The following is a 72,089-nucleotide window of genomic DNA, read 5'->3' on the forward strand; positions in this document are numbered from 1 at the left end:
ATGCCGTCAGAAACTGAGATAATAATAATAATAATAATAATAATTGATCCATTTATATACCGTCGATGCTTTATCAATATAGTCCACTGCGCCTAATTCAAAGCATCATATTATTACCCAGATTTAAAGATGAAGTTGAGTTCTGGTCATGCGATTGCATTGTGAAAGAAACGGTGTGGAATCGACCAGAAAAGGTTGATCATCTTGCATATAAGAATTTGTGTGTATTGCAAGGTTCTGGAATCATCAAAATGATAAGAAATTTGACCAAGTCTTGGTAAAGTTACAAACACTGTACACGGAAAGATGTATATGGGACTACACGAACACGTGTTTTTTACGATGTTACATGCCATATTTTTACATGCCGGATTTTTACGATGTTACATGCCATATTTTGAATATGAAGGCATTTGAAGAGCCATGCTTTTCAGGGAACATGTCTTATCTGATGTTCTTCCACACTTGCATAATAAGAATGATTACGCTCACAAATTATTTTTCACCTCTTCCCAGAACTCAACCTTCTCTTTAAGCTGAGCCGCCATGATAAAAAAGCACTGAAGCATGCAAGGAATCCTTTCCTGCCGTTGACCCATTTACTTCACCTGGATGGAGAATGGCGGGGTTCGAACAGCGAACTATGTGATCAAAATGCCGTCCGGCGAAGTACCCACTAGACCACGATACCTTTAGATTCTAGATGAAAGTACCCTGTTCAAATCTGGAGCGAAATACAATATCAACAACTCCATATGAGATAGCTAAATTTAGCTGGCAAGTTCACTGAAAGTAGATTAAAACCCACAGGAGGCGGAGGTGTCGTGGTTCATTCACCTGACTCTCAATCCATGGGTTGACGGTTCAAATCTCAGCCCGGCACTATCGTCCATCGGCAAGATGTTCATCCGCGTTTGTCCCTCACCACCCAGGTGTAAATAGGTACCTTACAATCGCTTTTGTGATAATAATTACAGGACCCTCAGGAAGATCAGAATTGAAGCTGATGAAGCTTCCGTTGGTCAACAATATTATTATTATTATTATGGTATATTTTGAGTGGCTGGGTCAAAATGTTATTACTATGGTACTGCTTTTAGCATCTTAGTTTGAGAAAGAGAAACAGCTATTAAAAGGTAGCTTTCGGTCAGTTCTTATACAGTACGAGCCTAAACAAAAATATATATATAATTTTTCAAGTAAAAACGAATGTATTGTTCTTACCTGTTTATTATCCTGATCGTCTTCAGTAGTAAGTGTCAATATGAAATTATATATATGTTTGTTTATTTGTGTATTTTTTATGATTTATTCATCATCTTTCGTATCTTTTGTCTCTTTTCTTTGTTGCCCCCGTGGGAGACAAGAGTCAACCTTATTTTGCTGCAGCTGATTTCATTTCAGCCGTATGTTTCCATTTAAATTGTCTTGTATTTTATTTCGTTTCTTTTAAATTCCAATTTTTTGGTATATGTGTTTTGTTTATCAATATACCGAAGAAAAAAACAAGCACACAAACACTAATTCCTTCCCAAACTATCAATTATTAATATACATATATGTTATTTGGATTTTAATCCCTTGTGATTTTATTTGTCGTTGAATAAAGAGTAAAACAAAAACACGTTCGAATGAAAAGATGCATTTCGACATCAATTATATGAAGCGACGAATTCGTATATGTACAGTTAACGACTGAATTATTCATAACCTTAACAATTTTTTGTAATATTTAAGTGTGTGAAAAAAAGATTTGTCCTAGTTGATATTTCTTGAGAATGTGACATATAAAGCTTACATCTAAAAGGATTCAGAACAATCCCTAATTCACCCAGTCCAGCTTTATTTCTTGAGTCCACCTTTTTTTTAATTGAAAAACACAAAAAACTTCAAATGTACAAGGGTAATGAATAATATAGTTGAATTGATATATTTGCTCACAGAGAGAGCTTAAAGCCATCGGTCCCCTGGTTGCTTATTGACAAGCATGCACATTTTGCTACGCAGTCCGGTAAACAAAACCAACCACCATTTATTACCACGTCTTCCATTGCGCATCCAGATGATTAAATTAAATTTATATTAATCGTGCCGTTAGTCTTTGCTTATGAGGGCATGAGCAGCTTCTCACAAAACCATGGTAAGTACAATCTGCAAACATCCTATGGAAACGCGTATATTATAATCAGCAATGTCGGCGAACTTATATTTACTACGGTTTTGTGAAACGATGCACATGATACACTGCAAAAACCAGAGTGTTAAAACTAACACCAAAGGTGTTCAATTTGACACTTTCTTGGTATCTATATCGGACAACTCCTCTGGTGTTACTTAAGACCATTTTCTGGAATTAGATAATTTCAATTCCACTTTTGGTGTTAATATTTGACAACTCCTACTGGGGTAGATTAACACCAATATCTGGAATCATAACAAATTAAATTCCACTTTTGGTGTTTATATTCTTGTTGATCCAATTTCCTATTATCGACCATTATCGACCAGGGTAGAAAAACCAATGGTAAACTGATAATTCATAATCGATGTTGGCAACTGTCCACCAATAGGTATAAATCTCCATTGCATTATCTCCATCACATAGATCATTTGAAGTAATTTCAAGATTAACATTTAAATGATACAGGCTGGTACACGAATAAATATGCATGTTGTTTCTTGGTTAGTAATCTTATAATCAATATATCTATTGCTAAAACGTTAATGTAATTGTAACAAGATCGGACAAATAATATATTGGTCAATAATTGCCAAATGAAAATACAAATCACAAATGTATGTGCATTGTCATAACTTGCTTAACAAATCATGATAAATGTATTCTTTTGTGGACACGTGTAAAGTAATCATTATGCGCGCGTACACTTTGTTAAAACTTATTCGACCAATCAACCACCTTAAACGAAATCACGTGATGATATTTTCAATACCGAGCATAAAAAACACCATCTTACTTAACACCAAGTAATTATTAATGCATGCTTAAATCTGACCGGTGTTAAAAATAACACCAATGGTGTCAAAAAAATCCAATACCATACTGGTTTTTGCAGTGTACGATACAAAGTGGGTATATAATATCCTTTTCGGCCTAGAATCAGCGTTTTCAAACGTGTTTCAGGCAAATTTGAATGTTGGTAAACACAAGCATGTTTTCAAACGTCTTTGGGTATGGGCCCGGGGGAGGGGGGGGGGGGTTACTCACATGTTAAGACATACGGGGCTGTGCCGCTCTAATGGGTAACTTTTCACCCCAAAAATCCCTAAAAATGGGTCCCATTTCTAACAAAAATACGCCTAAATATGGGTCCACGTTTTCAAATTTCTCTAAATTTTGAAAATTTTCAGGGTTTTTGCCATGCAAACAGCCACAATTTTTGAAAAATGGGCTTTACTTCCACAAAAAAAAAAAATCCGCAAAAATAACCCTTACAAATGGGTATGGGGTTTGAGGCTTCAGCCGGCACACCCCCATCAAAACCAAAATCTGAGTACCCCCCTCCCCCAATCCCCCCGGGGGTATGGGTATATTGAAACATGGAAAAAAGTGCGTTTTTAATGTTTCACGTTTCTGAGAGATGTTAAACGCATGTTGATAAATGCAAGCATGTTTTCAAACGTCTTTGGGTATGGGCCCGGGGAAGGGGGGGGGGGGGTTACTCACATGTTAAGACATACGGGGCTGTGCCGCTCTAATGGGTAACTTTTTCACCAAAAAATCTCTAAAAATGGGTCCCATTTCTGAAAAAAATACCCCTAAATATGGGTCCACTTTTTCAAATTTTTGCAACCGCATTAAAAACGAGCCAGACTTTTTAAACTTGAAAGAACTACTGGTAGTTAAATCGAAAATAAGATGAGCGTGCCCTAGTTGACATTTGAGCGCAACTCTCTGCTTCCCGCCGAGTCAAATGGCGCAAAGCATGCAGTTGCGCAGTGACAAGGCCTTCATTTCGAATCGTGATGAGTTGATAATAAACGCGACATTCCGCATATCACGTTCGTATAGTGTGATTCGATTTTAATGTATAGAAGCGCTGATTCTGAGTGGCAAGAGTGACAAACGCACCCCTAGGTGATGGAAGTTACAGCACAGTATAATGAAGCTGTCACTCAAAATCTATTCATTCCTCTTTGGATAATTAACATTGATACCAACATCAATATACTTATCAAACTTGATATTATTAAGAAGTCACTACTATATCACAGTGCAAGCAAACCACCTGTGTTAACCGGTAATTACCGAGGAGAACCGGATGGGTCGTGTATAAAAAATAAAGAGATGAAATTATTTAGTAGTGATGTCGGTTAAAATGAGCACGGTGCCTTTAAGTAACTTATAAGCTTAGGCCTGATGTATACATGAGGTAGCGAAATATATCTTGTGTCCTGAGATGGAATAGAGTTAGTGTAGGAAATTTAGTCAACTATTGCCACCGGCACGGAGAATGATTGTGTCGTATGACTACAATATTATTATTATTAAATATCTTGTTTGGCACATTTCTAAGTGACAATCCTTAATAGCGATCGTGTGGAAGAGTCGAGGAACACACCGCCATTTTGGGCGACAAATAAATCCCTTTGAAACTAGGATTGCCTGTAATATACGGCGGGAAAAATACGTAAATGACTAAGATCCAATCTTAAATTATTAACATTTCTGGGAATTCGTTTCAATTTGAACTACTAGTATATTTCTTGAAAATGGCTGTACCCGGAAAAGCGAGCAACATAACCAGGAACATGAATGCTGGTATGGACGTTGAGCCTGATACTCTAAACACTTTGACAATTTTCCTGTGTATGATCACGAACACCATCGTCTTTTTCGTAGTCCGACGGCAAAAAGATCTCCAAGAATTCATGCGAGTTCTTTACCAGATTCTTTTTGTATCTAACACCGTCTTGGGTATTAGTTGGAGCTTTTGGAACATGGTGTATACTAACGCAAGGGGAGACAAAACGATTTGCACCATCATCAGCATGACGTTTCCATTCGTCTACCACACGTCTTTGTTGATCAAAACCTGTTGTCTCTGCGGAATCAGCGTTAACCTCTACGTCCTTGTCACGAATCCACTACGATATTATACGATTGTGACACGAACGCGGTTTTACATCGTACTCGGAGCCTGTGCCATCACGATCATGCTAATCTATGGCGTTTATCTACCTATCCCGGATTCGCCCTTCATAAAGCTTTTGACGCACCGTTGTACTTCCCAAAATGAAGTCGTCAGCTCTCAATGGCTATCCAAAGTCTTGACAACATTGGTGGTATTTCCTGTTAGCTCAGCAATGCTAGTTACAACAGCTATCCATGCGCGCATACTCTTCATTGTGCGCCAACTGAAAAACATTGGCGCCGTTCCTGGATATCCTCGCCGCGTCTACGTCAATCATATCGACATCGAAAGGCGACCGACTCGCTTAGATGACCGTGGTCGTGAAGAGCCGCCAGCCAATGATGTCGTTAGCGACCACGGCGTGATTCGTAATCGTCCACACAATAAGGGGTTCAGAGGTTTGGTCACGGTGATCCTTCAAACAGGCTCCTTTTACATCATATGGACGCCTTACGTTATATATTTTGTAATACCTGTACCATTGAAGCATTGGCTTATTATAGATAGGGTAGTAGGATTCAACTCATGGGTACAGCCGACTATCTATCTGCTCACTAACCCAGAAGCGAGAGGACTGTGTTTGAAAGCTATCCGCCAATGCCGTCAAAAACTGATATAATAATAATAATAGTAATACAAATCATATTAGGTCCATTTATTTAGCGCCGCTACTTTATAAATATACTCTCCTGCTCTTAAAGCCCATCCCTACTAATTTACAGGAGGGATTATTCCACCCTGCAAGGCCACTGATAGGTGGTTATCTCATCAAATCAAGTCTCAATTAACATAAGAAAAAGAGGATCATTGGGGACCAATGGTCACCGATTAGGCATTGTTTGCTATATAGAGGGCGCAAGTAGCTTTAAGCAGTGCAATGGGGCTTTTATACAAAATATCATATTATTGCTCCGGCTGTAGCTGAGACGGTATGAAAAGGCGCAAAAGCATTCAATGAATCCTTTCCTGCCGTGGACCGCGAACCATTGTGATCCGCAGTCCGGTGCATGATGTATCCACTAGGACACAAAACCTCAAAATGGAAGATGATGGAACTTTGATCAAATCTTGATCGAATTACATACAAATAAAATTAAGATGTTCAAGCTCACTGAAAGTACCTTAAAAACCATTGGTGGTGTCGTGGTTCATCCACTGGACACTCAATCCATGGGTTGAGGGTTCGAATCTCACCAGCACTAACGTCCTTTCGCTAGATGTTCATCCGCATTTGTCATTCACCAATCAGGTGTAAATGGGTACCTTGCAATTGCATGGGTAATAATTGCAGAGCCCTCAGGAAGAACAGCATTGAAGCTGATGAGGCTTCCCTGGGTCAACAATATTATTAGTAGTAGTAGTAGAAGTAGTAGTAGGAGTAGTAATATTATGTTAGATTTTTAATGGCTGGGTCTACATAATATTACAATGGTACAGCTTTATAAGCCTCCAATATTGAGAAAGAGAAACTTCTTTTGAAAGCTAGCTACATGACAGCACTGTAAGTACTGGCGTACCAGTTAAATAAAAACAAATGTACTGCTTTGACCTGTAGATTTGTCCACTTCTTTTCCGGTAGTATAGTCATTATAAATGCAGAACCTCTAGTTTTAAACAAAGTGCAATACCATATTTTATTGACCTTCTTAATAATCGCTTATTGTTTTAAGTTTTTCTTTACAAACCCAACATTTTTTTAATTGTATGTTTGAACACTGAGTTGTCTTTTTAACCAGACCAGTATTTTATCTGTCATGGTTTCATTGTACGATAATGTAGATATGTTTTGTGAATGGATATTCTTTTCTATTTATATGTATCCTCGATCATTGTACACACATACATTTCAAGTTTTTAGCTGCAGCATGTGCATCATTGTACTCTATGTTTTTCGAAATAAAACCTTGAATTGAATTGAATAAGTGTCAATGTGAAATTACGTATGATTATATTTTTTTTTTGTGTGTGTGTATTGTTAATGATTTTTTTTGTTTGTTGGCCAAGTGGAAGACCAGCAGCAACAAAATACTCTATGTTTCCTTTTAAACTCTTTTGTATTATATTTCGTGTTCTTTTAAATTGCAGTTTTTTTAATTTGTGTTTTGTTTTTAAATATGCCTAGATAAACATAATCAGAAAAACAAACATTAGTGCCTCCCTAAACTGTCGAACATGAATATGTGATATTTGAATTTGATATCTTGTTATTTTTTTTTTCGTTACGTAAAGAGTTCACAAATACATTCGAATGGAATGATCCATTTCGTCATCAATAATATTAAACGACAAATTTCCGTATATTTATTGATATATAAAGTTTACAACTAAATTATTCATATCCATGCCCTATTTTTTGTAATAAAGTATTTCTCGGTCACTTTCGTAAGTTGGCCACACAAATTCATTTTATGTTCATTCAATTTCGCCGATTCTGTCACCGCAGCTGTTATTTTTCGTTCAAATTCGTGTTTTAGCATTTAAATTCCTAAAACGATCATTCAAAAACATTTCATTTTCATTCGAATTAAAACGTGTTTCTTTTTCGTAAAATGTTCATTCAATTTAAAGCGAAACGATTCGCGATTACGTAATAGCGTCTTCCGTGAATTCAAATTCGTTTCTTTGCATACAGTTTCACACGTTTTGCAGACAAGTTAAACATGTAAATCTTACCCAGTATGATTATATAGAACCCGAAAATATAATCCATTTCAAATTGTATGGGTTGGTAAGCAACAAACATATTATTTGTCCTCACTATGGGTGTATAATTATGTATGCCCCCTAAATCATCACCATTTAGCAACTGAACGATCATGTGTTAAGTAGATAAAACCTAGCCACATCAATATAGAATTAGCATGGAACTAAGCAAGAGTGTCTTTTTATGAATATGCAATGATATAAGTGCATGCAAAGTGTGTGTTTAACGTGAGACTACGGTTGTATTTATTGGAGTGGCGTACCATAATGGTGGGGGGGGGGGGGGTATCAATACTCTATACATTGATTTATATTTAATGTTTTGTTTTGTTTTGTTTTTGATAATTTATTCGATGTTCGTAATCTCTTTGAAGCCATTTATATTTGTGTTATTATATTTAGTCTGTATTGAACATGTTAATAAGAACAATCTATGAGTATCAGTTCAATCACAATCATAGTCACATCAAAATCTGAATCACCATCACACTAAATCACAATCACGATCGTGATCACAGTCACAATTACCATCTCAGTCACAATCGTAATCACCATCTCAATTACAATCACGATCACGCTACACAATCATTAATGAGTTTGATACATTGTTTTCTCACTGCGCGCACATCTCAATAACTCATGTCATGTGGACATAAACTTAAGAATACGCGTATACAATATGAAATCTTGTTTTGGTTATAATGTTAATGATCATAGTTACATCATGCATTACATTATCATGTTCGTCTACGTAATATCACTTCCAAAAGATGTCCGAGTACGATAAAGTCCGTGATGAGAACATCAGTAAGATGATGTCCAATCTTATATCTAGAGTTGTTTAACCCTCTACATGTTGACGGGCAAGACACCTCGGCATGTTATATAACTCATTTGTTTAATTTAGATGAGAAACATGTGCATATACCATGTATACCATAGGTTTCTAAATATAGGCGAATATGAATGAAAACTTTGTTATTTAGAATGACCCAAAGTGAAATTGAATGGTACGGACGTCCGATTTGCCATTGTTGACGAAAATGAATGCAAACTGCGCATTTGTAAGCGGTTGTTAAATTGAACGAAAAAAGTGCTAAATCCATTGACCAAATAAGTAAATCAAATGAAAAAAGTGTTATTTTGAATGTAATTAACACGCCGGCAGCTTTATTTCGCGAATTTAAATGAACTTTGTATCAAAACGAATGAAAAGCTTACGAAAGTGACCGAGAAATCCTATATTTCAGTATGTGAAAAATTGATTTTTCCGGACTGATATTTCTTGAGAATGTGGCATATTAAAGCTTACATCTAAAAGGATTCAGAATAAATCCCTAATTCAACCAGTCCACTTTATTATATTTTTAATTCAACCTTTATTTCTTGAAAATCTAAAAAAAACATACAATTTTCAAGGGTTGTGAATAAAATAGTTATCTATATATGACGGATTCGTCGGGTCATGGAGAGGACTTTAAGCCATCGGTTTGCTGTTTGCTTACATATTTCTCCGGTTGTCTCATTTTCGCTCGCTGGACCATTGCCAGCACAAACGTAGCTAGTTCGACAGCACTACCAAACTAGAATGTTCCACTATGTTGCAGGGTGTATGCCATTGGGTGAACCGGGTGTGCGGAAATAGTGTGTTGGGGAGGGGAAGTGAGAGTATTCGTGGGTGTGGTAATTGTATGTGTGTGAACAATTAATAATGACAGGTGGCTAATCATAAATCTACAATGACGAGTAAACTGTCGATCTACATCACAGTCCACAGATAAATGTGCCTTGAACGTATATAGAAGACGGCAAACGGCGGATTAGACCACACTTAGTAGTGATTTTTTATGTGAGATTGCTTTACTAAATATAAAATGCAAGAACATTTTCCATATCTTTAAACTATCATTGATATCTGATAATTAAGCAGTTAGTAAAATAAACCTACCGAAATACATAATACAATGAATTACTTGACTGAAAGTAGGGGAGTTTGATGTGGTGCACAATTGCACCCCTCTGTAAATAATCGAATAGTCCATGGCGATCATCAATATTCATGTTTTTGCTGACCTCGGCAAAATACTTGCCTATACTAAATGGAAAATTTACGGTGGGGGTTGGCTAAAATGGACACAATGAACAGATCAGAACTGATCTATGATAAATGATGCTCGTTGTCCTTCGTGTGTTTGACCTATAACCTTAAATTCGCGTGGCGAATTGCGTCCAAAGTTCGACTTGTTTCACATGTGTTATATAGGCAAATTACGGTGGGTGAACTTTCAAAAGTCAATGGGACATGAGGTTTCCAATGAAAGAGCTAGTGTCAACGTACGTCGGGGTGGATGTGCTTTTCGTTTAAACAAAAGAAAATGAATTTTTAACGATTTTTTGGGTAAAAGTCAATAGGATAACATGTTAGGCTGCTGGACTCTGACGATAGGGGACGTTGTCCAGTGAGACTATTCGAAGCCATATGCTTATAAGCATACATATCGTCCTTGTTTTCACGAAGTGACGGTAGTGAGGAAAATCGTAACGCAAAGTGAATGCAATTTTTTTTCACTACCGTCACTTCGTGAAAACAGCGACGATATGTTTTATTAGCAGTCAGGTAAACCAAACCATCCACCATTAATTACCACGTCTTTCATAGCGCATAAACATCATTAAATTTACTTTACATTAATCATGCAATATGTCTTCGCTTTTTAGATCACGGGCAGCTTTTCACAAAACCATGGTAAGTACAATCTGCAAACATCTATATCAAACGCGTGTATTAAAATCAACAGTGTCGGCGATCTTGTATTTACGACGGTTTTGTGAAACGATGCACATGATACGTTCTAGATGATGGAAGTTACAGTACCGTATAATTAAGTTGTCACTCAAAATCTGTTCATCCCTCGATGGAAAATTAAGATTGATGCCAAAATCGATATACCTGTCAAAGTTAGTATTGTTAAGAAGTCACTACTATACCACAGCGCAATCAAAAACCTGTGTTAACCGGCAATTACCGACGAGAACCGGATGGGTCGTGTATGAGACCTCATTAGGTGAGAGAATTTAGTAAGTGTGATATCAGTAAAAATTACAACGAAGCCTTTTGGAATTTATAAGCCTAGATCTTCTGGATACATGGAGTAGCAAAATATATCTTGTGTCTTTGATGGAATATACAGTTAGTGTGAGGAACTCAGTCAGCTACTGCCACCGGAACGGAGAATGATTGTGTCGTATGACTACAATGTTATTATTACTAAATATTTAGTGTATCAGATTTCTTGGAGGCAATCCTTTATAGCAATCGTGTGGAAGAGTCAAGGAACACACCGCCGTTTTGGGCGATAAATAAATCCCTTTGAAACCAGGATTCCTCGTAATATACGGCTAAAATCATACACATAAGACCTTGACCCAATCTTGAATTATAACGCTTTCTGGGAATTCGTTTGCACTTGAATTACTAGTATATTTCTTGAAAATGGCTGTTACCGAAGAAACGATCAACATAACCAGGAACACGAATGCTGGCATGGACGTTGAGCCTGATACTCTAAACACTTTGACAATTTTCCTGTGTGTGATCACGAACACCATCGTCTGGTTCGTGGTCCGACGGCAAAATAGTCTTCAAGAAGTGATGCGAGTGCTTTACCAGATTCTTTCTGTGACTAACACCGTCTTGGGTATTAGTTGGAGCCTTTGGAACATGACCTGGACTATCACAAGGGGAGACAAAACGACGTGCACCATCATCAGCATGACGTTCCCATTCATTTACCAGGCGTCTTTGTTGATCAAAACATGTTGTCTCTGCGGAATCAGTGTTAACCTCTACGTCCTTGTCACGAATCCTCTACGATATTACACGATTGTAACACGAACGCGGTTTTACATCGTACTTGGAGCCAGTGCCATCACGATCATGCTGGTCTATGGCGTATATCTGCCTATCCCAGATTCGCCCTTCATAAATCTTTTGACTTACCGTTGTACTTCCCAAAATGTAGCCGTCAGCTCACAATTTCTATCCATATTCCACACAACATTGGTGCTACTTCCCGTTGGCGCAACTATGTTAGTTACAACAGCTATCCATGTGCGCATACTCTTCATTGTGCGCCATCTGAAAAACATTGGCGCCGTTCCTGGATATCCTCGCCGCGTCTACGTCAATCATATCGACATCGATAGTCACCCGAATCGCTTTGATGACCGTGGTCGTGAAGAACCACCAGCCTATGATGTCGCTCGCGACCACGGCGTTATTCGTAATCGTCCACGTAAGAAGGGGTTAAGAGGTTTGGTCACGGTGATCCTTCAGACGGGCTCCTTTTACATCGTATGGACGCCTTTAGTTGTATATTACGTGATACCCTCGGTGAAGCAGAGGATTATTCTAGAGAGAGTAGCAGGATTCAACTCCTGGATACAGCCGGCTATCTATCTGCTCACAAACCCAGAAGCGAGAGGGCTGTGTTTGAAAGCTATCCGCCAATGCCGTCAAAAACTGAGATAATGATAATTCTAAGGTTTATGCGGCCAATTTTCCTTTTTTTCAGTCAAGTTCATATTCTGAGCTTTCGAATTCGCGGTGCCTATGTACATGGTATTTAACCATACGTCAGTCCTGCCATACGCCATCGTACGCCAGCCTACGCATAACCTACCAGGGACTACGCCGAAGCAATATTTCTTTCATGAATACGCAGCTTAATTTCGGCGTACTCGGTACGCCACCCTACGCAACTATACGCAGATCCGGTGTGAAAGGGGATTGCGGTACCTAGGTGGTCATTCAAATTCGTGAATGAACAAGCATGTTTGAAATAAGTGCATTCAATCAAACTATATATATTGCGTTTAGTATTTTGGGGGTCTTTGAGAAAATTGGTTTGCTTAGTTTGTGAATAATGTAGGTTTCGTTATCATGATATTTGCATTACCTTTGTTTATTCTCATTTGTAAACTCTCTCGGCTAAAATGGCAGTCCAGCGCCAACGCTACAGGTTCATTTCAAACGAAGATAGGGGTAGGGTTATTGAAGCCTTTGAGAACGAGAATCTTGACTACATCGAAATGGCAGACCCCCTCGGAATAACGCGAGGCACATCTGGCCAGGTCGATCGTTGCGACCTTCTTGATAGATGGTCGACGTGACAAGCTTCCAAGGGGAGGGAGTAGAAATCACAGAATGGATGACGACCCCGTCCCCCACTCCGTGAACGGAGGGATACCATGCGTGTTTCCAAACTCTCCGGCTCGTAACAAAAGAAAAAGGTCTACCCGTATTGACTTTACACACCGGATTTTTGCTGAAGGGGGGGGGGGGGGTGCTGAAAAAGGCTCGTATAACAAAAGAAAAAGGTCGACCCGTATTGACTTTACACACCGGATTTTTCCTGAAAGGGGGGAGGGGGTCGCTGGGAACACGCATATGCGTACCCTAAATAACATCGAGTGGGTGGGGGGCGGCGGGATGACGAGATGAGAAACCGTCTACAGCATGTTTTAGAGATCAATCCTCTCATAACTTTACAGCAGTTGCAAGCTGATCAGGCCCCTGTTTCATAAAACTTTATATTAATAACACGTTACAACCTGCTTTAATAAGCTACTGAAAACATGGCATCTAATTGGCTGAGAGCAAATTTGTAATAGAAATTTAGCATTTGTTGTAGATAACATTTTTTATGAAACGGGCCCTGGAGGCATCGTTGCCCGACAATCCAGCCGTCATTTTAAGCATAATTGCCAGAGCTCTAGAGCTCTAGACGGCATGTTGATGACTATAAAGTTAAGTGATGACGTGTCAGACGAGCGGATTATTATTCCAGCGTGTTGGACATGCGCGTCGAATACGCGCAATGGTTTTTGAACAACTGAGTGGTGGCACGCTGGCGACACTGCGGCTTCTTAGATGAGACGGGATATAATATCTTGACTCGTCGATCTTTCGGTGGAGCCCCTCGTGGCGTACTAGCAAGACGAGTTGTACATGTGCAGCGTGGGAGGGTCTACAATATGACATTCGATGATGAGGGCCTCGTCCACCACTCAGTCACCAGCGAGACCGTCGCGAGAGATATGTTCAAGGTAGTCCTCGCTGAAACAGTAGGCCTACGTCGATGCGAGCAGATGTTCACTGCCGACGCAACGATCTTCCTGATATATTATGATAGCGCGTCTCGTAGCACGTCCGCACGTCAGAGCAAAGCTTCCCGAAGGTTCCAATCCTTGCATCCAGCTCCTTGTTTTTTCGCCTTTTCTGAACCCAACCGAAATGGCCCATTCGGCATTTAAGGTAGTCCAGAATCTGCCCAGATCTATATATTCCCTTCACACTTGATTCAAGCCGCCGAAGATGGCTTTATCAACGAACCCATAATTAGTACGCTCACAAGCCCAGCTTTTTTCGCCAGGCGTGCGAATTTATTGATAACGCCATCTACGGCTGGTAGCAAGTAAGTAGGGGGAGATAGCATCGGTGTGGTGGACATCAAAATTAAATAGGCAAGATTCTGGACTATATTTTAGGCTGCTGTCAAGAGAGTTCTTGCTTGTCCAGAATGGCAACGTCGAGTTGGGGACCGGGTAGCGGCTTAACAGCTAGGTATGAGCATGCAGTAGTGGAGGTGTGACCGTGTGACCTCACCCATCGTGTGGGAAGGATGACTGTAAATGTCCTTACCCCTGATAAGTGTACACAGGGGTTCAGTCACACCCACATCTACATGCCACGATGTAAGTTAGTAGTGGTGGTTAATTATTTCACCTGCCTGCTAAGAAACCATAAATGCTCGTTAGTAAGCTACCAGAGGACCGATGGCTTTAGATCCTTTCCGAGAGACCTGGTAATGAGGATCAATGCCTAAACAAAGGGCACTACCGCATCAACATCTTGGCCGTTAGCAGATTCGAGGTTAAAAAAAAAAAAACAGTTAAGGTCAAGGTGCATTGCTTATGAACTACAATATGTATCTTTTTTCCCGGAAATTTTGTGGTGGACGTGGGTGTATACAATCATTATGTCTGAGTATTGTGAAATTGTGTATGCTGATCTTAGGATGGGTTTAGTTGTGTGATTTCATCAGCAAAGTGTATATTTATAGAAAGTGTCGTTGTTCTTTGGATCCATAGATGGCACGTGGTAATCAGCGCATCATATCTGATTAGGCCTTCAAAAAAAAGGTAAAAAGAATCAATATAAAGAGAAATTGGGTGGATGGAAAAGGAGAAAAGGGTAGACAAGTTGAGGGAGAGAGATTGGAGAGAGGGAAAGAGAGAGACAGAGAGAGAGAGAGAGAGAGAAAGAAGGAGAGATAAAGGGTGGGAGAGGACAAGACAGATAGGAGAGAGAGAGAGAATGGGGAGAGGGAAAGAGATGGAGAGCGATATAGAAAGGGCGTGATAGGGAGAGAGAAAGGAACACATATTGGTACATATTATACATCATACAAAAGAACAATTTCATTGAAAAAGTATTTTGAAAATGTTTATTTATTATCTTTCGAATATTTTGTTTTTTTGGTCCAGTGGAAGACAAGAAACAACAATATACTGCTGGGGCTGAGTATGGGTTTCCCAGTCGTTTCCTTTCTAACTCTCTTGTATTTTATTTCGTTTTCTTTTAAATTTTAAATTTTGTATTTGCGTTTTGTTTTTAAATAAACGGAAAGAAAATAAACAGACAGCGGACAATAGTGCCTCCCTAAACTGTCAAACATTAATATATGTTATTTTGATGTCAATCTCTTGTGATATCATTTTTCGTTAAGTAAAGAATATGAGTCACGACTTTACATTTGAATGAAAGGATACATTTTTTCGTCAATACTATGAAGCGACAAATCCGTATATCTAGAGAGTAAACGACTATTAAAATTATTCATACCCTTACCAATTGTTGTTATATTTAAGTATGTGAAAAATTGATATGTCCTGATTGATATTTCTTGAGAATGTTACATATTAAAGCTTACATATAAAATTATTTTGAAAATAGTTCTTCCTAAATCAATCAGTCGAAATGTATTCCTTGAAATACACACACACACACACACACACACACACACACAAAAAGTAAATGAAAAACATACTTATTAACTTTATATATATATATATATATATATATCTATATATGATGGATTCGTCAGTTCATAAAACTGCCGTCGATTTGTGTCATATCTGAACCAATTCATTCTTGTCTGAGATGCTATGTAAATAAACAAATATTGACAGAAATTGTTGTTCCTTTTTAAGAGAGTTTTATTTCATTTCTTTTTCTCAATATATTTTTCGTTGAATCATAATGTATTTGCCTGAGTGATAATACAGAGTAGAAGAGAGGAACAAAAAACGTCCCAAATCACTTGCTAATTAAGCGTAGATTTATATCAAAAATGTATTTTTTGATTTGTGGCTAGATGTCAATAGCTTAGAATATGGGGGAGTATGAGAAAAAAGAGAAATAATGAATTTCATGAAATATTATTTAGCCTTATGACATCTCGAATTTAATTGCGAAAGGTCTTCAGGCAAAACGCAGCATCACTTGGTTTAGGGAGAAATAGGACGTTCTAATCACCACAAATACATGGGTTCTATCGGACATTTTACAAAAGTAATAATAATGAAAATAACAATGATCATGATAATGATAATGATAATAACAATAATGATAGAAAGTATGATTATAATAGCAAAGAAGAAACCAATGATAAGGATTATACTCATAATAACAATAATAATAATAATGATAATAATATTAATGATAATAGATTATAATGATTATCATTATTATTAATAATGAATTATAATGATAAACATTAATAACAATAATACAACTAACAATAATTACAATAAAGAATACAATAATGATTTGAGTAATAATAATATTACAATAAAAATACAAATTAAACTTTTCCTATCTATTTGCTCCAGATGAAAGCTAATACTTCGCTATACAGACTCGAACTAAATTATAGCAAAATACAGAAATATAGTAAAATATAGAAATATACCCGATGTGCATTTTGTTTGGAATGCCCCTTACAATTTTCCCATAGGCATGAGCATGCAGCGTACTGCACGATAGGTCTGGTGTTTGAAATGACAAATGGAAAATATTTGAAAATATAGAGAGAGAGAGAGAGAGAGAGCCAGACAGAGAGAGAGAAAAAAAAAGAGAAAGAGAGAGAGAGAGTAAGAAATACATCAAGTCACAACGCTAGAGGGACTAATTTAATCTGGTGAGAATAAATCGAAAGCGCTTATAAAGTTTAACCTATGCCTCTTATGTATTCCATGTAGCGTTGTGAATTGATATATTTTCTACTATTTTCCCTTTGCATGTCGTGGCACATTGTTCCTCCTAGCATTTTCATATATATATATATATAATTGTGTTTTCTTCTGATAGTTAGTTCTTTTGATTTAATAAAGGAGAGATCGTAAAGGTAGGAATCGTCAAAATTGTAATTTATTTCAAAGAATGTGAAAAATCGCATTATCATGATACATTTCGTAAACACTATCACATGAACGTATTCGAATTAATCGACAAATACCGACAATATTCCCAATTATATCCCTTCTATAAACAATCTTGAGTATTCTAAATGCATAATTGGTCATTTGGTGCTCATGTGATCAAATGTAATTTCACCAGGAAAAACAAATATCGACATTTTGCTTTGGTATGCAGACGGTTTTAAACATAACGTGTGAAGATGGCTACTTATTATTCTCCCCTCGGAATATGTTGTATTCAAATATCATAATTTATTTACAGTATAAGAAGTGATCATCTGCTATTAAAACCAAATCAATATGATACAGCAATAAAAGGACAGGAAGTATGAATATCTGAACAATCATATCGACAAAAGGAATGATTTTAAGTGATACAGTATTATATTTACACTCCTATATTTTACTTATTTGAGTTCTACAAAGCTCCCGTACACACCCAATACATGATGGTAATATATTACATGAATTGATAATGATTAAAATCGTTTTCTGTTGTTTGTTTGAAAGACGAATGGTATCAGTTTCGAATTAAGACCCTCAAATACGACGAAAGCACTTAGTCAGCTATCTGATTAAATATTAATACCTTCATTTTTACAACGACTTAATTGACTGAGTACGCACCTGTGATTTTAGAAATATTTACAAGCATTTGCAGGAGTTCACTTTCAAAAACTGATTAAAAACAACATTTCCATTGTTGCCACACGGATTTCAATATAATTCCTTTCGCACTATCATTTAACCAGTCTGATTAGACAAATCATGCAAATGCAGTTATATGTTCACGAAAATAAAGATAATCTAACCTCAACCAATAATATATGAAACTGCTATATTCCTATTTTCCCTCAGGAAATGAAAGTTGAGTAGGCCTAAGAATTTAATTTTAGTTTAAAATATGTGAAGATTGCTATATATTCATCCATGTTATGCTTCTTTCCCTCGGTTTCCATGCCCCTCCCTTCCCCATACCCTTTTACTGCACTTTTTCTCCATGTCCCTCCCGTCCCCTATCCCCATTCCTTTATTTTCTCCGAAAAATCCCCTTCTTTAAGTCCCCCACCCTGCCACGCCCTCCCCTCCCAATTGCCTCTTCCCTTCCCTATGCACCCCTCCCTCACATGAATATCATCTACGCCATGCCCCTCCCGTACTCTATACCCTCCCAATACCCCTTTCCTCATACCCCCTCCCCTTTCCCAATGGACAGATATTGCATAGAAGCACTTGCGATGAGGACCGGATCGGATAAAGGCGACACCGGTTACACCCGGTGAGACGCTCATGAACACGGATCTCGATTCTCGAGACCGATGGTGCTAACGATCTTCTACTTGTACAGCATGGCAGGTCGACTCTGGTAAGTATCATAAGGTGATTCCCGCTGGGTATGCTGAAAAAAAGAAAAAAACAGTATACATATTTCATCAGATTTGAACGGGATATAATGTAAAGGAAAATAAACATCAACGCCAATTTTGAACTGTTGAGTTGAAGAGATAATCGCCCTCTGTTGTTCATTTATGACATTAATAGCAACAGTGTATTTTTTTTACAACGCACATGCCTTTCTCACTTGATATTATCCCATTAAAGCTCAGTGGATAAGAAGCAAGTCCTTTTATTGCGGACAGGTTGCCATTCATTTACACGTTAAAAAAACAGCGGGTTTTTTTTAGTTGCGTCATATCTGAACGAGCCTTGATTGAGGTATCACTCACGGAGACCACAGCACCACATCATCATAGTCATCTATACACAGAGTTTGGCAACTTGGTTTCAGTTGGACTAAACATAGGGAGTGTTTCACAAAGACTAAAATCGACTTTAAGTTGGACTTAACTATGCCAGGCCACTCATGCCACTGGTTGCTCTCCCTATTGGTCTCTCAATTATGATCTTTAGATAATATTTTTTCCTTCACTAATGAACTATCAAAGAATGTAAATTGTGACCATGATTTGTACGTCCCTTGATAGACCAATGCCAGTAAACGGTGAGAGAGAACAGTGGCATGAATGGCCTGCCATAATTAAGTCCAACTTAAAGTCGATCTTAGTATTTGTGAAACACTCCCATGGTGTATATTTGTTTGCATTGCGTTAGCCCGTATCTTATGGTTCACATTCAGGCGATATACGAAGACCACACCGCAAAATTAAATATAAAGTTGAGTTCTGGTAATGCGATTGCATTGTGAAAGAAAAGGTGTGGAATGGATCAGAAAAACTTGATCATGTAGCATGTAAGTATTGGTGTGTACTGCAAGGTTCTGGAGCCATCAAAATCATAATCAATTTGGCCCAGTCTTTGTAAAGTAACAAGCACTGTACACAGAAATATGTATACGGGACTACACAAATGATGTCGGGGCTACTTACCTTGATTTCCTCATCTTTCTATGCTCATTACTCAGCCAGTATACATTTTCTACCAAAATTGTTTGGTAAATGACATTTATTTGTAATCTTGAACATTCAGTGTAAGTTTTGTTTGATTCTGTGAGAATTCATTTTCTTTTTTTTGGTACCAGAACTCAAGTTTATTTGTAATCTCACGTGTTTCACATGGACAACGTTTCACGACTTACATCTCCTGGCGGCGGCATTCCTGCTAAGCCGCCAATAAACCCGTTGATGCAGCAGTCGACGAACATCGCCATGAGTGCGAAGATGAAGATGAGACAGCAAGCGACGATGATGGTGGCGTATAAACCTATGACAGCCTGTTGCCTGGTATCTTCCACCAAGGTAGGCTGGAGGTATACGCTATAGATGGCCCAGGACAACATACCCATGCATATACCGGTTACGGCAAGGGCCAGGAAGTTTACCACAAAGACCGTCATGGAGAACTGTTTGCAAGAAGAAGAAAAAGGAGGAGGAGGAGGAGGAGGAGGAGGAGGAGGAGGAGGAGGAAAAGGAGGAGGAGGAGACGGAGGAGACGAACGAGAAAAAGGAGAAGCAGAAACAGAGAACAACGTGGAGGAGGAGGAACAGATTAAGAAGAAGATGAAGAAGGAAGAGAACAAGACAAAGAAAAGGAAAATGGAGAATGAGGTGATGGAAAAGGGGAAGTAGAAGGAGAAGGAGAAGATTTAGAAGACATAGGAAAAGAAGGATGGGGTGGTGCAGAATAAAAAAAAGAATGAGAAGAATTTAAAACAAGTAGGAGAATACAAAGAAAGAGGAAAGTAGGAAAAGAAGATGAAGAAGGACAAGAAGAGGAGGAAGAAGAAAAAGAAGTAGAAGAAGAAGAAAAAGCAAAAGGAGAAGAAGAAGGAAGAGAACAAGAAAAATAAAAGGGAAAAGGAAGATAAGGTGGTAGTTAAGAATACGAAGAAGTAGAAGAGATAGGAAAAAAAGGAGAAGTAAGAGAATACGAAGGAGGAGGAGAAAAAGGAGAAGAAGAAGTATAACGAAAGTAGACGTAGAACAAGGAGAAGAATAAGGAAATGGAGGAGGAGAAGTATAAGAACCAGAGAGAAAAGAGGAGGGGTGGTGGAGAAGAAGAAGAAGAAGAAGAAGAAGAAGAAGAAGAAGAAGAAGAAGAAGAAGAAGTAGATAACGAGAGAGAAGGGGAAAATACACTTATCATAAGTTCATTTAAAAATGTGAGTTACTAATCCAGTTTGCTGGAAAAATTTGATTGAATACTGGTATGGTATGGTGGTATGGTATATTTTATTTATTCACGGTTAAAACATAATACAATTGTGCCCGCATTCAGCAAAAGCTGTTTTTCAGCAGGGCCGTGATTACATATAACAGAAAATAAAACAATGAAAATACAATTTACCAACAAATATGCAAGTTATAATAAGTGAACATATTTACAGAAATTTAAGTACAAAATAGAATCATAGTGATAAAGTGAGGGGGGGGAATTATCTACGAGATGGAAGAAGTGAGCAAATATCGTGAATTTTACTAATCTCAGTGTTGTAAGATTTAAAAACATTTATAATTCTGATATCGTTGGGTAGGGTATTAAAAGGTTTTGATGCATGATATAATGGACTATGTTGAATAAAATTAGTGTGAGGTCTTGGAAGGGGGATTTGTGAATTTGCGTAACGGAACCTATAGCTTACATTAGTATTAAATTGGATCAATGACGATAAAACAGGTGGACCAAGATTATGTAACAACTTAAATATAGTAACTAAAGCCTGTTTGACCCAGTATTCTTTTAGCATGTCAATTTCAAGGGTTTTATAAAGAATTTCAGTGTGATATCTACTATTCACTCCAAGTACAGATCTCAAACACCTATTTTGTAGAGTTTGAAGTTGTTTTAACCGAGTTTCTCTACCGTTCATCCAAATCGTGCTGCAATAAGCGAAATGAGGCTGAATTAAGGTTTTGTACAGTATTAATGCTATCTTTTCATCTGTGAATTGTCTCATTCGCTTTAGAGCAAAATATGTCTTTAAAACCTTTTTCTTTACATGGTCTATTTGTGGGTTCCATGAGAAATTGCAATCAAGCAAAATCCCAAGATATTTGCATTCCATTACTCTAAGTAATTTTTTGTTATTCAGACGAATATCAATATTACAGAATACTAAGAAATTGCATTGGAAATAAGTCTTGGCCAGATGTTTATAGTAGGATTTTCTGGGAAGTAACTTATACTGCGAGGTTTTAGAATGATCAAAAGAAATTGCACGTGAGTCTGTCTTGATGAGAGTTGTTGAACTGCACACATAAATGGGTAAATGGGACTATACACACGTGTGGAATTAATGTTTGGTCCAAACATATAAGTAATGTTATTTATTCCTTGTCATGCCAATTAACCAGATGTAATCAGATTTCGTGGTATAATGATAGTACTTTACTATGTAAGTAATCATAATTTTTATATTTTGTATTGTCATATCTATATGTGAAATGTGAACTAGGTTTAAAAAGATTAACTATTAATTTGAAAGTGTATGAACAAATTGAATATGACATTCGGAAAATGGTGAGAACATATTTTACTATAAAATTGTTATAACTGAATAATTACAACATGTATTATTTTACGATTATTTGATATTAGTTGTTTAGTGAATTAGAATTAGTAATTAATATGAAGATTGCTAAAAGTATTGATTTCTTTTATTCTTGTATGTACTTATAAACTGTAAACTGAATTTTATTAGTCTCCGGACTTTTTATTCAGCATGTTATTACTTGCAATAAACCAGAATTGAATTGAATTGAATTATGAATTGATTATATATCTCATCTTTTGCGATTTTGAGGGCACTTGAACAGCAACCCTTTTTTCAGAGGATATTTATATTGTGATATTCTTCCAAAACTGATGTGCAAAGAAGAGCAAGATGATGGGTTGCTGTTATTCATATTCCTTGCAAAATTATTATCAAAGCATATTATTTAAAAAAAACATTAGCAATAACATTAATTGGCTCACAATTTAATTTCAAGCTTTACCAACATGAACAAGAGTTTTTCCATTTATAAATTTTGATACTCACGGGTAACTCATATGGTGTTGGCCCCCTCTTCTTTTTCCCGTCAAAGGCTTCTGTGATGTTAGCCATACCGCAGATGATAATCTAAGATATTGAGAGAAGGAAGAACGAACGCTCAGATAATGATGTTAAAAACGGGACTTAGAGAGAGAGAGAGAGAGAGAGAGAGAGTGAGAGAGAGAGAGAGAGATGTGCAGAGAGCAAAGAGAGAGAGAGAGAGAGAGAGAGAGAGAGAAGGAGAGAGACGTACATAATACAGAGAGAACGAAAGAGAAAATGAGACAGCCATACAGATACATATAGAGAAATAGATGTACAGAGATAGAGAGAGAGAGAGAGAGAGAGAGAGAGAGAGAGAGGAGGGAGAGGGAGAGGGAGAGAGAGAGAGAGAGAAACAGACATACATACAAGTGAGTGAAAGATAAAGAGAAGAATAGGAAAAGAGATCGAAAGAAACGCAAATATACGTTTACTATACAAACTGGAGAGATAGAAAAAGAAAGAGAAATACATACATTAGAATGAAAGACAAAGGGAGAGACAGAGAGCGAAATAGAGAGAGAGAGAGAGAGAGAGAGGGAGCAAGCGATCGATGACATACATGCATGATTACACAAACATCTTACATTGTTTACGTTTGTTTGTTTCACTTTATCCTGTCATTTCTCATACAAAAAAATTAGGAAATGTTATTTATGAATGTTATGACGAACATTTGATAATAATTTGAAAATTTACAGATGCGATTCCTATATTTCCTGCTTCTATCAAATCAAAAGATGAGGGTCTTCCTTTTAAAGCCCATCTGAATTATTTGGCCAGGAGGGATTAGACATCCCTGCATGGTCACTGACGAATGGTTATCTTATCAAATCAGCTCTCAATGAACATAAGAAAACGGGATCATTGGGGACCAACGGGTACCGCTTAGGCATTGTTTGTTATATAGAGAGCGCAAGTAGCTTATAAGTAGTGCAGTCGGGCTTTAATACAATTATTTCAAAATTCAGACGTGTCCACTGGCTCGTAACTTGTCTCGATAACGGCGAGAATCTGCTGTCCACCAAAAACTGCAATACGCTCCTATATCTTACACAAAGAGCTAAGTGAATACGTTAGGCGCATTTTCAATACTTGTATTCATAATTAAAAACCCAAACTAACTTAGCAAATCAAAAACAAAACAAAACCGCGGCGGGTTTTTTTTTGTTGATTTGTGCGACGGTTCACCACGTCATATCTGAAAGGCCCTTAATTTTACGGCAGTACGTCAACGAACTGATAATAGGGACTTTTAGATTCTGTACGACGAGAACGTGGACTGCCCTTTTAAGGCAATGTGACGTCCTTTTAAGGCACTGACAGTGACGTCACATTGACTTAAAAAGGGCAGTCCACGTTCTCGTCGTGCAGTATCGAAAAGTCCCTATTAACAGGAGAATACTTACCAAAATCCCAGTCCACATAGGGACGCCTGCCGCTCCGTTCACGACTGGGATGCCAGCGGCTGGAGCGGCAATACCCTCATTGAGATAGGCCGTATCCTTACCGAGGATGGTTAAAACCAGACCCAAGGCTACCATAGCCCCTCCGCTGAATCCCAAGAATTTCTGTCGGAAACGCATCTTCGATGGTGTTGTTTGTCTTGCGAAGTAAAGTCTGTGATATGAAGATGGTTTGGGTAAAAATGAAAATAAACGTTATTAATCATTTTTATATTGATACCCGTCCCCCCCCCCTCCACTCCGTGAACGGAGGAATACCATGCGTGTTCCCAAACTCCCGTAACAAAAGAAAAGAAAAAGGCCGACCCGTATTGACTTTACACACCGGACTTTTGCTGAAGGGGGGAGGGGGGTCGCTGGAAACACGTATATGCGTACCCTAAATAACACTGAGTGGAGGAGGGGTAATTGATACCATGCCTACTCGTCAAACGTACAATCACTACTACTACTACTACTACTACTACTACTACTACTACTACTACGTACAATACTACTACTACTACTACTACTACTACTACTACTACTACTACTACTACTACAACTACTACCACTACGTACAATACTACTACTACTACTACTACTACTACTACAACTACTACAGCAACTACTACTTCTACTACTAACACTACTACTACTACATCTAATTCAATCTGGTAACAATGTTAATAGTAGTAGTAGTAGTAGTAGTAGTAGTAGTAGTAGTAGTAGTAGTAGGAGTATTAGTATTATTAGTAATAGTATTAGTAGTAGTAGTAGTACTAGTAGTAGGGGGATAATACCCCCTCACTCTCTATCTGCCTAAACCCTGTTGCAATGGAGTGACTTGCTCATAACGAACAAATAGCACAGCAACATTACTAGTTTATCGCATAACCATTACATAATTACATTACGTTTCAGTCCTTATTTCAACATTGAAAGGCTGGAAATGCAAAATATGTAAATCCTATCGTAAACAAAAACATATTACCAATTAAAAACTCCACTTAAAAGATTAGAACTGGTAATTGCCTCTATATAATATGTGGAATTATATCGACCATTAACATTTTTCAAAACGCGTTGCGAAAAATAAACGAAGAAATTAGTCCGATTTTCAGACCGTCGTACGTTTTGCGCTGAGTAAAGACTCGATAATTATGTTTAATCTTGATCATTATAAGAAGCGGGTCATTAATGTGTACAAATGATAATGTATACAGCTAATGTTGTCTATGTTGTTAACAACATAGAGCCACTCATCCTCTCCAAGCGCTATAGTTCTCCTTAGAACTATAAGCTAAGAAAGCTAACAAACAGTCCTTTTCAGGACTACACACCCCCAAGAAAGATTACCGAGTCAGAGTCCTTTTCAGGACTCCTCAATCCTCTCTCTCTCTCTCTCTCACACACATGGTGCACCCGCAAGCTTACTGTATAAAGTAAAACAAGTCAGTCAGTCACTGTACAGTGTCTGACAGTGAAGTCTAGAGAGTAAATGGTTCCCCTTACATTACTAGGTCATTACTAATGTTTAAATTATACAGACATGAGTCACATGACATACGTGACATATTCATGATTCCTGCATAGATCTACAGAATTTGATGTTGGCTGCAAAAGAGATACACTACCTTTAAAGACATATTCAGTTGTAAAGTGTAAGGTAAATTTAAGGAATTCATGAAAACAAAGAAGAAAAAATGGACCAACATCTTTACAGGTTGATGGTCCTAGCAATATCTTGAAAATGGTAAGCATTTAATATGTTAATACTTTTCAACTCAAGAGGTGACTGATGGTGTGCAAACATTTTAGAACATTATACAATGGGTTCAAGAATGTAACCAATGGAAAGCGTCGAAATGGATCACGTGTGTGTGCATTAATTTATTACCATATGCATGGGAGTGCATTTCTGTGATAACAATTGTCAGTTTCTTGACTTGATACTCATATTGTCGACCCATCTTATGAAATAAATAATACATGTTTTTAGCTCGTGTATTAGTGATATGCACTCGCAACACGCATTGTGTGTATACTAACCTAACCGCGACCACTATTCTCACCGCCAAATGTACATACAAATGAACAACAACCTAGCGTAGAGATATAGTTGTAGAGATCACTCAAATAACAGAACTCAAAGGTCAATATGCTACAATGATTTTTCTATGAGTGTCTCGATCTCTTGTGGTATAGCAAGAAACAGTACAATAGTTCCTACGCCCCAAATATGGACCTATAATAAAAGGAAACTATTTACCCCGCGCGTTGAACCATATCATAAGAAAATGGAAATATATCGTCAGGAGAGAGAGAGAGAGAGAGAGAGAGGGAGAGAGGGAGAGGGAGAGGGAGAGAGAGAGAGAGTGAGAGAGGTGTGGGGTGGATAGATATATAGAAAGAGTGAGAGAGGGAAAAATAGGGGATAACAAGATTAAATTATGTGTGTGTGTGTGTGTGTGTGTGATAGAGAGAGGGAGAGAGAGAGGTGTTGGGGTGGATAGAAAGAACTAGAATGAGAGAGGGGAAGATATGGGACTACAATATTTAATTTTGTGTGTGTGTGTGTGTGTTAAAGAGAACGAATAAGAGAAAGAATTTAGTAAAAGAAATGCACAGAGGTAGGAGGAAGATAGTCTGATGAACAGAAATATGAATCGATAGAGGGAGAGAGAGAGAGAGAGAAGAGGGGGGGGGGGGAGTGAGAGTTGGAGTGAAGACAGAGAGATTGAAATAAATAATGAGGAAAAAGGCTTAAAGGGACAGACGTACCATGGAAGAAATAGGGGCAATATAACAATATGTAACTTACTTAATGATGGGGGGGGGGGGGAGGGGGAGAGAGAAAAAGAGAGAAAGTAAAACATGTGTGAGATAACGATGAGGGAGAGGATGCACAAACAGAGAGATATATATTTTTTCTTTCAATTCCAAACTGCCCATTCGTTGTGTCCGTACAGGTCATGCATGCTCACAGAAATACGTCGAAACGGCTACGCCTACAAATAATTACAAGTTCGAGTTTTTGTTTATTTAAGTATTACCTGTGTCATTCACGGGTGAACGCCTAAGATCACAATTATGCGTGTACTGAAAACTATGCTGTACAATAGTACGTCATAATACACCAATGGGGCGTGGACGGTTTGAAATAATGCGAACTGCCATAATATATCACAGGTTGTAAGACACAGGCGCTACTAATAGCCTAATAACCATAGCTTAATATTTAACACCTAAAAACCCCATTGAGACCCCATATATCAAATTAACTCTAACCTAGCACCTTACGTAACACCCAATTAAGACCTTATACATAAACATAACCCTTACCTAACACCTTACCTTTAACCCAATTAAGACCCTATACCTTAACCCTAACCCTAACCTAACACAGTACCTTAAACCCAATCAAGACCTTATACCTTACCCTAACCCTGATCTAACACCGCACCTTAAACCCAATTAAGACCATATACATAAACTTAACCCTAAACTAACACCTTACCTAAAACTCAATTAAGACCCTATACCTAATATTAACCTTAACCTAACACCTTACCTAAAACTCAATTAAGACCCTAAACCTTAACCCTAACCTTACACCTTACCTAAAACCCAATCAATACCCTATACCTTACCTTACCTAAAATTTAATTAAGACCCTATAACTAAAATTAACCTTGACCTTACACATTCTCTAACACCTCATTGAGACCCGAATTCACGTTGTAAGAATTCATACCCTGCTTAACAGGGTTTCGGTACTTCATTTTCATATATATACGAGGACAAAATTTGCCACTGAATTTGAATATTATTCAATACTGTTCCACCTGAGAATGTTCTAGATTCAATTCCTGGAACAGAATCTGCATATTAATTGTGAAGTTAACTCTTATGGAAAGAGATGATAATTCAATGTCTCCCTCTTTTCCACGTTTCCTTTTCTTTTCTTTTATTCATATTTTCATATTGAATGTGAAAAATAATCCATGTGATATTCCTTGTAGGATATGATGTGTTAACTGTCCATATTCGTTTAACATTCTTTCCAAAAATGTTTCACACATAATGTATTAATTATATTTATTCGGAAATTATTTGAAACGAGACAAATATAGTTGTATTCATATAGTTTCCAATATTATATATGTTTTGGTGCTAAAAGAAATAAAGCAAACCGCAATGAATCAAACAATTTAAAGATAAAGTTGAGTTTTTGTCATGCGATTGCATTGTGAAAGAAACGTTGTGGAATCGATCAGAAAAGGTTGATCATCTAGCATAAAAGTATCGGTGTGTACTGCAAGGTTCTGGAATCATCAAAATGATAAGAAATAAGTCTTGGTATAGTTACAAGCATTGCACACAGACAGAGGTATATGGGACTACACAAACACGTGGCGTAAAAATCCGTCCCGATTTTTACGATGTTACATGACATATTTAGAATATGAAGGCATTTGTAGCGCCATGATTTTCAGGGAACTTTTTTTTGTTATCCCATGTTCTTTCACACATGCATAATACGATGATAACGCTCACATATTGTTTTTCCACCTCTTCCCGAACTCAACCTTCTCTTTAAATCTAAATCACAATGAATCAAAGTAAAATTCGAAAAGGAAAGAGAATAATCAATGGATTCAGATGAAAACTTTTTTTTTAATTTGTCCCGAAAAAACAACGAAATATCTTTGGATATACACCCGGGCTTTAATAGTGGAACAGGGAAGAGAAGAAAAACGGGGATAAAATAATTTGAATAAAACATGTTTACAAACCATGTCGAAGTGTGAATAGAAACAACTATATGACATCATAATGAATCAAATTCCATACATTCCTCACTCGGTCATATATCTTTCAAATATTCTGATCATAATTGTGGTTTTAGTTGAGGAATTCAATTTTTTTTTCTCTTTGAAGTTCAGTCACTATTATGGCATGCAAAATGCCCACTTCACAGGTATTGCGCACAAAGAGTTAATTTTTCTGAATTCCTTTTGTACAAACGGTATCAAATGAATCTCGCATCTACCCCCTTGATGGTGTATACATGTTTAACCCTATTTCTACAGCACCCCCAGCCATAGAACACGAACGTTACATGGCCAGTGTGTGGCTGGGGGTGCTGTAGAAATAGGGTTAAATTATATAGACTGAGTATATAAAAACAAATTTATAAAAAAAAATACTTTTTTAGAACTCGTGGGTATTAAAAGTAAGTAATATACTTAAAGATAGTATTACTTCATAACTTATGCATGTGGCCATGATAGCATTTCTAGCTGGCAGATAAATTAAGCCTTTAAGCAAGTTATCCAATAAACTCTATTTCTGCTACGACGACCACGATTTTTACTCCATACGTCCACGACTGCTATTTACTACTGCAACTGCTTTTCCTACTGCTATAAGTACTATTACTACTTATATTACTACTACTACTCAAACTACTACTACTACTACTACTACTACTACTACTAATACTACTACTACTACTACTATTATTATTACTGCTGCTACTATTACTGTTACTATTACTCCTATTACTTCTACCATCACTACAACTATTACTACTACTACCACCACTACTACTACTACTACTACTACAACAACTACTACTACTACTACTACTTCTACTACTACTATACTGCTAATACTACTATCACTACTTCTACTACTACTACTACTACTACTTCTACTGTTTTTACTATTACAACTACTTCTACTACTACTACTACTACTACTTTTTCTGCTTCTACAACTACTACCACTACTTCTACTTCTACTACTACTACTACTACTACTACTACTTCTACTACATACTACTACTACTTCTACAACAACTACTACTAATACTACTACAACAACTGCCACATGTTCTATTTCTACTACTACATACTGTACTAACACTTCTACCACTTTTGCTATTAATACTTCTATTTCTTCTACTACAATATTCACATTGCTTTATACTGTTCTGTATTAAAGCACTAGTAACGTTCTCCGTTTCCATCTACACTGATAGAAACATGCATATTCACGATGTGTTATTAACCAATATTTCACTTTCTCACTGTTATTCGTATTGATGGTGCCAATATGCGGTTATGGATACTGCATCCATATACAAGTAGGCAGTACATATATATTGCGTTCAACGCATGTTTTGTTCTACCAAGAAATGAAAAAAATGACTGCATACGAATACCATAAAACAAGAGGAAGTCCATATCAAGCATTATACAACTATCAATGATTTATCCGTACAATTGAAATGGTCCCAACTCCCAACACATCCATACTTAAATTGTCATAGAGATTAAATCGATAATGACACCACACCAGAAAGTTCACGTTTATTTTACTAACAAATATGAACACTCTAATGCTTTTTTTTACAGACCACCTCTTTTCCACATTTTCAATGTCTTTATAACTTGCTTGTTATTGTTCATGAATTAATTGTTGTTGACGATGAACTTGTTGTCACTTTTCATGAATGTATTGTTTTCATGCACGTGGAAAGAAATAAATAAATCTTGAATCTTGAAAGAAAGTCAACTTACCGAAATATGTCTAGCGCAGATCTGTAACTAAAAGTGGCGTTGGGGATAGACCGACACTACACAGCGTTCCGCAGTTTGTACTTTAACCAAATGGCGTACTGACTCAGTACGTGTGCATGCGTGCGCTGTCTTTACAGACGTTATAGCAAGGTCAGGTTTTTCCGTGGGAAGCGTAGATTGTGGGTGGCAGTGCGGGGCGAGTTGAAAATGGGTGTGTCCACAGTGGGAGCCTTCGTAAATCGGAACGATTAGCATGAGGCCTTTTTTGTTTGTTCTTGCATTGGATATGGTTTGTTTATGTTATTTTTCAATCAAACCTTGGGAGTTTGAATACATTGTTGCTCTAAAAGTTTGAATATATATATTTATATATTTTGTTTACATCTGTCCATGTAATGACAGTGGCACTATGATCTATTCTTGGTGGATGATATTTTCTCAAAACTGTATTTATCAATCTAGAGAGTCATTGAGATTAATCAATAAAGTTCTGAAATGTATAAAATATCTTTATCAGGAATAAACCATACTGTCAAAATCAATCGTGAAAACTGGTATGAAACGAATGAAGCTACATTATAGGCATCAGCTTATAATCACAGAAGAATTATGAATGAAAACGTATCGCGTAAACTGAGATCCTCTCATATATATAAATTACTTTGGATTTGGAATAGAAAAGTTAACGTCATTGGAAACATTGAGTCTCGGGTCCCTTCTTATAAAGCGGACCCTAAGACAAAAAAAATTAAGTCATATAACGGTTCCACCTATGTATCTTAACTTTCACCAAGAAACATCCCACCATCTTCTAGTTTAAATGTCATTTCCCTGTGTTTAGACAGGCCCTCGCCTGGACGTGTCCGGTAAAATAACCGGGTTTTCATAAATTATGTCAGTATAAATCTGGTGTACCTGTTGAACCAAATCAGCCCCCGAGGGAGTTTTCGGATCACTTCCGCTTTGCAATAGTCGCTTACTAAGTAGGCCTACATGAAATTAATTTTGACATAGAATTATCAATATAATCATATTATAGATTCAGCATGCAACACGTAGTCGTTTTGGATGTTGTCATTTTACAGGTATTTGAAGAATTAAAAGAACTATTCGAATAGATTAAATAAAATCAACGAACAAATGATGTCTGGTTCCATGTTATCTAAACTTTTCCTTTTCTCTAGTCTGTCCAGTATTGAATTGATGTGTGTGGGTGTGTGTGTTCGTGTGTGTGTTTGGGATTTGATGCCAGTAAATTGTAAAAGTGATCCATTTGTATAGGCCTAATGCAACACGTCGTTATTTGCGGAAGTTCATTTTTACGAAAAAATTTTGAAAATGTGAGAGGGTTCAACAATTTGAAAATTTGTTGATTTATTCTGAAGGGTCATTTCATCTAAAGGTTTATAACGCCCAAAACGAAATAAAGTTTATAATTCATAACAAATGTCTATCGGCCTACATAATTCAAACGGAAGCTGAAATTTGTAAGCTATTCTTCTAACTCCGTACCGCAATTTCTTGTCTTAAATCAAATCAATAGTAGGCCGATGAATGGAAAATATTTGGAGCAATTCATCACGGGATAACGGAACGGAGATCATACCTACCGTGTAGCAACCTGGACGAAACCACCAACTATTAGAGGACCCAGAGCGCTGTATACACATTCATCAATTAGTACACAGATGCATTCGTTCTGACAAAATGTCCTCTCTTTCACAAGTGGTGGGCTAGTGTACACCATCTATTATGATTCATAAATTCCATATTTAATTTCTTTTCAAAAGAGAGAGATTCCTTCTTTTGTATCTCTCATTTGGGGCTACACCTATCCTTTGTTGGTGTTCACCGAGCCTTGATTTCGTTGAACCTCTGGTGACTATATCCCGGTCCTGTTATTCCTGCATTGGGAGTTCGCACGGCACATTAATACCTGGGGGTGTTTCACAAAGATCCCAAGTCGAACTTAACTCTAAAGTTGGATTTAGATATTATGGAGAGCCATTGGTAGCCTTAAAATAAAATATATTCAAAAGCGAAAATTCAAGCATTTTAGACTTTTTATAAATTCCACATCAAGAACATGAAATCTCCTTGATAATAGAAAATATGAATGATTCGAATCAACATTTTATGCCTTTTAAAATAACTTTTACAAAATACTTTCATAGATGATAATGGCTTTCCATAAATTTTGAGTTCAATTCAGAGATAAGTTCAACTTAGGATCTTTGTGAAACACCCCCTGGTTCGTTATTGTTGGTCTTAACGACCGATGTGAGTAGACAAACACTACCTCGTGAGGAATATTCCCAAGATAGAGATAGTGATACAAAGTTTCAGACAGTGCTTTGAAAGAGAAAACACACATGAGACGTTTCTGTACTCCCGCGCGCAATGACATAATAGACCAGTTCGTAGTTAGCACATGGTGGTTCAGATGACCCCAAAAAGCCACAGTTCTTTTAAACATAGATAAATCCTACGTTGTGCCTTTTGGAATAATCACAGCTAAAGTCATGGAGGTGATTTTTTGTGTGCCCCCTTAAAAGTATTACTTCCACCTGTGTTCAATAGAATGTATCACAGGTGCATGCATGAATAATTATTACATAACTTTCTTGAGCATGTACCTAGTATTAGTCTCAGTGGGTTTTACACTTTGGTTCAAGTAACCTTGATCTGCGCATGCTCAGATTGTATCTACGAACTGGTCTATTAAAACACGGCTAGAGAGCACAACATGACACCGACAGTGTTGTACTATATAGCTAATCTGCTGAATAGTTGTCAGAAGGCCTATGAGACCGACACAAGACCGACAGACTTCTGACATCTTCTTTAGGGTTCACTAAAATGACAATAGGGACTTTTAGATTTGCACGACGGAGAACGTGGACTGCCCTTTTAAGGCAATGTGACGTCACGGCCAGTGCCTTAAAATGACGTCACATTGCCTTAAAAGGGCAGTCCACGTTCTCCGTCGTGCAAATGACATGCATCCTATTGGTACATGTACGTCAACCCATTGACCTACGACACATCGGTACAAGCTCCATTCGTTATCATCCATCTCTTTTTTTTAAGGGTGAGGATACAGGAAAGGCCTTTTTAAAATCAGACATGGAACCTTTGCAACATTTTAACTGGCTTTTGCTGGGGGGGGGGGGGTAATACCACTTGCAAGGTCCTTGGGAAGAACAGCATTGAAGCTGATAAGGCATCCCCTGGTAAACAAAATTATTGATATTAGTTTTCCGGGGATTATTATCTGTAGGGGTAGCTTTCCGGTGATGTTAGAGTAGGAAGGTAATTGTCAGACAATAGTCTAGACAAATATTATTTCGTCTATCTTCCCTTATTATGCCTTAATCGGTCTCATGGGCGTTAGTCTCATAGGCTGTAGGTCTCGTTCACCATTTTGAACTTTCTTCTGTTCTTTGTGTTTATGTATTGTCTTTATTTTGTCGGTGAACCTATCGTCAATAAAACCGTTTCAGTCTCCTGGGTCGTCGGGCTCGTTTACCTTTCGAAATTTCTTCTTCTCTATGTTTTCATGTGTATCTTCTTTGTCACAGTTTGTCTTGTCGGCAAAGTAAACCGTGCGTCACAATCGGTCTCCCGGTCTTTCGGTCTATTGGGATGACCCCTTAAAAATATGACATTTCGAATTGGTTTCGTCAACTAAATACTATCTCATTCAGTTCATTTAAGAACCTTGACCGCGGGAGTAAAATAAATTAGGAACCCAATTCACCACGCCCCTCGATTCAAAGAGAAATGTGAGTCATTGGCCCTGTTTCATAAAAACTAGTTATCAATAATGAGTTTCAATAGATGTTATAAGCTAAGCATTTCATTGGTATAGAGCCGATTTGTCATTGAATGTTGACATTTGTATATATCTAGTTCTGTGAAGCAGTGCCCTGATCGTGCGATTGCATAAAGAATGAAACTATCCTATAACTTTGGAAAGTTAGAATCATTAGAATGATATTAAAGTGACTATAAGTATATATGCTGGAAGTCGTATAAAGTTAATAAGCGCACTGCACACAGATGTGAGTATGTTGGGCTCTACATCCACTTGGCAACGAAATCTGGTCCAAAGATTTGAACAATTTCTAGCTTTTTTATTTTCGAGGTATTGTATTGTATTGGTTTATTGTGATAAAAATCATCGAGCATGCAGCTGAAAGCTGAAATTGTTCAATTCACAGAGTAAAGCCTCGTCCTGATGCTAAGAAGCCCCGCCCCATCCTGGTGAAATTCACCCAGTATAAGAAAAAGGCAGCCATGATGAAGGATAGGAGACGTCTGAAGGGTTCTGGAATCTCGATCCAAGAGGACCTGACTCAGACGAATCACCAGATCCTGATGAAGCTTGTCAACCACCCCAAAGTTGAGGCTGCTTGGTCCATCGACGGGAGGATCATGGCCGCCTTAAAAACCAGTGAGGAGGGAATTTCTATGAAAAGGGCCTTCTCTTCCCTTCGACAAGTTTCAACCTTGTAATGAGTTGAAACGTTTTTAAATACCTAGTAACTCTCTATCAATCCCAGAGGTTTTGCACCAACTCTTTTTCTGAACATTTTTCTTGCTTGTAAGATTTTTCTTTCTTACATATTACACATGTATATATATCCATTGATCTTTTACTTTGTATTTAGTGTTGTGTGTGTGTTGATATGGGTGTTTGTGAGTGTATGTGTGAAGGCTCCTCCTCTACAATTTGATCTGTTCACTTGTTTGTTGTTTACTTATGTCCTCATGAACTTGAGTTCTATTACCTTGTTATACTTGGTGGTTTCCCATCAAAGCCCAAATTTTTATCATGGATGACAATGTTCAAGATTACCTTGATCATGTAGTCAGTGACTGCAAGTATATGGACTGTAGTGATTTTCAATGTAATAACTTAAGTAAAATATCCATTATGCATATAAATGCGAGAAGTCTTTTTAAGAATTATGAAGACTTTTTAGTTTTCTTGTCATGTTTAAAACATAATTTTTCTGTGATTGGAATTTCAGAAACCTGGTTCAAGCAAACAACAAATACGTGTATGTTTGACATTCCTGGATATTCTCTTTTACAAGTTTGTAGATCTAATAAACGAGGTGGTGGGGTATTATTGTACGTCAGGGATGGTATTGATTATAAGTTGCGTACTGATTTATCGGGCGAGCATGCTGGTTTTGAGTCTATTTTTGTAGAAATAGCCATTGATAATGTGAAATCCATTGTTGGTTGTGTATATAGAGCACCTGATAATGATATTGCTTCTTTCATTCATTCTTTTGATTATCATATGCAGGTTATTGGCCGGGAAAAGAAAGATGTCTATCTTATGGGTGATTTTAATATTAATTTATTAAATTGTGATTCTGATGGCAGAGTAAAAGACTTTGTTGATTTTTTAACATCTTTTGGTTTATTTGCTTTGATTACTAAACCGACTCGTATTACTTCTACTACTTCAACATTGATAGATAATATTTTTACAAATTGTATTCAAGATGATTTTGCTTGTGGAATCCTTTGTTCGGATTTGTCTGATCATATGCCAATTTTTAGTATTAATAAAGGGAAGTCTCTTTCAAATGAAAAGGTAAATGTTACAGTTTTTTTTAGATTTAAGCAAGATCTTCTTACTATTGATTGGTCTCTTCTTTATAGTCTTATTGATGTAGATGACAGTTATAATTATTTTTTAAGAATTTTTGGTAACTTGTATGAATTTCATTTTCCTCTTGTTCGGTTGAGTAGGAAAAAGAAATGTAAAAAACCCTGGATCACCCAAGGTCTTCTGAAATCTATAAATCATAAAAATAAGCTTTATTGTAAATACATTAGGCATAAAAGTGAGGCGAATAGAAAGAAATATATAGACTATAAAAACACCTTGACTAATTTAGTCCGTAATAACAAGAAAAGTTATTATGGTGATGTATTTAAAAGTACACAGAGGGATATACGGAAGACTTGGTTTCATATAAATGATTTACTTGGGAGGGGTAAAAAGGATCCAATACCAGATGAAATGTACCACGGGGAAATTTATTTAAATTCAAATCTAGATAAAGCTGAATATTTTAATAAGTATTTTATTAATTTGCCTGCAAGGATAAGTAGAGAAATTCCACCTGTGCAGACATTATTTGAAGATTATTTGTTGCCTCGGGATAACCCATCCTCTCTATTTTTTAGACCAACAACTGTGCATGAGATTGTTAATTTTGTCTTAGATTTGAAACCATCTAAGTCATCTGGCTCAGATGATATTTCTCCTAGAGTTATAAAAGATTGTATGCATGTTATTGCAGGTCCGCTTTGTGATATATTCAATAAGTCAATGTCTCAAGGGTTCGTTCCTGATAAGTTAAAAATAGCAAAGGTAGTTCCAGTTTATAAAAAGAATGATCGTAAATGCATTGAGAATTATAGACCAATTGCCTTGTTACCAATATTTTCAAAGATTCTTGAGAAATTAGTCTACAAAAGATTAAATGAGTTTTTGCTTCTTAATGATGTTTTGATCCCCCAGCAATTTGGCTTCCGTAAAAATTGCTCCACTACTATGGGTGTTTTAAATTTGGTAAATACAATAATTTGTGCAATTGACAGCGGGAATTATTGCCTTGGAATATTTTTAGACTTGTCAAAAGCATTTGACACAATTGATCATGATATACTCTTAAGAAAGCTCAATCATTATGGTGTTCGAGGTATAGCATTAAATTGGTTTAAAAGTTATTTGGAAAATAGATTACAATTTGTTGTCGTTAATGGTGCCAAGTCTCAATCTAGCAATGTGAAGTATGGTGTACCTCAGGGATCTGTTCTTGGCCCATTGCTGTTTTTGATTTACATTAATGATATTATTAATTCGTCTCAATTATTTACATATTCTCTTTTTGCTGACGATACATGTTTGTTATATTCTCACAAGAATGTACACTCTCTTATGCAGTCAGCTAATACTGAAATCTGTAGACTCTTTACATGGTTTTGTTGTAACAAACTGTTATTGAATACTGGTAAAACTCAATGTGTAATATTTAGGTCTAGAGGGAGGAAAATCCCTGAAAATATTCACCCCTTAGTTGTTGGTGGTCAACAGATCAATCGCAGTCAACATGTGCTATTTCTTGGTGTTACGGTGGATGAATATTTATCATGGAAAGAACATCTTGATAAAGTATGTACTAAAGTGTCTCGCAGTACCGGAGTAATATCCAAACTTCGTTATTTCCTCCCCCAATACACCTTAGTTACTTTATATAATGCTATTATTATGCCTCATTTGATGTATTGTAATATTGCTTGGGGTCACACATTTAGGACCCATGTACATAAGTTGCAAGTACTTCAAAAGAAAGTTGTTAGGTATATAACAAATTCAGAATATAGAACACCTAGTACTCCTTTGTTTTTGCAACTGCATATTTTGCCTTTTGATGAATTGGTATCTCTTAATTGCTTAATATTTATGTTTAAATGTCAATCACTCCAGTATACATTTTTGACTACTGTGTTTGTGGAAAACTCTTCCATCCATCATTATCATACTCGTCAGAGTAGCCTTGTCCATCAGTCATACGCCAGGACCCATACTGCCTTAAAATCATTTAGAACTGTCTGTGTTAAAAAGTGGAATAAGTTACCCCTTAATATAATTAGTATTACTACATTGTCTCGGTTTAAAATATCTTGTACAAAACACCTTTTCGACAGATTGCTATCAGATACATGAATGTATTATAAAACAAGATGAGGTAGCCATGTATGAAGTGTACGTTATGTGTGTGTGTGCGTGTGTGTGTGTGTGTTTGTGTATGTGTTGTAATTGGGGGGTGGGGGTATACTCATCTGCATAATTTGTTATGTTGTTACTATAGTTGTTACATTGTTACATAAACATGAGTTATACTCGTTGTAAATATGTTACTCCTTGCCAATATCTGCCATTATATACCTACTGTATAGTCTACTATGTAAAGGGGCCCCGTTCACAAGCTGTGCTTCACTGGGGTCCCAAACCTATCATTCTTGTATTCCTTGCTGTTATATCTTATACCATTGTTTATGTTTGATTTGGTTTGAATAAACTTGAACTTGAACTTGAACTTAAAAAGTACATGGTATAATATTTCATTGACAACACGTTGAATGGTATAGAAAACTGAAAACATATTGTGTATATTTAATATGACTTGCCAGCTTCATTGATAACATAAAATTGCCATTTGTTTTGAATGAAATAGAAATTTGATAATGAAAAGTTTACAAGTTAATTGCACCAATAACACGCAGGTGAAACATAAATTGGATGTTTACACAGATAAAGTACAACAAAAGATAAAATATTAAAGACAAGTTTTAATATTGGTTAAACAAGGTGATGTTCCTGAACTCAAAGAAATTTGGCAAATGAATCTTACCTCAGAAAGTACAAAGTGAAGAAACCTTGAATGTATTAAATATATTGATGATACAGTTGTACTGATAACATGGACAAGATGTTTTAATTTCATTCGGGATTTCTATACGTACTCTTCCACATGCATCGAGATTTTTTAAAGAACAAAAAGAAAGCGTTTTAATTATTGTTAACTTTTACCACGACTTAACCTTCTCTTGAAATGATAGCCAAAGGCGAGAGAAGTGACATATAAAAAGCGTCATTGAATATTGAATAGAAGTTATACAATGTACGATACGTCATGGAGTTTGTACTTCAATAGTGTTTAACTTTTGGGCGGGCATGCTGCAGATCTATTTTTAGCATCGGCAGCAACTTAGGGTCTCACAAGTTGTATTTACATTAGGAAGTTTGCATTGTAATATTTCATTTGAGGTCGCATCAATTGACAATGTCACCGTTTCGTCATTCTTTGACGTACGAGGTTGCCAATTTGATAACCATTCATTACATTTAGCGATTTATGAAAAAGTACTTCGCAAAAAATCCTTAACTATGCCTTTTGGGGTCAAACTTTGATAATCCTATGTGTGATTCGGCAGTCAATTTAATGACGCAAGTATGCTACAATGTCCGACTACTTGTAGTTTTAATTCTTGATGAAAAGTACATCTCTGAAAATACTGTCATCGTCAAACTGGCAACTTATGAATATTTCATACCCATTGTAAATTCGTACTTCCTGAAGTTGATCATATCCTTCTTCTATGTGACGCCGTATGCACTGAACATCTCACGCTACTCGAGCATATCAACTTATTCTTTGTAAGTATTTCAAAAGTTGTTTTCGTTGGTTCGATCTGTTTAAAATCTTTTTTTCCCATGTGTTCACATTGATATTTAGTCGCTTTATTTAAAGTTTGATTATAATGCAATCATGATATGAACTCGGACCAGATTAAAAATACATGCACATGTCATTAAATTGATCTCAAAAGAGTCAGGAAAATGAAATCAAACCGAGCGGAAATAAGCGGAGGGCCAAAATCAAGTTTCATGTTTAGTTTTGAGTTGCCCGCCACTACCACACAAACTAAGCACACCTTGTTAATTCAAAACATTGCTGTTTTGTCAAACTTTGATGATCCTATTTGTGATTGATTCGACAGTCAATTTGTTATATATACCTGCGTACGTGTATATATATATATATGAGTAAGGGACTGACTTGCACCAGTCACAACTGAATGGGCCCGAATCATAACCCCTCCCTGTGTGATTGGTTCTATACGTGGATGTGTGTGGTGATTTATCATTGGTGATTTATCAGTTTTGTACAGTGTAAGTGTAACCTTAGAATATATTTCTTACTTCTTACTTCATTTATGTACAGAGTTTGATTATGATAATGTACTGAGGGAACTTCTCAACCCACAAGCTTCTGGGTTTTTTTAGTTCCCCCTTTTTCCCTTATCTATTATGTTACTGTATATCAATTGTACTTGTAATTGTATTTGATGTAAAACTTTTTATGATTTTTTAAAAATAAAACAATTGAATTGAATTGAAATTGAAAGATTTTATATTGTAGCGGTCATTCCGAAATCGTAGGAGGGTCCAAAAACGCGGCCCTTTTGATGAAAAGTAGTATTTTGTAAATTACATTTTTCGAAAACCTCAAACTACTTTTAGTTTGGTGTCTTATGTAAAAGTAATTGAAGTATATACAATTTTATACCAATTTCAACATAATTGAGATTAATTTACATCGCCATTGTGAGAAAACCAAGAATGGGATGGGTGTGGGATAAATATTTTAGATTTGAATCACCAATTGTTTTGTTTGTTATTTCAAACAAATGATAAAGACTTCATTTATGTTAATTAGAAAATAGCATAGTTATTCATAGAAACAAATCCGTAGATTCGTATTTCCTGGCCAGATTAAAGAATATTCAGTAAGAGAAAAGGAAAACAAATCGCTCATTTGATATTTATGAAGATTTGTCGTCAAATGCTAGGATAAAATGTTTATCAAACTTTTGAGTTGACGTGGGGTCAACCCCTTATCCATTCCCCTCTCTCTCTCTCTATATATATATATCTCAAGCTACGCCTGTGCAATTAATTTTTACAAGGGGTTTCCACTGACAACACCTGTCATCTTTGGTAGAAAAAAAGATACTTGTATCCGAATGAAACGTCCAGGGTACATTACCCGTAGGGAACTTTGGGCCGGATCAAGGTCCAGTCCATTTGTGGTCTGAGGGCCACTTTATATATACATATTATATTTTGAGTGGGCTGGTCGCATCGAACTTTCAAAACAAATTTTCAATCCCAGCGGCCCTAGATCCATCAAATTAGTTTTTGTGTCAAAGACGTGATGTAGAAATATATTGAGGCTTTTCTAGATGCTGTAGTCTAGTTTTTGTCAGGTCAATAACTTTGGGTTGCTATAACTTTTACTAAAAAGAGATATGAGTCTAGTTTCATTTGCACAAGATATTGTCCTTGTATGTTGGCAAATTCTTGGAAAGTTACAAATAAAGACACCCCTCTGAAAATGATATCAATTTCATCGATTATTTAGTGTTTAAAATAAAGAAGGTAATGAACAAACAGTGAAACTATTAAGGCGAAGACTTTGAAAAACCCATTATTTGGCAAACTGTCTTGACTCCGTACTCTGCAGTGGAATTGGAATCCACTCTTTTAGGAGTCATCTTTAATTGATCACTTTCTTCTCCAATCTGCTCCAAAATAGTGACTAAATAAATCCTTCAAGAGCGGTTTCCACTATTTTCTCGAGTGAATTTTAGTACAGTTCAAATCAGTTCAGTCTTTATTCATTCTCCAATAAATTGCAAAAAAAAAAAAAAAAAAAAAAACATACATGTACAATAAATTAACAACTAAATTATTCATATCTTTACCAAGTTTTGTTATTTTCTAAGAATGTGAAATATTGATTTGTCCTAATTTATGTTTCTTTAGAATGTGATTTATTGAAGGTTGCATCTAAAAGTAATCAACAAAAACCCTTATTCAACCAATCCATCTTTCTTTCTTCAGTTCCAAAAAACATTACAAAATGTATAAAACATTTCAAGCAATACGATAATAGGTACATCCCATAAATTCATACAAGCAGGAGAGTCAACATCGACATTAATACAAAGACTAATGAGGCTTGACAAATTGAAGAATTTGAAATTGATGCCAAACTAAAATACCACTATTGAAAAGACAGGCGTTATGCACATAAATTTAATCATTCAAACAACTGGCGAAGGATAACAAACTATTGTTAAAAAAGTAATGAGTATACCTTTAACATTTTCTTGATTGATTACAGAAATTGGAATTTTCTTTAAGAGCAAGTCCACTCCAAAAAATAACTTACTTTCAATAGAAGCACAAACTGATAATCAAATTGGCAATTTGTTTAGTGATTTTCATTGTTCCTTAGTTTTACATACCTTTTTCAAAAATTCATAACTTTCTTATTAGTTATCCGATTTTGCTCAAACTTTTTTTGATTGGTTTGTCTGATTTTTTTCTGCTTCTATTGAAAGTAAAGTATTGTTGGAGTGGACTTGTAATTTAATTCGAGATGACAAAGAATTCCATACTAAGTTATCCAAAATACCACTCTCGAAGTATTGGTTTCAATTCATGGACATGCAGAAAGCATCCCTTCGAATGGGGGCAGTGTTAGTATTCTAGGAGTGGCCCTCAAAAGTTACCGAACAAACAATAATCATTGCAAAGTCAACAATAGGTAGGAATGCTGCTTGAATTGAGTTTGCATTTGCTCAAGTGGTTTGTTCATCTTTTGTCGTCTGAAAGCCGTGACCTTTTCGTTACTAAGAATATCGTAATTCTTTAGAAAGGGAAGGAATAATACGACATGACAATGGGAGGCCAGTCAATACTATCGTGCGGAGATATTTTAGAGTTTTCTTTTAACCTGATGGAGATAATTGTACATTTATTACCATATGTTGTTGTGGTTTGATTGGGTTTTTAAGCCAAATCAGTAACAATTTACTATTTAAAATGCAAAAAAAATTACGTGGGGCTCGTCCGGGAGTCGAACCCGGGACCTCTCGCACCCTAAGCGAGAATCATGCCACTAGACCAACGAACCTTGGCTTATGATATCTTCATAGTAAGATAATTTGAATGCGTTTACATATTTCAACATTAATGTTTATCTCAGGAATTGCTTTACCTCGAGAATGCATGCATTAATTACTGCCATCTCGGTTAAATCCCTAATACGCCTATTAGATGTAAAAAGAAAATTTTGTTCCAATAATGTACATAAAGATAGTAAACAGGGGGGTGTTTCACAAAGATCCTAAGTTAAACTCATCTCTAAGTTGGACTTAACAATTATGGAAAGCCGTTAGAATCTTTGAAAATATTTTTATAACAGTTATTTTAAAAGGCATAAAATGTTGATTCAAATCATTCAGATTTTCTATCATCAAGGAGATTTCATGTTCTTGATGTGGAATTTATAAAAAGTCTGAAATACTTGAATTTTTGCTTTGGAATATATTTTATTTTAAAGTTAAAAATGGCTCTCCATGATTTTTAAGTCTAACATAGTGTTAATTTTGACTTAGAATCTTTGTGAAACACACCCAGGTTTATTACAGCCCAACTTCTAACTCTATATATTGGAGGAAATTAAACCCTTTTTAAACAATTGCCGCCGTACCATGATCGGACAACAGAAACGTATTACAGTTATTTCAGTTTCAGTTTCAGTTTCAGTTTCAGTTTCAGTTTTATATTTAATTTCCAACAGAACAGTAATTTTGACAAGAAACCAGACATACAATTCAATGCTCAAGACTATAATACAGTTTAAAGTTATAAAATAGATAGTATTCATACATGTCCAGTATAACGTTTTTTTTTAAAGTTTTTTAAAAATAAACCTGTGGAAATGGAGGGGTCCACTAAAAAGCAGAGCTTGTAAAATGTGGATCCCTCAAAATAATGACAAAGTAACATAATTTTTGTAACATGTAAATATATTGACTTGAAAAAAATAAAAACATAATCATAACAGTTGACTGAAGGGGTGTGGGGGGGGGGGGGGTCCATAACCCTCATGTATAATGGCTATATTTGTGGGGACTAATGTGTTGTTTAATTAACGTGATGTATCTTTCTATCTATCCGTCATCCTCAGATTCTTTCCTGAAAATACAAGACGCCACCAACGATGGGATTTCGCAGACGATTCATCGGCTTCACCGGGGCCGTTCAGATATTGCTCACTCTCGCCATGCTCATTATGGCGTCTCTCTTATCGTTCACAACCCTCGCCAACGTCACCAACAACGCTGTTGGTTCCCCACTGTGGGGAGGAATCATTGTGAGTGTTATGAATGAAAGAGAAAGTTCAGTTCTAGCTGGGTAAAAAAATATTCATGAGCTTTCTCATATGCCTCGTGTTGGCAAAATATCGTGATAGAAATTACCCCTGGAAAAGTTTACTCTTATGACGCCATTATTTTAAAAATATGACAAAAGATAAATGAACAAATTTGAGTGAAAATTTGTGTATAGTCCCGTTTACTAGTTTATGTGTGCAGTGGATCCTTGTGAAGATGGAGTCAATTTTATTTTCATTATGATCATTCCAAAACTCCACTGTATTGATACACATCAATACTTCATATTATCAGGTGTCGTGGTATAGTACAAAACACGAGCAGGTTTGTCATGGCAGTGCCAATTTAGAACCGATATGACTCGGTAACCTGGCATGCTCCTATTTTTATCTTTAAAACAAAATATATAATTATTTATAGTTTTTAAAAAAATACCCCAAAACAAGAAAGAAGTCACTTGTATTATAACACATGTAACATTTTTTTTTTCAATTGTTGTTGATAAAAGTCAAATTTGACTGATTGCCATAACACACTAATCAACAAGAACAACAAGTGATTTATTCACTTGACTCTAAACCCATGGATTGAGGTTTTGGGATTCCGTGATATAATGTTTAAATCCCGTCTTTTATCATTGTATTCAATCTCAAAATTAAAAGACGTAACGATCAGTAAATGCACTTTTTAATGAATTTCCCCTCCCCTTCCCTTTTCCTTCCCTTTTTTCCTTTTATATTGGGGTTCAGGTTTTCTCTGCTTTTTGTTCTCCTTTCTTTTCTCTCAACAATACAGTGTATACTTCTTAAGGGGGTTGACGTTCATAAGGCTAATCGCCCTTTTTGTTAACCCCACATTCCCATTGAAAAAAAAAGATATATATATATATACAATGTTACACGGGGAGATTACTTATTTGGCATAAACACATCTAATTGTTGTAATTTTTCTGTCTGATAGATATTGATGTGCGGTGCTGGTAACATAATAGATGCACTAGAGTCACCTTCGAAAAAGAGGTCAACACAAGAATACCACATGTTACCCGTAAGTATATCAATAGTTTTTAGGCTTTGATCATGTAAAGGGGAGGAGGGGAAGGGGAGGTCAGTGTGTGTGTGTTAGGGGGGGGGGGTAGAGGGGTACTTGGCCCTCAATGGGTCATACTGCACTGTTGGTCATAAAGATGGAATATGTGGTTTTACCCTAATTTATGGAATGATTTTGACAATGTTTTATTACTAATAGATCTAGATAATAGTATACATTCTCATATTGTATTGAATAATAATTTGCGAGTGTTTGTTTTGCCTGACTGCTAAAACATGTGTATGCTACTATGCTTATAAACTACTAAGTCATAACTAACAGTAATGAGGATCAATGCCTCACAAATGAGCACTAATATAGCAAATCGACACTGTTTTTTTTTTTCCTGTGGCCTTACAGCTAAATATAATAATAATAAAAACGTTACTTATAAAGCGCTATTACCACTATAGTCTCTAAGCGCTAGTTACTAGGCAATTTCTTTGCCACTGAATCGTGACTGTACGCAGCGGGAGCTAGGGTAGGGGGCACCCTCACAAATACAAATATACAAAGAAAATGCAATCAATTATCAATAATTCAGTGCATTCTCCCTGGTCCGCAACAGAAAAAAAATCCGTTGTGTGGCCATGCCTTGAGCCATAATGCGTCATAGTACCCTTAAATCCATTAGTGAAAAAAAAAAACAGTCAAATCAAAGCAAAAACAGAAAACGATTACAAATTCTCTTCTCGCAGCTCAACTTCGGTACGCTCCTCGCCAACCTGATTGCTTTCTTCGTCTCCGCCACCATCCTGGGTCTCTTCTCGTGGTCGGTGAGCACGGTTATCAATGCATTGGTCGTCCCTTCCTCCGCCATCATCCTCGCCGCCAGCTTCATCTGTATCTTCTCCTTCTTCGCTCTATGTGCTGACTGCTGCCAATTCTGCTTCACACCCCCTCCGCATCAACAGGTAACTAACCCATTGCCTATTGGAACCTGGTGGCGTATGTATTAAGCATATGGTAATGAATGAGGTCAGTAGCCAACGGGTTAAGACTCAATCGAACTGACTTTCGAGAAATCATAGGCAACAAAAGGTCATTATGTAATCAAATTTTTATGCGTTAATCTAAACGTTACATTTTTTTTAAAAATACAAATAAGTGTATTTTAAAGCCCAACTGCACTACTTGTAGCTACTTGCGCCCTAGTTCTACATAGAAAACAATCCTAACCGGTGCCTATTGGTCCCCCATAATCCCCCTTTTCTTATGTTAATTGAGAGCTGAGTTGATGAGATAACCATCTGCCAGTGACCACGCAGGGAGGTCTAATCCCCCTAGGTCAAACTAGTGCAGAAGGGATTTAAGACAATATCGAATAGATTTTCGAGAAATCAAAGGACAAAAGATCCATTTTCATTGTGTAATCAATTTCAACGCGTGAATCTTAATGTAATAAATTATTTCCTTCACATGTTTAATACAAATATATGACTCTATTTTAATAGTCAGAATGCGATTTGCATATATTATATGTTGCTATGTAGGACAAGCCATAGTATTTTTCTTACCTAGCAACATTGTTAGGATGTACAGCGGGTCTTTATGATGACGTAAAGCGCAATACACTTCATCGTTATATGGGCGAAACACCTTATCCAAGGATGTATATAAAGCAGGGTCAGGATTGAACCCAGAACATTTCGTATGAGAGTCTTCACTATTATACCACAGTAATCCAGCAATTTGCAATAAGCCTTATTCTTTTGTTTTAATTTCGTAAAATATCTAGTAACCACTTCTTTTTCATTTTCTTTTCCCGCATCTTTACAGAGACCGTACTACGTGGACTATGATGGGCCTCCTCGTGGTATCCCAAACCAGGTGTTCAAGGCCTAATCTTACATCAAATTGGCAACGTCAACATGCAGAGACCCAGAAGGGTCGTGCTAGCTGTATTCAGTTCATTGACAATATAGCTAACTCTTAATATGATTTGTGTATATGTGCTCCCGTTATCAGTTATCAGTCCCCCGTTATCTATTCGAAATTCAAGGCAGAAGAGGGTATAGAGGGACTCACCCCATTTAGACAAACAGCCTGTGGGATCTACAATACAAAGAAATATATCAGGGAAGCGGGAAAACATTAATAACAATTACATATGTAGCATAGTTTTACACTGACATAAAATATGCTTTCATAATACGGCTAGAAAATAAGGCATTAAAAAAAAAACAGATCTAAACTCTCTCATTTGTTCTATTTTTCTTGTGCGCCTCGGAATAGAATTTTGTAGATAGACGGCGATATATTAATGCCTATTATTATTATTATCATCTAGACTTTGATTTTATGTTTTATGAAAACCATGCCAAAAAGTCGCAGAGCATTATATAGGAATTGTGACTGTCATAGTGCAGTTAGGACATCGTAGCAGTGCAAATATAAATATCGCATGCCTTATCAACCTAGGAAAAGTATTACGAAACTTGTACAGAAAATGAAAATAACCTATTTATTATATTTTAGTAAGTTGGAATGTAGATGCGCTATTAATTGTTGCTTTAATATTTTAGTTACTTTACGTCTATGTACATGGTAAGCCCCTTCAGACTATGGTAAACAAAATCTAAATAATGTTGCGATGTTACAAATATCGCGATGGTGTAAATGAGCCTGACGAAGAATTTCTCGTGTTATTTTTCCTCGTATTTACACATAATGGGGGCATTTTCTGAATACTATACCACCGGAATAAGACAGAAACAGCCGTTAGAAAAAAATTATACGACATGTTGAACAAATTAGGTATTTTTGTATTGGCTTTAATGCTGATCTTTTCAGAATCCTATTTTGTTGTGTTAAAACTGGTGGGGGCCGTTCTCAAAAGAAAAATATTAGAAAAGAAAGACAATATACGTTCAATTTCTCAAATTGTTTAAATCTTGTAAATATTCTAAAGAAAATTTTAAACAAAATTGCTTATGTACTTTGACCCGTATAATTTGTAATACAATGATAAGTACTTGTTTATTTTGTAGTCGATACAAATTATATCGTACATTATCCACAGCAGAGTGTACCTATAGTTTATATTTAGTTATAAGTTATAAAAAGTATTACAGTTTGATTTATTTTTAATGGTACATGTTAATGAAAGATTAAATAAAATTCCTTATGTGTCCTATTATGAATCGTGTAATACATTTCAAACAGTTTATCAATGAGTTATTATATAAGCCGAAGAAAGAGATTTTGATAGAGAAAGGCAAAGGGAAATAACAGCGAGAGAGAGAGAGAGAGAGAGAGAGAAGGTGAGAGAAAGAGGGAGACACAAAGAGAGATAAAGGAGCGGGAAATAGAGAAAAGATAGAGAAAGATAGGCAGAGGTGCGAGCAGAGAGAGAGAGAGGGAGGGAGAGAGAGAGAGAGAAGGTGAGAGAAAGAGGGAGACACAAAGAGAGATAAAGGAGCGAGATATAGAGAAAAGATAAAGAAAGATAGGCAGAGGTGCGAGCAGAGAGAGAGAGAGAGGGAGGGAGAGAGAGAGAGAGAGAGTGAGAGAAAGAGGGAGACACAAAGAGAGATAAAGGAGCGGGATATAGAGAAAAGATAAAGAAAGATAGGCAGAGGTGCGAGCAGAGAGAGAGAGAGAGAGGGAGAGAGAGAGGGAGAGAGAGAGAGTGAGAGAAAGAGGGAGACACAAAGAAAGATAAAGGAGCGAGATATAGAGAAAAGATGAAGAAAGATAGGCAGAGGTACGAGCAGAAAGAGGGAGACAGACATAGACAGAGAAAGAGAACCTGCATTAGAGAGAGAGAGAGAGAGAGAGAGAGAGGGGTATATATATATATATATACATATAAGATAGAGAAGATAAGATATATAAATACTTGTACATTTATTATAATGAGAGCGAGAGTCAGAAAATACGAGAGCGAGAGAGAGAGAGAGGAATATTAAAGAGGGAGGGAGAGAAAGAGAGAAATAGAGGAGATATATATTTATATATAATGAGAAAGGGAAGATAAGATATATTTATAATAAAAATAATAATATTTAGCTTTTATATAGCGCTTAATATAAATGTCTCTAAGCGCTTTACACATTTACTATTACCCCGGTCATTGGATTCAATGCTTGCCCGCATACACTGTGTGCACAATCTCCACTCGCTGGGGAGCATTATATATAATGGCAGAGAGAGAGAGAGAGAGAAAGTGAAGAGTGAGGGAAAAAGAGTAAAAGGATGCAGTCACTGATGAGAATATAATTGTTTATAAATACAAGATGTTGTACATGTGGTATTTATGTTGAATTAACTAGGCAAGTAAGCATGCCAAAAATTTCCGTACTAGATACTTTACCCCTCAATCGCAAAATACAGGTCTGGAAACTTATTTTCATAAACACCCTTGTACTACCTCATTTCAAATCCCTCTAATACTTTTATGAAGTCGCTTAATCATTGATCAAATAGAACTTGTTGAAATCAATGTGACAAGCTTGACTGGTTCCTTGGCATGTCGCGTGTTGAGCGTGGATTATTCAGTGGTGGTGCACCGACACCCCCCCCCCCTGTGAAGTCGTGTCCACACCAGCGAAGGTAGGTCTATTTACACCCGGTCGTAACTTCCATCCGACGTAAGGCCGGAGGTAAGTGGCGGTGTGAACGTGTATCGGAGGTTTCACCCGGTCCGATCGGAGGTAAGTCCGACTATTTACGCAGGCGAAAAGGCATGAGTATGTTTAGTTACAAAAATGGTAAACCCTCCCTCTCCAATTTTCTTATAGCCCCATAATTTCGTGACGTCATGATTTCATGATTTCAGGTATTTCTTGATTGAAGCGAGGAACATGTAACAAAACAAAAGCAAGAACCTCAAAGCCTCAGCCCCAGCCCCAGCCCCAGCCCCAGCCCCAGCCCCAGCCCCACAATAAATTGTATTGTTGACCTACCTCTGCTCACATCTATCATCAGAGTGTGGTCTTATGTTCTAGTAATTGTTTGTTTGATTGATTTTATTTCTGCGTTAAAATAAAAGGGGGGGGGTGGCGCCCTAAAATGGTGAACCCTCCTTCTCCAATTTTCTTATAGCCCCATGATTTCATGATTTCAGGTATTTCTGGATTAAAGCGAGGAACATGTAAAAAAAAAAAAAGTAAAAAAAAACAAGAACAGTTTTGTTGTTGACCTACCTCTGCCCACACCTATCAACAGGGTGTGGTCGTATGTTCTAGTAATTGTTTGTTTGATTGATTTTATTTCTGCGTTAAAAAAAAAGTTCTAGTAATAGATACCTCAACGCAAACTTTTTTTCATGAATAGGTCGGTCCTTGAGGGCTAATGAGCCGTCAAAAGTGCTACCTGACGTCAAAGTATTTTTCAGAACAGTTTGCATTGTAATATTTCATCCAAGGTTACATTCATGTCAATTTCACCTTTTCTGTGACGTATGAGGTTGCCAATTTGATAACCATTCATTTTTACCTTTAACGATTTATGTAAAATTACTTCAAAAAGAAATTCATTAACAATCTTATTTTTGTCAAACTTTGATAATCCTATGTGTGATTCGGCAGTCAATCTAATGACGTAAGCTTGCTACAATATCTGACCAATTGTAGTTTTAATTCTTGATGGAAAGTACATCTCTGAAAATACTGCAAACGTTAAATTGGCAACTTATGAATATTTAATACCATGTATGAATTCGTACTCCCTCGAGTTGATCATATCCCTCTTCTCTGTGACGCCGTATGCACTGAACATCTCACGCTGCTGGGGCATATCAACTTATTCTTTGTAAGTATTTCAAAAGTTGTTTTCCTTTTTTAGACCTGTTTCAAATTTGTTTTTACCTAGGTATTCATTCAAGTTAATCTCATGCACACTGATATTCAGTCTCTTTATTCAAAGTTTGATTATTATGCTATCTCTCTCTCTCTGGTGTTGTCCCTCCACTTTTCGGAGATCAGCAAGTTTATCGCATTCGAAGTGGTAGACTGTGTTGAAAATATGCTATATAATCCTTAGTTAGAGGGTATGGAGTGCAGGCGATGGGCATGAATTCTGTAAAGAAAATGAAGTGTCATCTTTATAATAGAAGAAAGAGAATAGCGCAGATGGGAAGGGTCCTGGTTGTGAGCAGTGGTGTATTTGGTCCAGAGTCGATGACATTACGCAGGGGTCTGCTGACTCCTGACTCTGTCAATAAGGTCTTCCAATAGGTTGACAGTAATCGAGCAGGCAGCCACAGTATGTACGATGGTACAATTTGTGTTGGTTGCTTTCTTAATTTTGGTGAAGCGGGTTCTGGTTCGGTAGGTAGATGTGAGGAGCTGTGCTCTAATGGTCAGTGCCTGTCTGATTATTGTTGATGGTGGGCCTTTTGGGTAAAAGTTTCCTTGGGTTGATGGTTCTTCCATGCCAGAATGCGAGGGACGTCTTGGTGGCAGCTCTTTCCTGTGTAGCTTCCTCGACTGCAGCAGAGATTGAGGTCTTAACTCTGCGTTTCCAAGAGATGTAGGGAATGGGATTTGTAATTAGGTCATCAATGGTTGGAAGCTTGAACAGGCGACAGAATAGAAATGCATGCGCATGTCATAAAATTTATTAAGAAAATAGAAAAAAAATGAAATCAAACCGAGAAGAACAATTCAGTATATCCTGTAGACAGACTGCTATCAGGCAAGATACAGGTACATATCATTAATGTCCCACACGTATACATAACTTCAGCTGATTGTAAAGGTACTGTGATCTAGTGGATAAGTCACTGACTATGGATCACAAGATACGAGGTTCGAATCCCTGCCACAGAACGTCCTTATTATGTCCCATACGTATACATTGAAACTTGTCTATCAAGACCAGGCAAGGGAGACAAGAAAATTTGTCTTTATATGCAGGCTGTCTTTATATATGTACAAGTTTCTTTAGTACATGTTTCAATGCGAAAATATTTTCTAGGGAAACAAAAAATGTGATCTTTGTAGACAGGTGATGTATCCTTACAGGTTGTCACTAAAACAGGTTTGACTGTATGTATATAAGTTTACCCAATTATTGTCATTATTCTTGTTATTATTATCATTATAATAATTGTTATAATCAAAGATGACTTTGATTTGACAGTGGTATGTCCTCACTTTTGTACCTTATTGTCTGTTTTCATATAATAGCCCATTGAAACCGGCCTTCTTTCCATGGTGTTGCTTGGGGATTTCTGATATAGCAACTGCTTAAAATCTTAATGAATCTTGTGAGTGGGCATTGTACAAAAATATGCAATGCTATTGTGAACAGGTGGTCAGTTGATGGGAAGGGACATACCAATGTCTTTTGTTCATCTAGCTGACTGATGAATGAATGGCATGATGATGTCACAGAAGTCATTTGCTTTTGGTGGGTTATTTTTTAGGGATGGAGCGTAGCAGATAGAAAAAAAGTAATATAAGAAATTATGTAAAATATAAATCATATATCAAAAAGTCAAAAGATATGTGATGTATACATTATTACAGATCAACGAAAGTCAACATGAATTTGTAATTTAGTCACCCTTCAAGTAGAATGTGAGGAATCTATTGAAAAGCAGTGCTTGTATATTATAGGTTCAAGCCGATACTTTTAAGCAGCATCTATTATAGGTTCCTTTCAATAGGCATTAGAGACTTCTAGATTTACATGGACTTCTACGTGTGCCTTAAAAGGACGTCACACGTAGCAGTCCACGTTCTAAATCTTGATTATTTCTTGTTTGTTTTAAATATGTCATTTGATGTACCATTATCATTTGTATGTTCATTCGATGTATTTACATTGTTTCACACGGCCCCAATGGAAATCAGTCTTGTAACTGTTTGGGCTTTTTTTAACCGTGTATGAATAAAGATATCAATTCAATTCAATTCACGTTAATGTCGTCTTGCAAATTTAAAAGTCCCTATAATTGTAGATGTAAAGACTGTACCAGTAGAGAAAGACGTAGTTTAGAGGGACGATTTAAAGCACAGTGAAATAAGGACATTTGTATACAAGTGCATTAGGATCATGTACGTACAAAAAGCAATCAGTCAAATGGAGCAGTGTTAGTATTCTAATACCCTTTTCACATCTATTTTTCTTAACCCCGGACTATCCTTAACCCCATACTATCCTTAACCCCATACTATTTTTTTTGCTGTTCACATCTATTTTCTTAACCCCGGACTATGTGCTTAGCCGGGGTTAAGAAATTTCACGCGATTCACACTACGTTCGCCTTAGCCCCGGACTATTCGATAGCTCATGAATATTAATGCTTTTGCTACCGCGCATGCGCCTTTCGACTAAATGAAGGGGAAAAACCCGCGCGCTAAATTGCGCAAAGCGTTTTCCCTTTATTATTTTACCGATACAAATCAATTACCCATTTTTCATCCAATTCACTTGATAAATTTACCTACGTAAATATGACTGATAATGATAAATGCAATAAAAAATTATGAGCTACATGTTCTTTCACTATTTTTTAAAATCAATTTTATAATAAAGATTTTTTCATAATGACCTCTGCCTCGTAAAAGACTAAACGTCAATACAGAGAGCATGCATGCGTAACGTGAACTGCATGCATAGCGCGCGATAAATGCAAATTCACGACCACACGACCACGCTGTCTGTGATTGGCTGTTGCTTAGCCCCGCTTCTCCTTAGCCCGGTTCGGATTCACACTACGCAGCTTAGCACCACAATTGCCCGGCTAACCCCGCAATTGCCCGGCTAACCCTGCTATTTTGCAGGGCCAGATAGTCCCGTACTATTTGTGGGGTTAGCCCACTTTGGCAAAACGTAATGTGAACAGAAAGCCGGCTAAAATTACCCCGGGTAATTGGTGGGGCTAAGGAAGGAATTGGTGGGGCTAAGAGCCCCCTTAGCCCCACCTATTTCCCGGGGTTAAGCAATATTTGGTAGATGTGAAAAGGGTATAAGAAGTGGCCTTCGGAAATTTCAGAACAAACACTAATCCTTACAAAGTCAAAATTGAATTTGCATTCGCTCAAGCATTTCGTTCATCTTTTGTCGTCTGGCGGTAGCCGTGACGTTTCGTTCAGAATAACGATATTATTAGAATGTGATGGCATAGAAAGACATGACAATGAAAATCCAGTCGATACTATTGTGCGGAGGTATTTTAGAGTTTTCTTTTAACCCTTTCCCTCCTGGAGCCGTGTGGTCCATGTATTAAGCGAGAGAAAAATTTAGTCGTCAACAAGTTAATTAGCTCTTTTTTTTATAAAGTGTTATGTACATTCATTTCTTTATGGACAAATTATAAAGTTATTACAGTGGACTGGGGGGAAGGGGCGGGGGGGGGGGGGAGGGGGTCCATAACCCTCTTCTATGATGGCCATATAAGGGGGGGGGGGGGTAATATACGCCGTACAAACGTTTTTCAGACCATGAAAATTCGGGAAGACCATGAAAAAACAGGGAGATTCGTACGACGATTCGTACGAATCTCCCTGTTTTTCCATGGTCTTCCCGAATTTCCATTGTCTGAAAATCGTTCGTACGGTGTTCGTAGCAGTTCGTAATGGCATTTGTGACCGTAGCTTAACGTGGTGTATCTTTTTGTTTATCCGTCCGTCATCCTCAGTTTCTTTCCTGAAAATACAAGACGCCACCAACGATGGGATTTCGCAGACGGTTTATCGCCTTCACCGGGGCCGTTCAGATATTGCTCACTCTCGCCATGTTCACCATGACGTCATCCCTATTGAACAACTTCGGCAACGCCGCCGTTGGGACCCCAATGTGGGGTGCACTAATTGTGAGTGTTTTGTCTGGAAGAGAAGGTTCAGTTTCTATTTTTATTTTATTTCGGTTTAAAAAGACATATAAATATACATGATTCAAAGCTCCAAGGACCAAAACTGATCATGTTTACAAGTAATACAAAAAAGTTATATATACAGTAAATATACAATAGTTTCTAGCTGAGAAAAAATAATTCATGAGCTTTCTCATATTCCTCGTATTCGAAAAATATTAATAGATTAATCTTGAATTAAAAACATTTAACAAATCCTGAAACCTTTAGTACACATCTTTCTATCCTGTGATATATACAATGTTGCATAAGGAGAGATCTAATCGTTGTCTTATTCCTGTCTGGTAGATATTGATGTGCGGTGCTGCTAATATCATACTAGCCCTGGAGACACCTTCGACAAAGAGGAATACAGAAGATAGCATTTTAGCCGTAAGTAAACCAATAAGGGAGTTTACAGATAGCACATGGTACAAATGACCCCAAATATCCACAGATCTTTTACACATGGAGAAGTTCCACTTTGAGCATCTTAGAATAATAACTGCCAAAGTGCTTCATGAATACCTTTTGTTTGACTTCTTGAAAAGAATACTTCCACCTGCGTATCATAGAATGTACCGTTGGAGCATAAATGAATAATGTTACATAACTTTCATGAGCGCATATCCAGTATTCATCTCTGTGGGTTTTACAATTTTGGTACAAATGACCTTTATCTGCCCATGCGCAGATTGTATCTGTAAACTCCCTTATAGTTTACCATCACTAAGGATCGCGCCACTCGGCTTAACGCTTATAGTCGGCGAATAAAAAAAGTAAAAAGGGACTTTTAGATTCTGCACGACGAGAACGTGGACTGCCCTTTTGAGGCAATGTGACGTCCTTTTAAGGCATTGGCAGTGACGTCACATTGCCTTAAAAGGGCAGTCCGCCTTCTCGTCCTGCAGAATCTATAAGTCCCTAATAAAGGGTCCAGAACTAGACTAGTTAAGTGGAGGAGGTGCATGGGTGGGAGTCGGTATGTGTTTGGGTGTGTGTGTGTGTGGATGTGTTTGGGGGGGGGGGGGGGGTGGGTGTGCCCGGAGGCGTTATTTTTTTATGCGGCACAGATTGGGGCATGGCGCGTGTTAAACCTATGGGAAGTACGTTCTTTCCCTTCTGAATAGTGTCTGCACGTACGTGAGACTAGTCATGTTCGCTAGCGCATTAGCGCTGCGAAGAAGTTTGTATATCCATCGCGAACTATGTGTTTAGATAACATTCCTCTTTGTTTAAGTTTTATTGACTAATTATTGTGATGTTCTCCTTATTGACGTGCTGCCTCCTCTTCAGATTTCCAATTTGATTTTAATTGTTGATGTAATGATTTTCCATGCGGTAGTGGATTACATGTAACACTATTAAAAACAGACCTCTACTACTTATACTGTCTAGTATACGCACACGACCAGTATTAGTCTGTAAATCAAGACCCCTTTTAAAAAAAAGCCCCAATCTGTGCCGCATAAAAAAATAACGCTGCCCGGAGGGGTACCTAGCCCTCTATGGGTCATACTATGGGATAATACATTTGTCAACTGAGATGAATTTTCTGATAAACTCCGGAAGAGGAGGAGAAGACGAAGAAAAAAGAAAAAGAAAAAAAAAAGAATAACAATAAGAAGCAGTTTTAGTAGGAGAAAAATAAAAATAAAAAAGCGAAGAAGAAAAAAAAGAGGAAGATGAAGGAGAAAAGAAGAAGTAGAAGAAGAGGAGAAAAGGAAGAAGAAGAAGAAGAATAATAAGAAGAAGAAGAAGAGCGATGCGTTTTTGGTTGAAAAACTGTAGGGAGCATTATATGCGGGTATTCACGTTACTGTGTGTGTGTGTGTGTGTGTGTGTGGGTATGCATGTTTGCGTGTATTTCAGAAGTGATAAATGACACCTGGGACAGACTTTTAACGTCACCATCCGAAAAACGTGGCTTGGTTTCGAAGCTGGTCTGTTCAGAGTTTGTTTGCAGGCAAAGACAGAAAGTTGACGTATACCGATTTTACCTTTCATTTGCCACCAGTGCCAATGTGCACTGTTGCTCGTTTACCACGTTTGCAATTCGGCTCAAAACAATAGGCTCCTGACTTGAGGATAGCTTTGTGCAAGACAATGGATTTTTTAAATTGTCTGATTAGCTACATTACGACCCTTTAACACGTAACACCTCTTGCATTGGAAACAAGTTTTATCTATCCTATGATAATTATATTCAGTATTGCACATGGAAATTGTGTGTAAAGTATGGGAGAAAAATATTAAGGGATTTGGAGGATTTGGTCTCTTTTTAAATCCTCAAGTGAGAAGAAAAAAAATCAACAAATTTCTACCAAACAAATAATTCAAATGTTATTATCGCTTTCTCACAGACAAACTTCAACTTGGGTACTGTCTTCGCAAACCTGACTGCCTTTATCGTGTCTGCCACCATCCTGGCCCTCTTCTCATGGGCGCTGTCGCTGAGCACCTCTTTTGATGCATTGGTCGTTCCCTTCTCGACCATCGTCCTCGCCGCCACCCTCATCTGTCTCTTCTCCCTCTTCGCCCTCTTTGCTGACTGCTTCTCCGCGTTTTGTGCGAGTTCCCCGAAACAGCATCACCAGGTAAATTAAAGCCCATCTGTACTAGTTTGGCCAGGGGGATTAGACCTCCCTGCAAGGTCACTGACAGGTGGTTATCTCATCAAATCAGCTCTCAATTGACATAAGAAAAAGGGGATCATGGGGACCAACAGGCACCGAGTAGGCATTGTTTGCTATATAGAGGGCGCAAGTTCCCATACGTAGTGCAGTGGGGCTTTAAAGGACAATCGAAAAGACTTTCGAGAAATCAAAAGTCAGCACGTTCATTTTCATTGTGTAATCTAATTTCATGCGCAACTTTTTGTTAAGTGCCATGTTACAAATTATTTCGTTCACTCATTACGAATTATTGTATTTCAATAGCCAGAAGGCGATTTTACATATATTACGTGTTGTAAGGAAGGACAAGCCCTAATGTATGTCCTATGTAGCAACAAGTAATGTATGCAAATCTCATTCTGACTATTGAAGTACAATTATTTGTAACATGTGAATGAAATAATATGTTTTGTAAGATGGTGACGTGGATCCTAATCAAATGATTGATTGAGAGCGTACACGTGACCAGGCATTTATTTTGCCTGACACGTAATTTTGATAATGACCGGTCATTATCAAATGCTAATGACTGGTCATTAGTAGAACTATGTTATAAAACAAATAATACACATCAGTGAGGGCATTAGTAAAAATTACCCACGCTCGGGACCTTCAAAACAGTCCAAACACCAACGGCTATCGCCTCGGGCGTATTAGACTGTTCCAAAGGTACCCCGTATGGGTAATCTTACTAATGCCCTCACTGCTGTATTATTGGTATAGCAGGGCAATTAATAAAGATTTATTCATTTAAAACATTACGAAAATTGTGTATTTCAATGCGGTCCCTAAAGCAATGTTGGATATGCGACGTTAAACCGCGGTGCGTTTTTTAATGATGACGTGATGAGTGTAATACACTTCATCTTTATGTGGGAGACACCTTGTCCGAAGATCCTCTTGTATGAGAGCCTTCACTATTTTACCACAGTGATCCAGCAATTTGCAATGAGCCTTATCTTTCTATTTTGTTTTCGTAAAATATTAAGTAACCCCTTTTTTCTTCTTTTTCTTTTCTCACCAGTCGTCTCCACAGGGACCGTACGTTATGGACTATGAGGGGCCTCCTCCTCGTGGTATTCCAAACCCCGCCTTACAAAGAGTTATGATTGATCAACATCAATCCCAGTTCCTCACATCGAGCGCAGGTTTGCGTTCTCCTATGGCGCAGGTACCTAATTACTATTGATATCAATGGCAAATAAGTTGCAATTGATTCAAATTAATCGCAAGTCCGCGCATCAATCGCAAGTTTGCGTTCTCCCATCTCTTATGCACCTAATTACTATTGATATATATCGCAAATAAGTTGCGATTAATATCACCTCTTCGTAAGACGGACCCCTATGGCCTTATAATGCATCAAATTGGCAACGTCAACATACAGAGACCCAAGATGGTACTGCTAGCTGTATTCAGTTAATTAACAATACAGATAACTTTTAATATGATTTTGGTATATGGGCGGTCTCCAGTTTTCTATTCGAAATGCAAGGCGGGAGAGGGGGGGGGGGGGGTGCTTATCCCTTTATACAGTTAGCCCATGAGACCGACTGATGATAAATAAATATTATTAAAAAAAGGGAAGGCAGAAAACATTAACAACAACAATCAAACTTTACACTGACATAAAATATGCTTTCATAATATGGCTAGAAAATAGGGTATTAATAAAATAAACCATAATATCTAGACATTCATTTTATATGTTCTGAAAACTGTTATTTCAAAATGTCGCAGAGCGTTATTCGGAAATGATTCTGTAAAAATAGCGCTGTTAGGAATCTTAGCAGTGTAAATATAAAGATTACATGCGTTATATACCTATACAAAAAGAATATTATTAAGAAACTTGTACAGAAAGAATAGAAATAAATTACTTATTTTGTTTTAGTAAGTTGGAATGTAGATGCAATACTAATGGCTGCTTTCGAGATTTAGTTAATTCTTTTCCTAGTACATGTACATGGTAAACTCCTTTACGATAGTGAAAAAACTTTTGACAATGTATTGTTACGGTAAAAATGGCTACGCAACATCGACGTATAATTATAACGATATTAAAAAATCGCCTTTTGTAGTGTAAATGGGTCTTAGCAAGAATTTCTCTTGATATTTGTCCTCGTATCTACACATAATTAATAGGGTTTTTTCTCAATATATAATGACTTCATTAGTATGTAAATATCCACCGGAATAAGACATAAACAGCATTAGAAAAAACACCAGACGTCATGATGAATAACTTGGCATTCATTCATTGCCTTTATTGCTGCTTTTTGGAACCATGTTTTATTGTGTTAAAATGGGGAACTGGTTGTTTTCAAAACACAAAGTTTAGATAAGTTTTTAATCTTGTAAATATTTTAAAGAAATTTTAAAAAAAAATGGCGAGTGTACTTTGACTTGTATACTTCTTAAGAGTATATATTCATATTTTTAGAACATAATCATTTGTTAACTCGGTAGTCGATACGTATTATATAGTAAATTATCCAAAGCAGATTGTTGTTATAGTTTGTATTCAGTTATATTTTATGAAAAGCATTACAATTTGATTATTTTTTTAATGGTGCATGATAATGGAAGATTAAATAAAATTATATATGTGTCTTATTATGAATCGTGTAAACTTCACGTAATAAATTTCAAACAATTTATCGTTGATTTATCATATATACCGAAGAGAGAAGTTTTGATAGAGAAAGGCAAATGGAAATAGCAGCGAGAGAGAGAGAAAGAGAGAGAGAGAGGGGGAGAGAGAGAGAAAGAGAGAGAGAGAGGGGGGGAGAGAGAAAGAGAGAGAGAGAGAGAAACAAACAGATAGAGGAGCGGGAAAGTGGAACAAGATAAAGAAAGATATAAAGAGGGGTGGAGAGAGAGAGAGAGAGAAAAAAGAGGATGTATATATATAATACGTATTTACTACAGAGAAAGAGAGAGAACAGTGAAGGAGAAAGAGTAGAAGGGTGCAGTCGATCACGAAGATATTAGGGACTTTTAGATTTGCACCAAGACAATAGGTCTATGCTACGATCGAAGACCTTTTAATGCACTGCCCTAAATGGACGTCACACGTATCAGTCCAAGCAAATCTAAAAGTCCCTAATATTGTTCAGTAAACACAAGATGTTGTACATGATGTATGTATTCTTAAACTAACTAGGCTAGTAAGCATGCCTAAAAGCTCCGTAAATACCTTACCCCTCTATTGCAACATACAGGTCTGGAAAACTGTTTTCAAAAACATCCTGGTACTTTAAAAACAATCGATACCTCCGATTACTTTCCTCGTATACTTTCATGAATCCACTGATATAATTCAGATAAGTTAATTGTTCATTGATCAAATAGGAGTTGCTGAAATCAATGTTACAAGCATGACTGATTCCCTGGTATGTTTGTGGACAGTGGGTTCAATCCGTTTGTTAGTTTTTTTTAGATTCGGTGGTCCGACGTTTTCTTCCGCGACAATTATTGCACCGTGCTTCATTTCAGCAAAGGTACAAGGGTAGGTTATGGTTACAGCTGGGTGTTAGGTTAGGACCCTGGTTAGGAGTAGGGTAAGGATTGTGGTAAGTATTGGGTCCATTAGTGGTGGAATTTTCCGCCGATATAAATACCGGCGCATTATGTGTCGTACATAATCTGAGGGTCATATTATACGATTTTTTTTTTGACAAGTAGCTATCTAGTCTATTTTTGAAGAAGTTCACTGCTCAAAGAGGACCGTCCACTACCTTTTCCGGTAGCCGCAGCCGGAGCCACCGCTGTCTCTGAAAACTTACACCCATGCAGTAGCGGTTCTAGAGAGTGCTTGAACGGGGGGAGGGGGGGGGGGGCTTTAATGTTAAACCCTTCGGATAAAATGTTCTTATAGCCCCATTATTTCTTGATTATAAATGGATTTAAGCGAGAACATGAAGTCAAACCCGAGACCCTCTAAAACCCCGCCCCATTCCACAGTCAGTAGGGACCTTTAGATTTTCTCGACGAGAACGTGGACTGCTACGTGTGACGTCCTTCAAAGGCACTGTGACATCTTTTAAAGGCACTGTTTTAATTCCACTATGTCGACGTGCAAATCACTGCCAGTGCCTCATAAAAGGACGTCACACGTTGTAGTCCACTATGTCGACGTGCAAATCTAAAAGTCCCTAATATCGTTCTAGAACCCTTCCTGTGCACACCTCTAATCAGGGTGTGGTCTCATGTTCTAGTAGTACATATCCCAACGCAATTTCTTTTGTTAATGAATAGAGCAGACTTTGAGAGGGGTCTGATGAGCCCTCAAAAGTGCTTCTCGGCATCAAAGTATCTTTAGAAAAGAATCGGTCATTCATCCAATCGCCTTTGTTCGGCATAACCCACGCATTTTAAAGAAAATATCGAGTTCCGGTAGAGGTCAGAAATAATTGGTGAGCTTTCTTATTCATTTGGTGATAGTTTGGTAGAATGTCATAGAAGAAATACCCCCTAATAAAGAATTGCTCGTCAAATGTCCTCGTATTCGAAATACATGTAGCTGGAAAGTTTTGACCCAAGATTCACGTCTTCATAAGTGTGTAGTCCGAAATTCACACGTCTGTGTACAGTGCATATGACTTCCAGAAAGTATAAGTCAATTCAACAATTTGATGTTAATATAATAACTTCACATGAGGCTATATACACCAATTCGTATGCACTGCATAATCAATCTTTCCAATAATTATTGATAAAAGACATTTTCTTTCTCAATGTTTGTTTGATTTTATTTCTGCGTTCAAAAAGATACAAATTCAAATTCAAAGTACAAATATTCGAGCAATAACAAAATAATGCAGTGAATAAAATGTTTACAAAAGAAATTAACTAGAAAATTATGTACAATTATATCATACAATAAACATGTACAAAGCACACAAATAAAATAAGAAATATACAGTAAATGTATTGACTGCTCGACGAGAACTCCACTTTATCTTTAACCGAACGTCCCATCTTGACCAACAAAAGACATTTCGATCTGGTTCGCGCATTTTAACAAAAGCCTCAAAGAAAGGGCGTCAACTAATCTCTCAGCTCGAGTAACGTTTTCATTCTTTACACTAATCTCGACTCTCGTAAGAATGTATAGATAAATACGATGGTGTCTTGCGGCGTCTTCGTATACTTTCGTTATCTATCATATACACAATCGTACACACCACACACACACAGAGACACAACACTCACACACGTACGCACAGGAGCTATTTACTTAGTACTACGTAAGAAAGCCATCTGGAAATGGTGTATGGATGAAAGCGAAGTTTGTGGAGAAACTTTCCAGATTTCATTTCGTTTCTATTAATGTCTGCATTGTCTGAAGGCGTAGCCGGCTGACCAAAGGAAAATATTCGGAAATACTCCAACAGAAAAGACTTTCATCGCCGTGGAACCTATCTTCTTGACATATTTGGTAAGACATTGAATTTCTTAATTTTAATACGTACACTGCTCGCCTATATGATGTCATGGTGTGTTGCAATGCAGCACACTCCGTTATACCTTTTTCTTTTGGAAATCACATTTCATCTTTTTTTTCTCAATAACGGTTAATAAACCTACATGTATTCAAGAACGTACATTACACTGTACATACAATGTGTAGCCGCTGACCTCCGGCAGAAGTGGAGGAGGAGGAGAAGAAGAATGTTGAAGAACTAGGGGACAAAGGAGGAGAAGAAGGGGTTAAATAGGAGGATCAGATATATTAGATCTTCCACAGCACTGTACATATATATCTGAACAACCTCAAAGTACGAAGATACACCAACAACAACAACAACACAGCTGCATACCCTTATCCTTTATTTTATACGCAACCTTCACACAACCCGTCAAAATCTACTTAACGACCTATAGAAAGCCATTTATGTAACTTCGGCAGACTCACAGTGCCGACGATCTCCGACCTGAGCGGAGGAAGGATACAAGAGAGAGAGGTACGTGGCCTGTACTTCAACAGAAGAAGGAGTAGAAAGAGCTGAAGAAAAAGAGAATTCAGAAGAATGAACAAATACAGTACGAGAATACACCCGACGGTGGCCTGTACTTATAGCGAAGAAGAAGAAGAAGAAGAAGAAGAAGAAGAAAAAGAAGAATGATAAAAATAAAAAAGGGAATAAAGAGAAACTAGATCAAGGAGAAGAAGAAGAGAAATCAAGAAGAAGAAAAAGAGTCCCTCCGAATTTTTTGAAGATGATAGAAGGCATTATTCACATTTATTTAGAGTAGGAAAGACAAACAAATCAAAAGGGTTTCTCTTATGGAAGACTAGGTGGTATAAAAATACTTGACATACCAGGCAATTGTTCAGCTTCCGACTGATTAATGGCTGGGTAGATTTTTTTCAATGGGATTTATGGAGCGTGGAAAACATTATTTTCGTATTGGTTCAACTTGTTGGGAGGCATCAATTTACTATGGTACTGCTCGTATTACTCTTATGATATTCTAGTTCAAAAGAAAATTCAATTATTTTAACATAGAAATTGGCATGGGAAATGATTAGATACTGCACTTAACAGTGAACGATGTTTGTATATAGCCAATGAATCGGTGAAAGTTTCAGATCAGATTATTCGGCACAACAAACATGAAGTATATGATAATCAGTTATTCTGTTATAAAGGCAGGTATGAGTCTATTTAGGGAACCTTTTTTTTTTATGAGAGATGGCTTTCGGGCAACAGGTAGGCTTAATCAATCATAATGATATACATGAGTATCATACAAGGCAAATAGACAGTGGATGTTTACGTGTGCCTAGATTTCACACTGATTGTTATAAGTGTAGCCCAATTGTTTCTTCCATATATTTGAATGGAATAAGCTAGATAATTCGTTGAGAAAGGCTTCCTCTGTCAATTCATTTAAGAGATTGTTTAAACAAAGTTGTAATTTGTGAATGGCTCAGCCGAACATACACTACGTGCATGTTTTGTAATATCAACATGACTTATTCACATAATTGCGACTTGATCAATATTTTCCTATTGACATTACTGTTTACTAGGTTAATGATGTATGCTTGTTTTGCATACAAGTATTATTTTTTTAACTGTTCTGTATAAACGTTATAAACGATGTAAATATGTTCATGTTTATTCAGGGCCCCATGGAAGACCACTACTTGTTGGTGAATGGGCTACCCTGTCAAAAGATTAGAAATATTATAATAAATAAATAAATAAATAAAATCGCAGGTGCGCTCTAAACGAAAAAGCAATGCTCTGTTTGACATTGCAAGACTTAAATGAGCGATACCACTTGTATGGGTCAATAGTTAAACTGAAGAATTTATAGATGATTATAGTAGACAAGAAATTGAAAGCAAAGTTCCTTATCTGTTCGTTGCAAATAAAGTAAAAAATGTTACTGATTTGAGTAGCAATCGTTTCTATTAACTCATTCTAAGAACAAAGAACATCTTAAGTAACCTTTAGGGTGGAACTTTGGAAGGGGACACAATTTTTCTTTTGTGCATACCTGATGAATGTTACATCGGTTACAATGAGGTTATATCTGGTACAAATTTTGGAAAGGAATTTTGCATCTACCTTCTTCTCCTTCTTATTCTTCTTCCTCGGGTGTCATAGCAAGTAGGTCCATGGTCATAGCACGCAGGAATGTCATCTCTTTTTTCTCTTTTGCCTTTAAAAAAAAAATCAGAAATCACCACACGAGTATATTCACCACTATGGGGATTCGACGACAGTTCATAGGCTTCACTGGGGCCGTACAGGTCCTTCTGACCCTCGTGATGTTTGCCATGGGTGCAACGCTTTCAGACATAGCCATCGTGCAGGGGGTTGTCCAGGGTTCTGCAGATGACAGCAGTATCGACAGCATGGCCATTGGAGTTCCTCTCTGGGGAGGGATAGTGGTAAGTACTACCTTCTTCTTATTAGTTGATCCCTCCGCTATTTTGGAGATTCCTGGAGTCCAAATGAAGTAAATGCGTACATCCAACAGGTTAGGAGCTTTGGATAGCATTAGAACGAAAGGCATACATTTTGTATAGAAGAGCGATCATAGTAGAATAAGGCTATTTTGTATTTCGGAAGGGTGGCATGGATGAAAGGGTAACGGAGTAGGAGGGGTAAATAGCTGTGGGTCATTATAATCATACAGGTTTAAACACCAAGCTAGACGATAGTGGGTTGTCCATCTGGTAAGGGACGGGTGGTGGCAACAATATGGTTATATACCGGTGTGGCAATTCTACAATCAGTCCAGGATTCTCCAGAAGACAGTATAGATCATCAGCATGCCCATTGTAGTTCCTCTCTGGGAGGGATAGTGGTCAGTAGTACCCTTCTACGTGTAGTCGGTTGACCATCGGTCAATGGACGGTAGTGTCACGTGTGGTATTTTTCAGCAGGGTCAATCTACTACCTAGGTTTCTTTAGATAAAAGCATTAACAACATGGCCATTGGTGTTCTGCCGAGGGGAGGGATAGTGGTACATGAAAACACTATCTTAGGTGTGGGTGTTGTCACGGTCATTAGTTGTGAACACTGTCAAACAGTTACTAGAGTCGCTGACCTAGTCATTTTGCAGTTTCTCGCCCAAGAATCTCCGAAAAACAGTATCTACAGCATGTCCTCGACATGGAAGGTCCGACCCCACTCAACGCTCTCTAGATAATTACGAATGTGATAACTACACGTGTAAAGGTGTACGGCCTCTTATAATTTCCGATGCTTCACCGAAATTTGGTTTATAAAAACTCCTTTTGGTTCTTTTTTAATATCTTTTTTTACAAAGAAATTTTGCATCCAATCATTTTTGAGCAAGAACAAAACAATAGATTTGAACAAAGTATATGTCGTGATATAACGGTAAATCAAACACTGTTACATTAGTTGGACATGATTGTCTCTATGCATCTAGTAATACAACAAATGTATTACGTTTGATAGAAAGAACCTGCTCAACTTCATAAAAAACGTGTTTACGCATCTTCTTAAAGCCCAACTGTCCTACTTGTAGCTACTTGCTCCCTCCATATAGACAAAATTTCCCAATCGGTGCCTGTTGGTCCCCCATGATCCTCTTTTTCTGATGTTAGTTGAGAGCTGAGTTAATGAGATAGCTACCTGTCAATGATCTCGCTGTGTGGTCTAATCCCTTCTGGCTCAGTAGTATTGACGGTCTTTAAAAGAACTGAAAGATAGCCGTTTCGTATTGATTCTACAAGTGTTGGTTTCTTTCCTTTAGATTCTGATGTGCGGGGCAGGAAACATCGTGGAAGCCTTTACTGCAAGATCTAGCCGCAAGCGAAAAAACGACCTTTTGCCGGTAAGTTTGTCATTTAAAAAATAGCTTCAATGTCTTTTAAAACTAATACAGTCACACCTGTCTATAGCGACCACCCAAGAGTAAAACAAAATTGTTTTTGTAGACAGTTTCCTTTAGTACATGTTTCAATGGGAATCCATTTTCAAGGAAATAAAAAAATGTGGTGTTTGTAGAAAGGTGGTCATTAAAGCAGGTTTGACTACAGTATTATTATTATTACTATTATCATTATACTATCATTATTATTACTATTATTATTGTTACTATTGTTATTATTATTATCAATTTGTTTACTTGACCAAGCATAAAAAGCACACGATTGTACAAAGCAATGGTAAGAGACACATACATTATCAGAAAATGAAAGAATAAAAGGAATGGGAGCAGCACGTGGGTCGTCAGGGTGCACACAAGTGAAATGCAACATTGTTGCCCGGAGGCATATGCCCCCGCACTCACTGCCAGTACAATCTCTACATTGAGTATTGCGCATCAGTAAGCATTTCTGAAAAGAAGAACATTGCAAGTTTAAATACGCACCGGGCTTACATTCTAAAAAAAAGATTGATTTGATTAATACAACAAAATTAAAGCTGAGAATTCTCGGGGGGGGGGGGGGGAGCTCATGTTGAACAAATTCTGATTTTAGGTGATTTATTTGTATACCTCAAGATTCCCAGTCAAATAAACGAACAAATACACGAAGCGTGAAAAGCGTTGTCATAATATTTAAGAGCCTTATATAGGGTCTAAAGTTGCGGCTGGAGAGTTAGCCTAGGTGGCACATTTCTTCTGCTGTGTTTTTAACTAAGGTGATATCAGACAAAGTTTAATGGGCCTGTTTCATAAAAACTTGTAATCATTACCAAATCTTCTTTCAGTCAATCCAATCCAATCTAATGCCACGATTTCAGTAGCTTATAACAATTACCGTAGTTCTATGAAAGTTCTATGAAACGAGTCCAAGGTAGATAGATTATAATCGGGAGCACCAGGAGTGTCAAGTCTAACAGATATGAACACTATACAAGAACCCAATATTATTATGATTATAATTAATTAATGTCATTTCGCTTCATGCAACCTGCAGTGCTCGATCGGTGCTTTCTTGGCCAACCTTATCGCTTTCGTCGTATCCGGCATCATCATCGGGATCTTCTCCTGGTCCATCTACGAGGTCGCTTCGACGTTCATCATCGCCGTCTCCACCGTGCTCCTATCAGCTAGTATTATCTTCCTCATGTCAATGTTAGCTATGTTCGTTGACTGCATGACTGTCTGCCTCAGTACTGGCCCATCACAACCCGTGAGTACTTGTTAAAGCCCCACTGCATTACTTATAGCTACTTGGGCCCTCTATATATAGCAAACAATGCCTAATCGGTGCCTGTTGGTCCCCATGACCCCCTGTTTCTTATGTTAATTGAGAGCTGATTTGATGAGATAGCCTCCTGTCATTGATCTTGCAGGGAGCTCTAATCCCCATGGCCAAACTAGTGCAGACGGGCTTTGAAAGACTGTTCTTTTATTGTTTTTATTGATGTCACTATGATATTTCCATTGCTGTTCTTTCGAGTGTAATTTTTCGTCCTCTTCTCATCATTCTACTTCATCGTCATCATCATAATCATCATCATAATCATCATCATCATCATCATTATTTTTTATCATGTTTATTGATATTATTATCGTTATCATTCTAATGAGGATGATGATGATGTTATTCTTTTATTGATCATCATCATCACCATCATAATCATCATCAGATCACCACCATCATCATCATTACCGCCATCATCGTCATCACAAATCATCATCATCACCTTCAAATCATCTTCTTCTTCCCCATCACCACTTTGGGCAAGCTATTTTGTTCGACCACATGACGTAATTATAAGATTTTTTGTACACATGTTATACTAATCATTATTATCATGTAACGGCCGCAACCAAGATAGAATTCACTCCATGACGCCCCTCACTCTATTTCAAGCATGATGTTAGGAATGTCTTTAAACTCCTGGGGGCGTTTCACAAACACTAAGATCAATTTTAAGTTGGACTTAACTATGGCAGACTGTTCATGCCACTGTTTACTCTCACCATTTACTTGTATTGGTCTATCATGGTCACGAATCTACAGAATTTACATTTTTTGATAATTCATTATTGAAGGTAAAAATATTATCTAAAGATCACATTGATAAGAGCAAACAGTGGCATGAACGGCTTGTCATAGTTAAGTCCAACTTAAAGTCGATCTTAGTCTTTGTGAAACACTCCCCTGATGTCATTTGATTACTAAAAGTAATATGTTACTTATTTGATTGAATTTTAGATACTCACATTGATCAATTTTTACCGAATTAAGAATAACGAACTTGTACTGTACTTTATTTTGTTTTTCTGTTTATTTTGTTTTTTTCTCTTTTCAGCGACCATACATTGTCGACTACGATCACGGTCCACCACGCGGCCCCGTACACGTATACAAGGCATGATGGGGTTGTTTCAACTTTAACCCGTTGGCTTCTGAATTATCTCATTACCGTAGACCTAATACTGGGACCAGTCGACTCTCGTATACAAAGGGTTAATAAAGGAAGCCTTGAAACTGATCGGGAACCCCCCCCCCCCCACGAAATCAACTCAAGGCCTATCGTAACATTTCTAAATATGACGCACATTACTATTGAAAATGCCTTTAGCTTGATTATTTGAAAGTATTTGTGATTGTATTTTGGGGGAAATGCTACATGCATATTCAGGCAGGCTTATACCTGTGATGTAACTCAATAACAAAGAATAGGACAAAAATGAGGGAAAACCCTCTCCGCATTGCAACAAAGTATACATTCTAAACTTTATTACAATTATGTGCAACTTCTTTTCTTTCCTGTAGGTAGTAAAAAGGCAAGTATAAGAAGTGCGAGTATAGGGGGCTTAAAGAAACCGATATCTTTGAATTGCCTTAATCGAAATATATCGTTGCATGTCCTCTGCAAATACTCTATAAATAATTAATCCAGTGAACTAACACGACTATATTATGATTTTGTTCAGCGAGGCTGAGATTTTGGAATAATACTAATATGCAGTCATTAAAAAAAAAATCGTTTCCTTACGTTGATAAAAGATAAACGTTTTCGGTTGTAGACCCCCCCCCCCCTCATAACCAGGTTATAGCGTGTTATTTCTGCTTGACATTTTTAAAGCGGTTTTCAGATTAATTCTCTAATAAGAAGAATAAAATGTTTCACAAAATATCGATGTTACCATTATGGTTTTATAAACAAAATCGAATATTGTCTTACATATTATGCTGCAGATTTTCCCTGTCTTTGATGTATATTTTCTTTTGCATTCGTATTTTTTTATATATTTTGTTTGTTTTTACACAAAACTATGGAGAGCAATATTTTGTTTGATAGCGAGCATTTGTTGCCCCTCTCTCTTTTGTGATTATTTATATGGACCCAAAGAACGCAATACACAGTACATGAGATCTTCGCCCCATTTCACAAAAATTGTCATCAGTGACAAACGACAGTTTTTGTTATAAGCTAGTGAAATCCTTGCTTCTGATTGGTTATCAGCAGATTTGTCACTGATCTTAGTCATTTGTCATTGCAAAAAATCTTTGTAAAACAGGTCCCTACAATTTCAACAGGAGACAAGAGACAACAAGAAAAAATGACATAATCTCTCAGTGGTTTTCATTTATCAGGTAGAAGATCCAATGTCAATTAAAATGACACCAAGGTTATCAATGTGAATTCTAAGGCTATTTTTGTGAGGCGATGTCGTTTACAAAATTTGCTACTTTTACGACAACCGTTGTCACAATTCAAGCTGCGAGAAATTTGCACATGACGGCTTTCCATACTATCATCTGTGTTAACGAGAGCAGGGAACCGTTTCCCAAAGCCTCCTTCAATGACAAATGACAAAAATCAGTGACAAATCTGTTGATAACCAATCAGAAGCAAGGATTTCAGTAGCTTATAACAAAAACCTGTCACATGTCACTGATGACAAATTTGTGAAATGGGGCCCAAGAAATTGCGGTCTTTTGGGGGACACCCTGTATAATGTTTCTGCACTCCCTCTTACCTGCACATAATTAACCAAATATTACAGTTATTAATTAGTATAATCTCATTTTCTAACTCGTATAGGTCTTTACCTACTACTTTAATTATATCTCATCTTTCAACTTGATCTGATGACGTTCTTTGTTTATGATTTGTCATTATGTTATTAATCTATGTTTTCAATTCAATGTTTAATCTGGTTGAATAAAAAATAAATGTATTTTCTCCGGAAACCATTGATTCGTGATTCTAGTAAATATTACAACGCGTATAAGGTATGGTA

At 37.0% G+C, this 72,089-nt stretch overlaps 4 protein-coding genes and 1 non-coding gene across 6 annotated transcripts; 3 read left to right on the top strand and 2 right to left on the bottom strand.

Annotated features, from left to right (window-relative positions):
- Positions 1 to 17,327: 17,327 nt before the first annotated feature.
- Positions 17,328 to 31,094, bottom strand: LOC115918934. The gene is made up of 5 exons (XM_030995075.1): positions 30,968 to 31,094; positions 24,342 to 24,552; positions 22,897 to 22,977; positions 19,996 to 20,259; positions 17,328 to 18,798 (listed from the first exon to the last, which is right to left on the bottom strand). The coding sequence occupies exons 2-5, from the start codon at positions 24,516 to 24,518 to the stop codon at positions 18,736 to 18,738; spliced, it is 585 nt and encodes a 194-aa protein (XP_030850935.1). The 5' UTR covers positions 24,519 to 24,552; positions 30,968 to 31,094; the 3' UTR covers positions 17,328 to 18,735.
- Positions 31,095 to 40,143: 9,049 nt separating this feature from the next.
- LOC115928180 lies at positions 40,144 to 48,075 on the top strand. Its single transcript, XM_030995084.1, has 5 exons — positions 40,144 to 40,220; positions 44,608 to 44,793; positions 45,773 to 45,859; positions 46,600 to 46,815; positions 47,681 to 48,075. Exons 2-5 carry the CDS (start codon positions 44,641 to 44,643, stop codon positions 47,744 to 47,746), a joined length of 522 nt encoding a protein of 173 aa, XP_030850944.1. The 5' UTR covers positions 40,144 to 40,220; positions 44,608 to 44,640; the 3' UTR covers positions 47,747 to 48,075.
- TRNAP-AGG lies at positions 43,477 to 43,548 on the bottom strand. Its single transcript has one exon. It is a non-coding gene; the product is annotated as a tRNA-Pro (tRNA).
- Positions 48,076 to 51,576: 3,501 nt separating the features above from the next.
- On the top strand, positions 51,577 to 59,878 carry LOC105445690. The gene is made up of 5 exons (XM_011681536.2): positions 51,577 to 51,655; positions 55,494 to 55,667; positions 56,016 to 56,099; positions 58,070 to 58,303; positions 59,406 to 59,878. The coding sequence occupies exons 2-5, from the start codon at positions 55,527 to 55,529 to the stop codon at positions 59,568 to 59,570; spliced, it is 624 nt and encodes a 207-aa protein (XP_011679838.1). The 5' UTR covers positions 51,577 to 51,655; positions 55,494 to 55,526; the 3' UTR covers positions 59,571 to 59,878.
- A 3,678-nt stretch (positions 59,879 to 63,556) lies between these two features.
- On the top strand, positions 63,557 to 72,005 carry LOC577784. 2 transcript variants are annotated; one of them, XM_011681535.2, is made up of 5 exons: positions 63,557 to 63,824; positions 66,071 to 66,293; positions 67,632 to 67,712; positions 68,803 to 69,018; positions 70,148 to 72,005. In XM_011681535.2, the coding sequence occupies exons 2-5, from the start codon at positions 66,108 to 66,110 to the stop codon at positions 70,211 to 70,213; spliced, it is 549 nt and encodes a 182-aa protein (XP_011679837.1). In that variant the 5' UTR covers positions 63,557 to 63,824; positions 66,071 to 66,107; the 3' UTR covers positions 70,214 to 72,005. The 2 variants fall into 2 exon arrangements, with proteins under 2 accessions (XP_011679837.1, XP_799401.1); XM_794308.5 differs by having other exon boundaries at positions 63,558 to 63,824; positions 66,080 to 66,293; positions 70,148 to 71,012.
- The last annotated feature ends 84 nt before the right edge of the window (positions 72,006 to 72,089 follow it).

The sequence above is a fragment of the Strongylocentrotus purpuratus genome, unplaced genomic scaffold, assembly GCF_000002235.5.
Source record: "Strongylocentrotus purpuratus isolate Spur 01 unplaced genomic scaffold, Spur_5.0 spur5_contig_852, whole genome shotgun sequence".
NCBI lineage: Eukaryota > Metazoa > Echinodermata > Echinoidea > Camarodonta > Strongylocentrotidae > Strongylocentrotus > Strongylocentrotus purpuratus.

Excerpts from the sequence above, each read along its gene's own strand:
- LOC577784 (XM_011681535.2), top strand. The coding sequence starts at position 66,108 with ATGGGGATTCGACGACAGTTCATAGGCTTCACTGGGGCCGTACAGGTC. Across the intron at positions 66,294-67,631 it reads CTCTCTGGGGAGGGATAGTG|ATTCTGATGTGCGGGGCAGG; the intron begins GTAAGTACTACC and ends TCTTTCCTTTAG. Across the intron at positions 69,019-70,147 it reads GTACTGGCCCATCACAACCC|CGACCATACATTGTCGACTA; the intron begins GTGAGTACTTGT and ends TTCTCTTTTCAG.
- LOC115918934 (XM_030995075.1), bottom strand. The coding sequence starts at position 24,518 with ATGCGTTTCCGACAGAAATTCTTGGGATTCAGCGGAGGGGCTATGGTA. Across the intron at positions 22,978-24,341 it reads CTATGTGGACTGGGATTTTG|ATTATCATCTGCGGTATGGC; the intron begins GTAAGTATTCTC and ends TCAATATCTTAG. Across the intron at positions 18,799-19,995 it reads GAATGCCGCCGCCAGGAGAT|CATACCCAGCGGGAATCACC; the intron begins GTAAGTCGTGAA and ends TCTTTTTTTCAG.
- LOC115928180 (XM_030995084.1), top strand. The coding sequence starts at position 44,641 with ATGGGATTTCGCAGACGATTCATCGGCTTCACCGGGGCCGTTCAGATA. Across the intron at positions 44,794-45,772 it reads CACTGTGGGGAGGAATCATT|ATATTGATGTGCGGTGCTGG; the intron begins GTGAGTGTTATG and ends TCTGTCTGATAG. Across the intron at positions 45,860-46,599 it reads AAGAATACCACATGTTACCC|CTCAACTTCGGTACGCTCCT; the intron begins GTAAGTATATCA and ends CTCTTCTCGCAG.
- LOC105445690 (XM_011681536.2), top strand. The coding sequence starts at position 55,527 with ATGGGATTTCGCAGACGGTTTATCGCCTTCACCGGGGCCGTTCAGATA. Across the intron at positions 56,100-58,069 it reads CAGAAGATAGCATTTTAGCC|ACAAACTTCAACTTGGGTAC; the intron begins GTAAGTAAACCA and ends GCTTTCTCACAG. Across the intron at positions 58,304-59,405 it reads CCCCGAAACAGCATCACCAG|TCGTCTCCACAGGGACCGTA; the intron begins GTAAATTAAAGC and ends TTTTCTCACCAG.